Genomic DNA, 71111 nt, shown 5'->3' with positions numbered 1-71111 from the left:
AGCCCCTTGGGAAAATTGACCTCATTCCTTGTCTACACAGTCCCCATACAGGGTTCCTGGCCTGTGGTAAGTAAAGAATGTTTGTTTGTTTCTCTTTTCTCTCCCTTTCTTTCTTTCTTTCTTTCTTTCTTTCTTTCTTTCTTTCTTTCTTTCTTTCTCTCTTTCTTTCTTTCTTTCTTTCTTTCTTTCTTTCTTTCTTTCTTTCTTTCTTTCTCTTTCCTTTTCCTTTCTTTCCTCTCTTTCTCTTTTCTTTTTTTGAGATGGAGTCTCACTCTGTCACCCACGCTGGAGTGCAGTGGCATGATCTCAGCTCACTGCAACCTCCACCTCCCAGGTTCAAGTGATTCTCCTGCCTCAGCCTCCCGAGTAGCTGGGATTACAGGCACACACCACCATGCCTGGCTAATTTTTGTATTTTTTAATAAAGACAGGGTTTTGCCATGTTGGCCAGGCTGGTCTTGAACTCCTGACCTCAGGTGATCCACCTGCCTCAGATTCCCAAAGTGCTGGGATTACAGACATAAGCCACCTATGCCCAGTCAAGAATGTCACTTTCTAACAGGCGCAGGAACCCTGTGCTCTTGGGACCTCAAGAAGAAAGGATTTTACCCAACTCACAGGTATTTGAGGGTACAAACCCATGACTGGGCTCAGCTTCAAAAGTCCTATCTGATATTCCTTGTGGAACTGAGTTTCATCAAAACCAATCTAAGGCCTACAAAAAAATAATTATTGTTGGTGTACTTTATGCAAATAATCAGGCCAAGTATAAGACTAAAATCTATTTTGCAAATAATTCAGTCCTATCCTGATTTGTTTTTAACAAAAATGGGGACTGGAGCTGGAGAAATTATGTTTCAAAATTTAACATACATTTATCATTAAATTCCAGACTCATTCGTTGTTTTTAAGTTTTTGCCTACATTTTAGACTAACCCTGCTTATTCCTGTGAACTAACCAGCAATCTCCAACTGCAGCTCAGAAGGAACAAAAGGGATGGGTGATGTAAAAATCTGGATCAATATTCTAGTTCTGAGCAATTATCCTGCAAATCCTGCCCAGGTGATGTGAATAAATAGGGTGCTCATCACCCAGAGGTTTCCTTTTTGGGGAAAATAAGACCAAGGGAGCTAACCAAAGCCAAGCCCCATGCACCCAAATCTTAGCAAGCATAACTATAGCCACCAGTTATCTGGGCATGTAACAAGACATCCTTTTCTCTCCCTTGTTGAAGGAGGACTCAACTCCACAGCTTCACTTTAGCATTCGGCTTAAGGTAAGGAGTCCATACAACCCCCCGCCTGAGACACATTTTTGTCCCAAACTCAATTCCAAGCTTTGTGTCAAAGCCCTAGAAAAGAAAACTGGATCTGAAGGATCCAGAGGCAGATAATAACATAAGTTAAAAGACACAGCACAAGTGAGCATGCCTAATCCCTGCCAATTAAACCAACCTTCCTATTTCATGGATCAAAGTCATGCTAGTATCCATGGTACACATGAAGTCTAGGGAAGTCAAAGGCTCCTGACAGCAGGGGAAATAGTGCATATCTGGATAAGAGTGGATATTCCCGACCCCAACCCCCCACGTTAACGTGGGTGAAACCTGCTTTGACACCCACGAGCAGCAAGTACCCTGTTGCAGTTGCCGGGACTTGGGGATATGAGACCAGAAGAAAGACAGTGGTGCCTCACTTTCTCTCCCTCATGTGCCTCAGGTATTCACTAGGAAGAGAAGGGAACCTGGATGCCTCACTCCCTCTTTCTAGATGAGTAGACATTCATCTTCAGTCTGTAGCCCTTTCGAATGCATCCTGAACTCCTGGGACTGCTTTGAAAAAAAACACCTTCTTTTTTCCTTTCTCCTCCTCTGTCCTCTCTTCACTGATTGGTCTCTGTATTACGGGACACTCTCCTCGGATCCATTCTCCAAACTAGAAAAAGTTAATTTCCCAAAACTTAAATTGGCTTAGGATTGGGCTTGGGGGAAGAGAACCCAGAGGCCTGACATGTCAGCAAAAGGGTAAAAATTTTTTTTTTTTACCAGTCAGACTTTTGACTTCCCTCTCCCTGTGCAAATCAGTAAAAGACCTTGGGGATTTTTGAGCTGTCCTTACCACCCTGTTCATTTTGACACATGCTTTGTAATAACCCAGTTTGTCTCTTCTCGCGTTCAGGCCGTCAAACTCCATATGGTCATGCAACCAGAGCCTCAGACAATGGCCCCTTTTGTCAGCAAGCCTTAGCTAGGCCTCTGAGGGAGATCTGACTGCTGTTTTCCCAAATCAGCGCCCCCTGTCAGGAGGAAGCAGTTAAGATCAGTCTTTGTCCTTATCCTTATCCTTATAATAATGGCAGTTAGATGGACTTTGTTAGGGGGGGAATGTTAGATGCAGGAAGCAAATGAGGGAAGGTCGCTGGAAAATCTCCAACCTGCCTGACAAGTGTTTACATCAAATGCTTTTGTGCAGATGAGAGAACCTGCCCAGGGTCTTGTCTGCACATGCCTGCAATAGACTAGGGACCTGCCTGGGAGAATGGGGTGGAACCAGGGGAAATTCATGCCTTGTGCAGCGGGGAGCAGCCTGTCCTCTTCACCTTGTGTGTGATGGCCTGATATTCATTCAGTCTGTGAGATGGGAGCCTATTGGCGGGACCCCTTTTCACTTTGCTGAGGGTTTTTGTTTTCCTTTTCGCCCAATAAATTCTGCTGTCCTCACCCTTCAATGTGTCCATATGCTTAATTTTTCCTGGTCGTGACACAAGAACTCGGATTTAGCTGAAATAAGGAGCAAAAATCCTTCATTATTTATATATGAAAAGTCAAGTAACACAGGAACTAACAATGATAGAGTTACCTAATGTTGAGCTTGAAGGAAGCTAGATGGCCCATAATCCAGCACCCCAGGACCCACAAGGAAATGAGGTCCAGTGACACCAAGGAACTTGCCAGCCTCGCTCAGCACATTGCTGAGAAGCTGGGTGACTGTGTCTTACAATTGACAAAATAAAAAGCAAGCCCTAGTTCTGCCCTTAGAAGGCATTTAGAAATATTCAATGAAGTGAAATGAACTCCACAAGGCAATTCATCACTCACTGAAGATGAAACAATGCATGCTATGGTTTCAAGAGAGGACAAGATCACTTCAGGTGTGAGAGAACAAGATCACTTGAGGTGTGAGGGTTCTGGGAACAGCATATATTTTCCCATCTTTCCTGAAAGAAACTAACCACTGTCAACCATGTGGGTGGTAGAGAGGGAGCAAGGCAGCTGAGGCCATCCAGGTGGCTGTTGGACATCTCCCATCCCAGGGCTGCTTACTTCATAAGACTCAATAAACTTCCACCTGGGGCACTGCAGGAATTAACACCTGCCTTCTCACATGATCCAAAAAGAATTAGCCTTTTTCTCCTTTTTAAAAAATTTTTATTAGTTATATAGCCGGCTGAACTGGAAATTCCACTAGGATATTCTGGACTCAGACCCTGAGGCATCTAGCAACAGAGAAGGAGAATCTTCCCTAATAATCTTAATAACTAACATATACTGAGCATTTCCTGTAAGCTAGAGGTTGTTTTACGTTGGAGGTAATTAAGATACTAAGAAGGTGAAAGCCCCTCCAGGCTACCCAATAATTACCCTGATAAATAGGAGCTCTGAAAGAATGTCCAGGAGTCCCTTGAGATGTTAATCAATGGTCCTTAAGTGTTTTGAGGTCAGGGATTTTCCCTAAGAATCTGTTCATAGCTAGGTTAGACTCTTTCCCAGAAAAATGCACACAAAAGTTTGCGTATAATACATGGGGTTCATTGAATCATCCTTGTTAAGTCAGTGTGTATGTGTGTGTATGTGTGTATGTGTGTGTGTGTGTTTGTCTGTTAGAGATGGAGGTCGGGGTGGCTGAAACATTATTTCCTTGGCAGAAAATAAGGAAGTGTTCAATGAATGATGAAGACTTGTCAAAAGGAACCAGCTTGAAGGGACTCCCATGGTCAAAAGAGGAACAATTTGTACATCAAAAATAAATAGTGGCCGAGGGCTAGGTATGGTGACTCACGCCTGTAATCCTAGCACTTTTGGAGGCCAAGGCAGGAGGATAACTTGAGGGCAGGAGTTCAAGACCAGCCTGGCCAACATGGCAAAACCCTGTCTCTACAAAAAATTTAAAAATTAGCCAGGTGTGTTTGACACGTCTATGGTACCAGCTACTCAGGAGGCTGAAGTGCAGATCACTTGAGCCCAGGAGGTCAAGGCTGCAGTGAGCTGAGACTGTGCTGGGCTCCAGGCTGGGCAGCAGAGCAGGATCCTGTCTCAGTCAATCAATCAATCAATCAATCAACCAATGCCAAAGCAGGAGGATCACTTGAGGCCAGGAATTCAGGACCTGTGTGGGCAACATAGTGAGTATCCATCTATACAAAAACTTTAAAAATTAGCCAGAAACAGTGGCACATGCATATAGTCCCTTGACAGGCTGAGATAGAAGAATCACTTGAGCCCAGGAGTTCGAGGCTACAGCCATGAGCTAGGATAGGGCCACTGAACTCCAGCCTGGGCAACAGAGTAAGACCCTGTCTCAAAAAATAAATATTAATCAAGTACAACTCACTAAATGAGTTCATGCTGGTGTGAACAAATGAATCAATGAGAGGGTAGGAAAAGTTCTTCCTTACAAGAGAATGCCAATTAATAAATACGGAGGAACTCACAGAAATAGAGAATCAACATTGGACAACCACTATGGAGGTCACTGATTCATGTGGGAACTGTCGATGAATACTAAGCTAGTTGGTGGAAGTGTGACAAAGAACAGGATATTAGCATAATATTGGAATACCTCTCCCGACCACCAATACTAATCAATTACAAAGGTGAAATTAAGGTAGATAAACCCAACAGTCACCAACATGACTAGATGATTAAGGTCAACATCACCAATGGTAGAACAAGCCCGTTCCTGGTGTGAAGCACTGAGAGGAGCACAGTGCCATCTCTGTGATGTTCCTGCCATGAATAAGCGAACATCAGATGGACCTGAGTTGAGGGTTGTCCTATAGAATGTAAGGTCCACATGCTTAAAACCATCAAGGAAATGAAAGACAGGGAAAGGGTGACAACAAACTGTTTCAGATTGAAAAAGTTTGAAGAGACATGGCAGGCTGGGCCCAGTGGCTCACACACGTAATCCCAGCACTTTGGGAGGACGAGGCGGGAGGATCACTTGAGGCCAGGAGTTCAAGACCAGCCTGGGCAACATGGTGAAACCCCATCTCTATTAAAAATACAAAAATCAGCAAGCCATGGTGGTGCTCGCCTATAATCCCAGCTATCGGGAGGCTGAGACACAAAAATTGCTTGAACCTAGGAGATGGAGACTGCAGTGACCTGAGATCGCACCACTGGACTGCTCCCTGGACAACAGAGTGAGACTGTATCTCAAAAAATAAAAGTAAATAAATAAAAATTCAGAAACAGGCCAAGTGTGGTGGCTCACGCCTATAATCCCAGCACTTTGGTAGGCCAGGAGTTCGAGAGTAGTCTGGGCAAAATAGTGAGACTCCCTGTCTCTAATATTTAATTATAATTTTAAAAAAAGATAAAAATTCCCAAGCAACTTGTGATAACTAGTACTTATTTACAGAGAGAGGGCAAAGGAGAAAAGAAGTAAAATGAACAATTAGGGAATGTGGGTAAACGGGAGATAGTTCTCTGTACTGTTCTGGCAACTTTAGTGTAAGTTTGAAATTATTTAAAAATGTATCATTTTTGAAACGAAGAATGACACCTCATACACAAAGGACTTACAGTAGATCATTTGCCAATGGGGCCACAATTTCTTCCATTTTGGATGCTTCTTTGCAATGTTACTTTGTGGCCTTTCCTCTAAAGAGGAAGAGCCTATTGTCCTGCCTTTTGAATTTAGGTGGCTTTGTCACTTGCTTTGACCAAAAGAAGGCAGATATTATGTGACTCCTGAGCCTTGGTCTTTTTTTTTTTTTTTTTTTTTGAGACAGAGTTTCACACTGTCGCCCAGGCTGGGGTGCAGTGGCGTGATATTGGCTCACTGCAAGCTCCACCTCCAGGGTTCATGCCATTCTCCTGCCTCAGTCTCCCAAGTAGTTGAGACTACAGGCACCCGCCACCATGCCCAGCTAATTTTTTGTGTTTTAGTAGAGATGGAGTTTCACCATGTTAGCTAGGATGGTCTCAATCTCCTGACCTCACGACCCACCCACCTCGGCCTCCCAAAGTGCTGGGACTACAGGTGTGAGCCACCACGCCCGGCCAAGCCTTGGTCTTAAAAGGCCTCACAGCCTTCCTTCTTGCCCTCCTGCTACTCCGAGATCATTGTGGAAAGAAGTTCAGACCTCCTTGAGGATGAACGACCACATACAGAGAGAGGGCCAACCATGAGCCATGTAAGATAGACCATCTTGGACCATGCAGCCATTCCAGCTGCATTCTGTCACTGGAGACATGAGCCCAGGCGACACAAGCCAATGGACCACCAGTTAACACACAGACTTGGGAGGAATAATAAATCATTGTTGTAAATTTTGGGGTAGGTTGTTACACAACATTAAATAATCTTCTATGTTACTATAATTAAAGATTTAATCAACATGACTGACTATATTGCTTCAAATTTTTCTATATACCTGAGTACTGTAGTTGTATTTTTTCTGCAAAGCTATCTCAAACTTCCATTAGAGCATTTGTTTGCACATGGGTTCATAGTGATAACAGCTTTTTATAGAGCTCTTCTATTTATGTAACCTAATTTCACTTTTACCACAACCCTATGAGACAGAATGGGTGTTCTACTTAACTTGACAAATGAGGAAATAGGTTCAGAGAGGTCATGTCACTTGCCAAGGAAACATAGCCCTTAAGGGGGCAATATCAGGACTGGAACCCAGGTCCTTTCTACTTTGTCAAGGTCTATCTATAGTCATGAGCTGTCTGGAGAGAACACTTTGCCCTCCCTTCAGATGTCAAACCAGAAATATATCAGGAAATGTTCTGAATCAACCTCACTTGCTGTGAATATGAATGGGGGTGAACGAGAATTCCCCAATCAACCAGGACCCCAAAAGCGCTTTATTCCACCTGTCCCTCATTTTATTGTGTGGATACTGAGCTGTATAACAACTATAGGTCTCAAACAAGAAGAGCTCACAGGGAGACTTCATGTCAATCTTAAAATAAGCTTGATTATGACTGAAGGTTGTCTAGTCATTTGAATGTGGTCAGCACTGAGCCTCAGAGCAGAGACAGGAAACAGATGTTGGGGTGAAAAGTAAGAATTAAAAGTCATTGAACAACAAAAATTCTCTATTTTTCTTTTTAGCCATTATCCTTAAGCTTCCTATAAGCAATCAGTGACTATTTGCTGATAGATGAATGGACAGACACTTGGAGGAGGAAGCCCAAATGAATGACATAAAAGAGGCTTAGAGCACAGGTTTTGCAACAAGATGTGGTTTACTACCATTTACCTGTGTGATGCTTCTCAATCTCTCTAAGCCTCAGTTTCCTCAACTTTAAAATGGAAGTGAAATATAATACATGGCCTGTAGGATGGTTGTGAAGATCAGATGGGAATAGTATTTACAAGGACTAGGCTTGGTGCAGTGGCTCATGCCCATAATCCCAGTACTTTGAAAACCCGAGGTGGGAGATCACTTGAACTTGGGATCTCGAGACCAGCCTGGACAACACAGTGAGACCTTGTCTCTACAGAAAAAAAAAAAAAAAAAAAGAAATCTTACAAATTAGCCGGACATGGTGGTGCATGCCTGTGGTCCCAGCTACTCAGGAAGCTGAGGTGGAGGATCACTTAAGCCCAGGAGGTGGAGGCCGCAGTGAGCTGTGACCGTGCCACCTGCACTACAGCCTGAGTAACAGAGTGAGACTCTATTTCAAAAAAAAGGTGGGGGGAATGGGGCACAGTGGCTCACACCTGTAATCCCAACACTTTGGGAAGCTGTGATGGGAGGATCACTTGAGCCCGGGAGTCCAGGCCCAAGAGTTTGAGACCAGCCCGGGCAACATAACAAGACTCTACAAAAAAATTTTAAAAAATTCACCAGGCATGGTGGCATGCACCTGTAGTCCCAGCTACTTGGGAGGCTGAGGTGGGAGAAGTGCTTGAGCCAGGAAATTAAAGCTGCAGTGAGCATGATTGCAGCACTGCCCTCTAGCCTGAGCAACAGAAAAAGACCCTGTCTCAAAAATAAAAACAAAATAATAATTTAAAAAATAAAGGACTAGCCTGCCTTATAATAGGCCCTCAGGAAATGTTACCTGATGGGAGAATCTGTGTTTGGTGGTCTTTTAAGAAAGAACAGATATGCTTCCATCCTGCACAGTTTAACCCTTAGGTCTCTAAAATTCCCAGGATCAGATGAGGTCATTTCCCAAGGCCCTCTTTAGTCCTGTGACTCTGAGATAGGATTCCTCCTTCAGAGACTTTTTCTCATGGTCAGGGAAACAAGAAACAACTTCAGGACTGGCCCCCTCAAGGCCCGCTCTGTGGGCAGAAACCGGTCTGGCGAGTTTTCTCATCCGGACACACTTCCCTCTGCAGCATCTGAGGTTTCATTTCGGCCACGGTTCATGACAGTGAGTAACCCAACATGAAAAGGCCCCTGAGAGTTCTTCACCAAAGGATGCAGCTAAAAAGCTAGGAAAGGATTTAAAAAAAACAATCTCACCACCCAGAGAGCCTGTGAGTAAAACACACATACACAACTTAGCGACAATAATCAAAGAGCTAGAGACAGTGCTATGGTTTCATGGTCCAATAAAGAAAATATAAAGCCCCTTCAGGCCGTCTGCCCTCTCCCAGCAGCCTGTCTGTCTTGAGGTAGAGATGAAAGAGCTGGCAATGGTTGACAGAAGGGTCAAAAGGGCTTGCCTAGGGGAACAGTCTGCCTTTATAGTGATCACTGTGAGAAGGATTCTGCAGGTTAACATTGCTATCAAAAGTTTCTTTCCTAGGGTGAAAAATTGGATTGTTAACCATTTTTGGAGATGATGACGATAATTTTGAAAGCTTTGAAGAAAACCTTTGTCTAGACAGAAACAGCTCAGAAAGCTTCTGGCATGCACACCCATCTGAAACCTCTTGACTGACTATAGCTGGAGAATGCTGACACAGCCTAGAGATGTTTTCCCCAGCCTGATTCAACTTGGCCCTCAAGTTCAGTTTAAGGCTTTGTGACAGTCCCTTTGGACTGCCATAGCAAAGTACTATAGACTGGGCAGCTTAAACAACCATTTATTTCTCACAGCTCTGGAGGCTGGAAGTCCAAGATTAGGATGCCAAGATGATGGCTGGATTCTGGTGAGGGACCTCCTCTGGTTTGCAGACTGCTGATATTTTGTTGTATCCTTAGATGTCACAAAGAGGATGAGAGAACTCTCTGGGGGTCCCTTTTAAGGGCACTAATCCTACTTATGAGGGCTCCAGCCCCATGACCTCATGACCCAATCGCCTCCCAAAGGCCCCATCACATTGGGGGTCAGGATTTCAACATATGAATTTGCAGTGGAGGGGGACAAACATACAGTCCATTGCAGGCTTATGCACCTGGAGTCAGGAGGACAGGAATTAAGTCCCAAGGTCCAAGATTGAAGTTCTGTTGTCCACAGATCCAAAACTGGTCTGTGAAAGGCACAGACCCCATATGTTCAGATATAGATGACTGAAGGGCATCTCAATTCTACTCTCCTCCAAACCCTGTTCTTCTTTGAAAGGTTTTTATTCTTCTTCCCCTGTTCCCAGAAATTCCACAAAGGAAAGAAAGTAAGGTACTATTTATTTCTCTCTAGCCCTTACTCTATTGCATTACTCTGTATTGGCTTCTTTGTTGATGTTTTTGTACATAAGCAGTGTATATTTTTTACCCCAGAAGCCACAGACGAAAGGAAATGAATGAATTATTGAGCACCCATTATTTGCTGCCAGATTCTTGGGCAACGTATGTGGCATGAATTATCACTGTCTCATATAATAAACACTAGGCCAGGTGCAGTGGCTCATACCTGTAATCTCAGCAGTTTGGAAGGCCGAAGCAGGCAGATCACTAGAGATCAGGAGTTGGAGACCAGCCTGGCTAACACAGCGAAAACCCCATCTCTATCAAAATATAAAAAATTAGCTTGGTGTGGTGGCGGGTGCCTGTAGTCCCAGCTACTCAGGAGGCTGAAATGGGAGAATTGCTGGAATCCAGGAGGCAGAGGTTACAGTGAGCCGAGATCGCACCACTGCGCTCCAGCCTGGGTGACAGAGTGAGACTCCGTCTCGAAAATAAATAAATGAATAAATAAATAAACACTGCAGAACTTTCTGGAGATATTTATGGTTACAAAACTTTATACTACTAAATAAATATGAATATCATTTAAAGTGTGCCATTACAGAGAAGATCTATGTCATTTTTTTTAACCAAGTCATTAAAAACTGATAACTCAATGCTTTTGAAACTAGTTACCACCCAAGGAACAATATTAAACCCACGCAGGTATACTTTTCATACAACCCTCATCTCATTTTCATCTCCACTGTCTGCAAATGGCAGAACCATCTTCTTCAATGACTTAAAAACCTACCTTAGTTTTAGTGCATTACCTTCCAACCCTCTGCCCTCCCAGTTATTTAATCTCTCCAATTCCTAGGACCTTCACCTCCACCTGATTTCAGACTCCTTGAAGCCTTGTCACCTCTGAGCCTCTGAATTAGCTAGACCTGTTTACCTGTAAGACCTCAGGCTCAGAACTATCTTTGGTATCCCATCCTTTCCTCCACTTGGGTCACACCAGCCCAGCTCTCTTTCTCCCTTTACTGTGAAGTATCTAGAAAGGACAGTATTCAAGTTGACTTCTACTTCTCATTTCTTCATTCCACTGTGCTATTTCTGCTCTTACAGAGGTCTCTAGCAATAGAGAGTGCTGAAGTCAGGACAGCAATCTAGGCCCTGCCTCATGCAGCACATTGCAGAGAAACTGGGGCCAGAGTGAAGGGCTCAACCCAGTGAGTTCCCCTCATACTTAAACCACCTGACCCCTCTGATTCATAGGATGCTCTCACCCACTCCCTCTTTCTTATACAATTATATCCTCATTTAATTGCCACAATTTCATACCAGCTTGATTCTCTTTCCAACTTCTCTGGCTCCTATTTCTCAGCTCTCTTCAAAGACATTTCTTCTTCTGACACACCTTCAGTGCAGGCCTCTCCCTGCTTTCTTCTCTTTATTTATTTATTTATATATATTTTTTGAGACACAGTGCCACTCTGTTGCCCGGGCTGGAATGCAGTGGTGCGATCATGGCTATTGCAGCCTCGACCTCCTGGGCTCAGGTGATCCTCCCACCTCAGCCTCCCGAGTAGCTAGGACCACAGGCATGCACCACCATGCCTGGCTAATTTTTAATTTTTTTTGTAGACATGGGGGAGTCTCCCTGTGTTTCACAGTCTGGTCTTGAACTCCTGGCTCAAGCGATCCTCCTACCTCAGCCTCCTAAAGTGCTGGGATTCCCAGTGTGAGCCACCACGCCCAACTCTTCTCCTTTTCTCATCAACATTCCCCTGTGGAGATCACACCTACTTCTACTACTCCCCATAAGTGTGTGGCTCTTAAAGAAACAGCTATGCTTGACTTTTCTGTTGACCTCAACATCAGCATTTTCAGTTGCTTGTGGGCAGGAGTGGCCTACCAGTATTTTACATTCAGCATCTCCAAAACAAGACTCTTAAGATTTTAAATCCACTTCTCTTTCTGTGCTCTCAATTTCAACCACAGTTGGTACTTTAACTTCGCCCTCTTCCTCATCCCATCCCCCTCCTCCAAGTTGCCAAGACCTATCAGTTCCACTTGCCAATCCATCCCTCCCTTCCCATTCTCAATTGCCAGAGTTCAGGCCCCGACTTCATTTCCTCTCCCTTAATTATGGCAATACTCTATTGGTCTGCTGCTTTCTACCAATGGGGTACCATGATCCTCAACCACATACCTTCTCCAAAACTGTCCCTCAATTTTTTTTTCAATAGTTTCCCATTGGTTAAAAAAACAACTCCAAGCTGTTTTAGCTTGGCTTTCAATGTCCCTAGAGTCTTGCCTCAGCCACTGTGTGTAGTCACCTATTACTCAGCCTCTCTGGGCTCTCCAAACAGTTCCTGTCTTTTCAGCAACTTTGTTTCTCTTGTTCCCTCTGCCTGGAGTTCTCGTTCCATTCTTACCTACTAAACACTGCATCCACCAATGCCTTTCCTTCTTGTTCCCTACTCACTTGAGGCTGGACCAAATCCCTCTTTTCTTTGGCTCCTTGTAGCATATCTTCCATTTTGGATATCAGTTATACCATTTATACCTTTTTCCTCATATTGAGGTCAAATGGGTCTATTTCCCCACCAACTTGTAAAGAGTCTTCAAGTTCCATTCCATAAAAAAATTATAAAGCTTTCGGTGATTTTTTTGTGTTGTTTTGTTTTAACTGGGCATAGTTTAACAGCAACTAGGAGTCCAAAAAAAAAAAATGGCTGCAGCCTCAGGGCTGGATCTTTCTAGTGGGAAGAGGGAAATACAGGAACAGAAAGCGCCATGCTGTGTGGCAGGAAGTGGGCATGCCTTATTACATTCGCTTCCCCCAGCTGGGACTTTGCACAGTTTGGATGCATGATATTTCCAGGTGGAAGAGTCTAAAAGATAATGTGACCCACTCTTCATGTGTCCTAGCATAGGAAACTGAAAACACAACAGTTAGGGACTTGCTCAAAGTCACCAAGTCAATGAGTGGCAAGAGCTGGATCCAGTCCCAGGGCCAGGGCACACTCTGCCACATCCCAACACAGCCCCTCGCGCTTTGCACGCTCGGGGTAGGGCAGGGTGGGGGGTCCCAGTGCAATCAAGTGCAATCAAGAGATATGTCTGGGCTGAGTTGGAAAAATTAAAGAAAGGGAAGATGCTGAAGGACATGAAAATCGTTCTCCTTTTATGAATGCTTCATTGCCATAAAACTCCCCTCCACTCTTGCTTCCACAAAATTCACTGGAAATTTATTGAGTTCTTTTTGAAAGTCAAATTGTTCTAGGGTTAATGAAGTGATCATTCGCAGGAAAAGAGGTCAAACCTTTTTAAAGGCTTCATTCCCAGATTGGTGCTCCTCCTGTAAGTCACGAGGAAGGTCCCAGAAAAACTGCATGATTTTTTTCTTTTAAAAAGTTACATGATTGCAAAAGGTTTTTATTTAATTATAATTATTATTTTAAATAGGAGTCTTACTCTGTCGCCCAGGCTGGAGCACAGGCAGACGCACGGTCATGGCTTACTGCAGCCTGGAACACCTGAGTGCAAGCAAACCTCCAACCTCGGCCTCCTGAGTAGTTGGGACTATAGAGGCATGCCACCAACCCTAGATCATTTTTTTTAATTTTTGTAGTGACAAGGTTTCTGTATGTTGCCAAGGGCTGGTCTCACGCTCTGGGCCTCAAGTGATCTTCCTGCCTTGGCCTCCCAACGTGCTGGGACTACAGGCATGAGCCAGCACACCCAGCTAAGAGAGGGTTTTACTTTTATTTTTCCAAAAGGTTTCTCAAAATCATTGCCTTATTCTCAACAGGGCTTCAAATAAAACCACATTAAGGTTTCCAGTACCAGGGTTGGTCTCAAACTCCTGAGCTCAAGTGATCTGTCTCCATTTGCCTCCCAATGTGCTGGGATTACAGGGTGAACCACTGCTCCCAGCCAATGATATGTTTTAACATGGATTTAGCTTTCAAAGCATGTATCCCAGAACCTTGCCAAAGGAGGTAAGAGAGTGTGGTCACTCTGTCCCTCTTTTGAAACACTGAAGAAATCACACCAACTCCACCTGGAGATTTTATTCTTAATCAGGCTTTACTCTCCATAAACTGAGAAATAGTGTTTCTCCCCAAATAATAAAATTACTAATTTATCATTGGTTAGTGCCTTGCAGATTACCAAGGTCTTTCACATACCCTTCTGTAAACATTTCTGTACAGGTAAGAAAACTGAGTTGCAGCAACATTTGCTCTGCTAGCAAATGACAGAGCAAGAGACAGCACAGTAAGGGAGAAAGAAATCCTCGGCTTTGGGTTCAGACTCAGGACTTGATCTCAGCTCAAGGAATCCTAGCAACACTAAACTGGTCAAGGTATGTAACCTCTTTGAGCTTCATATTTTTTTTTAAATCACAAAATATTTGTCATACCCACCCCACAAATTTATGACAGCTAAATAGGACAAAATGTAAAAAGTCACAACAAAATTCCTAGCACATAAAAGATGTCCATTGAATATATAGCCTGCCTTAGTTGCTACACCTGTAAAAGGGGGTAATAAAATCTAAGTAAAATCCACCTGGAGGATGCACTGCCACTGTTAGTTCTCTTTGTCCATTTCCATCTCCCCTTCTTCTTCCCCCACAAACCAAAGCTGCCTCCATGGAAAGGATAATTCGGCATATTAGAAAACAACCTTAGGGATCTTTTCACACACAGCAAGCGTTTAACTTATCTGCCGAACTCAAAATTGTTTCTCAGAAAAAAAAAAAAATGACCCAAATTAAATATTTTAAAAAGGTTTTTAACATGGCCAAAGTCACTACATCATTTCCATATACTGTACCTGGAAGCTCCCATGGTGATAAAAAATATTTGAGAATGTACCAACTTCAATCCATCCCTTTTGTCCCACATCTTTCCCCCATCCGGCTCAACCCTCAAAAAGGACTTCCAAGTAGATCTTTTTTATTTTTAAAGTCACAGTGCCACTTTAGTTTATCCAAAACTTAGATGGAGAGCTATAGGTCGGCGGGCGGGGGGGCGGTGCGGAATGCAGAGAAAAGGAAAATGAAGAAAACAGTGAACAAAACAATTGAGAGGAAAAACAAGTTTTCATACAAACCTGGGCTCTCTTCCAAAGAGATCATTAATTCTAAGATATTTTACTATCTGCTCAATGCTACGAAGCTTCCACGTGGCCACTGGATTAAACAGTGTGTACCAAGCCATGGCTTCCCTGGCACCATCGTTCACACAGTCAACAGCACATGCTGGCAAATTCGTTCTCAAGTAGCAGCTTACAGTCTCCTTCACCCAAAGCAGGAGGTCAACAATTGTTTTCAATTACATTTCGAATACAATTTCCAAAGGAAAGAATGCAAGAAAATGTTCCTCTCATTTTTAAGGGCTGTTTTTGGCTGTTTGGGGTTGTTTCTGTTTTGGTGGCAGTAAAGTTCTTCTTTGGTTAAGGTTTAATATTTATGTATACAATTTACTCACACCACAGAAGGTGGGAAATTCCAGTTGTTCTCGCCCTTTGAGTTTTTAGAATAATCGTATTTACAATGAGGCGCTCAGAATCTGAAACAGTTTGCATTTTAGAAGTATAGGAAAAGGGTCTTCTTAATAAGCACCTATAAGTTGCAGGCACGTAACCAATAAGGGCAGGGGAGAAATTCCCAAAGGTAAAAACACCTCCCCCATCCCCCAAACCCCAGTACCCACTTCTTTTTCCTAAGATGTAGGCCTGGAGAAGATACCAGCTTAAGAACGCAAACCACTTTCGAAAAGGACCTTAGGCTGAGCGCCCGGCTGCGCGCTATGCGGCGGGCGCAGGGGTCCTGGCCGGCCCGGGCGCTCGCTAGCTGCCCCCCTCCTCGGGCTCGCTGCTGGGCGAAGGCGCCGAGGAGGCCTTGGACTCCCCGTCGCTGTTGCATTCCGCCCTGCGCTGGGGGACGGCGCCGGCCGCGCCCTCGGGACTCCGGGCCTGGCGCTCCAGCAGCTCCTGCAGGTGCTTGATGTAGCCGATGGCGGCGCGGAGCGTCTCCACTTTGCTGAGGCGCTTGTCAGCCAGCTCCCGGGGCAGGTGGTCTCGGAGGCGCGCATAGCCCTCGTTCACGCAGCGCACCCGCTGCCGCTCGCGCTCGTTGCGCTTGCGGAGGCAGGCGGGCTCGAACGCGCCGTCCAGTGGCAGGGTCAGGTACTGCCGTTTCCGTGCGCAGCCGCTGCGCGCCCACTCCCAGCACGCGGCGTCCAGACGCAGGGCGACCCTTAGGGGTTCCCTCCGCTGGAGTCCGGCCAGGGTCCCCGGCACGCCCAGTGGCGCGGCGCGCAGCGAGTATGGCAAGGCCAGCAGTCCCGCCGGTTTACGCGTCTCCATCATTTGCCGGAAAGCACACAAATCACCCAAGAGGTCAATCTCTCAATAGAAGAAGACGAAACAGAATCTTAGAAGCAGAGGTGCTGGTGCAGACTGCCTGGCTCAGCGGGTCTGTCTTTGGAGAAGTTTCTGGGTCCAGAAGTTAGGTTCCTGGACAGGCTTCAAGGAAGCGGTGCATGATTTCTGAAGTTCATTGCACTCCTCGATCTTTTTATGAAGATTTAGCAGAGGTGGTAGGCAAAGACGTAGGACCTCCTAATCCACACTTCAAACCCCGTCTTCCCCGCTGATCTTCTTTCAAAAGATAACAAAGGGGGTTCCTCTGCCTGGTCCCCCAGCCTGGTAAGGTGAGCTCACACCAGAGTCATCTTCCAAAGCCACCAAAAGCTTTTCAATGCCTGTCATCCACCACTCTAGGTCTTCAAGAGATGAGTCGTTTGCCAAGAGCCTAGCAATCTTCAGGATTTGAGAAGAGCTCCTCCCAGGAACCTGCAGACCTCCTGGCGGCAGAGGGAAAGTGGACCAGAGGCTTTCTCCTTGAAAATCACTTGACTGTCCTTTGTGGTTTCCCGCGACCAGGTCTAATGGAAGGAGCTTTTAGAGTGTTTGCAAACTTACACTTGCTCTTTCATTTCTGGGGTCTTAGCCTCATCAAAGGAAAACTGCTTTCTTGCGGTTATAAAATGTGTCAAGTCAAGGAAGACCCGGGGCGAGGCTTGAGGTTTTTCTTCTTCCAAGCGGAATCTTTTAAAAACTCAATGAGGCATGTTTGAAGGGTACAGGAAAAATACAGACTGTAGCAAAGAATATAAGGGTCTGCATATTATGTTCCAACTTATGTTTGACTCAGGGTGTTTTACGGATATATGCGACTTTTTAAGAGCACATCAAAAGACTGAACAATAACAAACGCGCTTAGCCGGTAATTTCTCACAGTGCTTACTGTAAACACATCTTAAATACTGCTTCCCAACCTCCTCTTCTAATCTCACCCAGGATATAAGGACATCATCTTTCCATAGTGCAAAGAGTATTTTTCCATTGGATTCTTCTTCTTTTAAAAAATGCCATTTATTTTCTCGCTTGGGGGCAGGAAAGCAACATTTGAAAGGTGGAGACCCCCAGTTCCAAGGAGAAAGGATGACATCTTTGAAGACTTGTCTTTTTAACACACAACCCCCCAAAAATGAATAATTAATCCATCCGTGTTGGTAAATCCTTTGAAGATGAAAGTGTCATTAAAAATCCGACTGTACTGGTTAATGTCAAAGAATATGTTATCACACTGAAAATCAGATTTCCTCTTCTGCAAACCAGTACATTAAAGGCGCCTTCTGCTTTAAAAGTCCGACTTAAAAACAAGAGAAGCAAAAACCCCCTACATTAATGATGAGACCTTCTGCCTATTCCCCAGCAGACAAGGTGCTGCCCTAACATGTTTTTCTTTTTAGTTCGGCAAGTCCTGTGCTTCCCTGTTTGTTCTAAATGATCTGCCCGGAGCAACTCGAAAAACAAGGCAAATAAAATAGAAATAATTATTCCTTTCAGGTATAAGTCAGTCACATTTTAAAAGGTGTAGCTTGGCTGGGTGCAGTGGCTCAAGGTTGTAATCCCAGCACTTTGGGAGGCCAAGGCGGGAGGATTGCTTGAGGCCAAGAGTTCAAGACCAACCTGGCCAACGTAGCAAGACCCCCATCTTTTAAAAAGAAGAAAGAAAAATTAAAAGTTGTAGCTCCCAATGAGGTTTGTACTGGCAAACAGCCTAATATATCATCACAATTTCTCAGTAGAATTGAGAAAGCCCTTTCTATTAGGAGAAAAGTCCACCACACAGGCAGGTAGGCTGTCATACCACAAGGTACTTTTTGGCCATGTCAAATATTTTAACTTTTAAGAGTGACAGGAAGATAATGAAATATTTTAAGCAGGGAGGTGACATTTGAAGATCTGTGTTTCAAAAAAGATAACTGTATCTGCAGATTGGGGACTAGATTGGAAGAGAGCAAAAGGAAGAACAGTTGAGGTGCCATTTCTCCTTCTCAGATTGGCAAAACTGTAAAAGATTGCTGACATTTAGGGCAGGCAAGGATTTGAGGAAAGGGTAGGAGCATAAATTGCTTCAAGAAACTATTAAAATTATTATTATTTTGAGACAGGTCTCACTCTGTCACCCAGGCTGGAGGGCAGTGATGCAATCTCTGCTCACTGCAACCTCCGCCTCCCAGGCTCAAGGGATCCTCCTCCCTCAACCTCCTGAGTACCTGGGTCTACAGGCTTGTGCCTCCACATCCCAGCTAAAGAAACTGTTAAAATTAATAGTGCACATCACATCCTTTGATTCAGATATCTGTCCTGTTTTGTCCTACCAAAATAAATGTAGCAATACCTATTTATGTGTACAACAATCTTTATTGCAACATTTGTAGTGATTTTAAAAAAAGAAGAGTCCAGGTGAGGTGGCTCATGCCTATAATCTCAGCACTTTGGGAGGCCAAAGTGGGTGGATCACTTGAGGTCAGGAGTTCAAGACCAGCCTGACCCCCAGGGTGAAACCCCATCTCTACTAAAAATCCTAAAAATTAGCCAGGCAAGGTGGCATGTGCCTGTAGTCCCAGCTACTCAGGAGGCCAAGGCAAGAGAATTGCTTGAACTCGGCAGGTGGAGGTTGAAGTGAGCTGAGATAGACTGGGCGACAAAGCAAGACTCTGTTTGAAGAAAAAGAAGAAGGAGGAGGAGGAGGAGGAGGAGGAGGAGGAGAAAAGGGGAACAGCCTGAACAGCCTGAATGTCCATCAATAGGAAAAGAGTTAAAAATCTTAGATTATGCTATTATTAAAAATAATGAGTAAAATCTATATGTAAGAACTTGCAGACATATCCACAATATGTTAAGTGAAAAATGCAAATTACACAGTAACATATGCAGCGGGAACATAAAAACAATTCTACATGATGTGTATGTCCTTTATATGTGTTTCTGTGAGCATAGAGAATGAAATTGAAAGACATAAATAGTTTTTTGCATTGGTTGCCTAAAAAGAAAGGGTGGCAATGGGGAGTAAGGGGAAATGTGCATTTTTCTTTATAAATCTTTCTACTGTTTAACTTGTTAATAACAGCACTATTACTTATTTTTATAACTCAGTGAAACTTAATAAGAGAAAATGTGTAGAAAGTTCAAACAACACCCCCTGATCTGGCCCAAACCAACAGATTTATCATTAGAAATTAGAACTCTTGGATCAGGGTTTCTGGCTCCTTATAAATTCTGTCTCTAAGGAAGAAGTAGCTACAAGACTTTCTCTCTCTCTCTCTCTCCTAATACCACAGTCAAAATTGGTCAAGGCCAGGCGTGGTGGCTCATGTCTTAATCCCAGCACTTTGGCAGGTAGATCACCTGAGGTCAGTAGTTCGAGACCAGCCTGACCAACATGGAGAAACCCCATTTCTACTAAAAATATAAACTTAGCTAGGTGTGGTGGTGCATGCCTGTAATCCCAGCTACTCAGGAGGCTGAGGCAGGAGAATCACTTGAATCCAGGAGGCGGAGGTTGTGGTGAGCTGAGATCACGCCATTGCATTGCACTCCAGCCTGAGCAACAAGAGTTAAACTCCATCTAAAAAAAAAAAATAAAACCAAAAAAAAAAAAAAGTCAAATCCTGATCCTACAGTGGTCTTTTTATAGGATCCAAGTAATATAATGACCTAACTGCATGGTCACAAAAAATGCTGACAGAGCATTCTTTCCTAAAGGACAAAAGCATTGAAAATAAGTCACTTTTCCAGTAGGAACAGGACTGTTTTACTCACATGATGTGCAGGGTATGGGGTGGGGGTTACCTGTTTTACGTAAGAGATCAGAAGAAGAAGTTTTGACTCCTGATTACTCTCCAGTCAGTTTTGACCCAGATAAACATTCTCTCCAACCTAAAGCTGTCCTAAGGCTGGCTAGATCAAGTAACACATATGCTAACCTGCCAAGAGCAACTGGGGCTGGGTTTGTGTAGTCCTATTTAGGTCTGCTCATGAAAGGGGGCAGATGGGCAAGTATATCTTAATCCTTTCCTTCTAGCTTTCGTCTGTTTAAGGCTACTTTCTCCTACCGCAAATTTTACAAGGCCTCCCCTTTTCTATATAACACCCTGGTGTGAATTATGAAGAGGCACCAAACTCAAGGCTTGGAGAATGAATGGCTGACTGTAAAATTCATCTGAAAGAACTTTTGGGCAAGGATTGCCCAAATTTGGAAAAGAAGACCAAAGAATGCAACGTGCACTTTTAGTATCGATGAGGAAAAAAACACCACTTGCGATTCTAATTGAGGCTGTGTTAAATAGAAAGATTAAATTGGGTCAGGTGCAGTGGCTCACACCTGTAATGCCAACACTTTGGGAAGCTTACACAGGCATATCACTTGAGCCCAGGAGTTTGAGGCCAGCCAGGGCAACATGGGGAGACCCTATCAATGCAAAAAAATACAGAAAGTAGTCAGGCATGGTGGCATGTGCCTGAGGTTGCAGCTACTCAGGAGGCTAAGGCGGGTGGATTGATTGAGCCCAGGAGATCAAGGCTGCAGTGAGCTGTGATTATGCCACAGCACTGCAGCCTGAGCAACAGAGCAAGACCCTGTCTCCATTAAAAAGATTAATCAGGAGAGAATTACCTTTTGTTTAAAAACGTTGCATTTCTCCATATATGCACATAATAGAACTCATTTCTTCAAGTCTTCTTTTTTGCTCATTAGAAAATTTTGGCCAGGTGCAGTGGCTCACGCCTGTAATCCTAGCACTTTGGGAGGCAAAGGCGGGCAGATCACGAGGTCAAGAGATCGAGACCATCCTGGCCAACATGGTGAAAGCCTGTCTCTACTAAAAATACAAAAATTAGCTGGGCGTAGTGGCACGTGCCTGTAGTCCCAGCTACTCGGGAGGCTGAGGCATGAGAATCGCTTCAACCCAGGAGGCAAACGTTGCAGTGAGTCAAGATTGCGCCGCTGCACTCCAGACTGGCCACAGAGCAAGACTCCATCTCAAAAAATAAAAATGAATTAATTAATTAATTTCAAAGGTTTTTCCATGTAGGTCTTGAACATATCTTATTTTGCTTATTTAGAGATGTTTTATAGGTTTTGTGAAGTTTTTTTTTTCTGTTGTTCAAACTATAACTATAGTGAATAAGTTTTTTTTCTGTTATTCAAAGTTACTGATTACTTCATATTAATCTTTAATCCAGTCATTTCACTAAACTCTCTTATTAGTTCTAATGGTTTTTAATCATGATAAGATCTACATACAATTAAATGCATGGATGTTAAATATACAACTTAATGAGTTTTGAATAAATTTATACACTTGTGAAATAACACCCACTCAAGATGGTTTTTTTTGTTTTCTTTTTTTTGAGAGATGGGGTCTCACTCTGTCACCCAGGCTGGATGCACTGGCACAATCTCGGCTCACTGCACCCTCTGCCTCCCAGGCTCAAGTCATCCTGCTATCTCAGCCTCCTGAATAGCTGGGACTACAGGCATGCACCACCACGCCCAGCTAATTTTTGTATTTTTAGTAGGGACAGGGTTTTAGCATGTTGGCCAGGAAGGTCTCAATCTCTTGACCTCATGATCCACCCACCTGGGCCTCCCAAGTGGGTGGCCCAAAGTGCTGGGATTACAGGTGTGAGCCATCACGCCCAGCCCATCCTGGTATTTCAATAAGAAAGCTTCTAATGTTTCACTATCTAGTAGATATTCTTTACCAAGTTAAGGAAATTTGTTTGTTATTATCAGGAATGGCTACTCAATTTTATCAAATGCTTTTTAACATCTATAATCATGTATTTTCTTTTTTTATTTGTTATTGTAGTGAATTGCTATGATAGATTTTCTAACATTGAACCATCTTATATTCTTAGAATAAAATCCTATGAAGTCATAATTCTTTTATACACTGCTGGATTCAATTTGTTAATATTTTATTTAGAAATTTTTTTCTTATAGTCCCAAGTTATATTGGCTCATAGTTTCACTTTCTTGTGCTCTCCTTTTTTGGTATCAGCATTATTTCAAACTCTTAAAAATAAGTTGAGCGGCTTTCCATCTGTTTCTAGGTGTTGGAACAATTTGTAAAATATGAAAATTATCTGTTCCTTGGAGAGTTGCTAAAACAAAAAACATATGGATTTTTTTTTTTTTTTTTCTTTAGACAGGGTCTTGCTCTGTCGCCCAGGCTGGGGTGCAGTGGCACGATCCTGGCTCACGGAAGCCCCAACCTCCTGGGCTCAATCGACCAGCCTCCCGAGTAGCTGGGACCACTGCAATGTGCCATCACACCCAACTAATTTTTATATTTTTGTGTGGAGATACGGTTTCAACATGTTGCTCAGGCTAGTCTCGAACTCCTGAGCTCAGGTGATCCACCTGCCACAGCCTCCCAAGTGTTGCGATGACAGGTGTGAGCCACTGTGCCCGGCTATGGACCTTCTTTGGAGGTAAATTTTCAGTTACTTTTTCATTTATTTTTTCATTGCTGTTGGAATTTTAGGAGGCCATTAACAAAGACAGCGATCTGGTCTTTCTCTCTTGAATTTCCAGCTTCCTTCAATGGCAACTACTGCTCCTTTGTTTATCATCTTAGACTTACGGACAGGCAGTTCAGTTTTCACCCCTTAAACTTCTAAAATGAATCAGAACAGTACATCAGTTAAATTAACCCCAAAATATGGTGGACCCCAGGTCAAAAACTCATTCCTGATTTTATTTGCTATTTCTAATGAAGGCCATTCCAGTATAGCTGGCCAGAGGTTATGCAGTCAAATAAATTATCCACAGAATAATCCTCCAAATTTAAGAAAAATCCTCATTATCAAATTGCTAGGCATAAATTAAAACCCAAAGCTTAAATAACCTTATACTTTTAGGCTAAAATTCAGAGATATCAACATTAAAATTTCTTTGGCTAAACTCCTAAAATAATTTCCCCTCTGTGATATTATGATATATTGGGTTTTGTCCACAGTTCCTGGCTTATAAACTCCCTAAGCTCTTGTTATAGTCTTTTGTTGTAATGTTAGGGCACTCAGAAGCAGGCCTCAGAAAACAGAATCTCTCTCTTTCTCTCTCTGAACTTGCCCTGCCCTTCTTTCACCAGCCCACAGCAGAACTCTTATCTTCCACCACCTTTATAATCACGGGTCATGAGACCCTCAATTCAGGAGTCCTGCCCCATCCCCTGGAGGAAGGAACGCTGTACGGAGGAGACTAGGAAGAATGTGAACAGACAGGCCTTGCTGGGTTTCCCCATTCAGTCTACTAGTATTGGATCACACCCTTTTTGTCCAGTTACTTTTCTGCATGGTAGTCAGTCATGTCTATCCAATAATGTCTCCGTTAAAGGCTCAAGAGGACAGGGTTTGGAGAGCTTCTGGATAGCTGAACCCCTGGGGATTCCTGGAGGGTGGCACGCCCAGGGAGGGCATGGAAGCTCTGCACCCCCTCCCTGTGCCATGCTCTGTGCATCTCTTCATCTGTATCCTTTGTAACATCCTTTGTAATAAACCAGTAAACCTAAGTTAAGTGTCTTCTCGAGTTATGTAAGCCACTCTATCAAATTAATGGGACCCAAAGAGGGAGTCATGGAAACCCCAATTTGAAGCCGGTTGGTCAGAAGTTCCAGAGGCCCGGACTTGTGACTGGTGTCTGATGAGGAAGGGTCAGGGGGAAGTCTGATGGGACTGAGCCCTCAACCTGTGGGATCTGACGCTATCTCCAGGTAGATAATGTTGGAATTAAATTGGAGGGCACCCAGTTGGTGTGTGTTGCAGAAGTGATTGCTTGCGTGGGGTGTGGGGAAAACCACCCCACATTTGGTCACGAAGTCCTCTGTGTCGTGGTGTTGATGATGTGTTTTTGTTTTGTTTTGTTTTGTTTTGGCTCACTCTTTGATTTCTTATTCTGCTCAATCTAGTTAGAGGGGTGTTGTTTGAAAGACTGAGTAGAGTCTGGATTCATTCATTGTGCATGACTCTCACAGAAATTAGTACAGTTCCTTCAGATCTGAGAAACTGAATTAGTTTGAAACCAGATGTGTTCAGCCTTTAAAGTCCTAAGACTTGGCCGGGTATGGTTGTTCATGCCTGTAATACCAGCACTTTGGGAGGCCAAGGCAGAAGGATCACTCAAGACCAGCCTGGGTAACATGGTAAAACCCTGTCTCTACAAAACATACAAAAATTAGCTGGGTATGGTAGTGCATGCCTGTAATCCCTGCTACTTGGGAGGCTGAGGTGGGAAGATTGCTTGAGCCCAGGAGACAGAGGTTGCAGTGAGCCGAGATCATGCGATCTGCACTCCAGCCTGGGTGATAGAGCAAGACTCTGTCTCAAAAAAAGAAAAAGAAAAAGAAAAAAAAATTCCTAAGGGTTAACAGAACACACAAGATTACCCCAGTTCTACTGCCACATATACTGTGTTTAGAAAACAAGTAATTCTACAGCTTTTAGAGGATTTGAACAAGTACTTCCTAGGACATTAATCTAAGAGAAATATTGTTCTAAGTACTAGTGCTTAATCCTCTACACCCATGTGTCAGTTTCCTAAGATCAGAGCAGAGACTCGGTGGTAGCCAAGATAAGGGGGGCAGCCTCCTCAGAATGCTGTCAATAAAACACTAAGCACATATTTAGCTCTTGAGCCCGAGGATCAGTGATTTGGCCTGACCTCAGCTCAGTTCAAGCATATGTCCCACATGGCAAACTCAGAATCAAGGGGCAGAAAAATAGACTCCATTTTTTCCCGAGAGAAAAAAGGTTGGTTACCAAGAGGAGTAAAGAATTGGGGCTATTGACAAAAATCTCTCTATTTTACTCCCCACTCTAAAATAATTGCACAATGTAAACTAGGCGCATGTCAGGGGCTCCATAGCCACAGGTGGGTAGCAGCTATCACGCTAGGCAGTACAGTTCTAGAGTCACTGGTGTCCTTGCAATTTCTCAAATCCACCAGGTAGTCTCCTGCCTCAGAACGTTTGCTCTTGACCTTCTTTCTGACTGAGACATTCTCCCTCTAGATGTCTGCATGGATCACTCTCTCCTCCCCTTTGGTTTAAATGTCACCTTTTGAGTGATGACTTCTCTGTCTACCCTATTAAAATCGCAGGCCCATCCCCAGGCATTTTCTGTCCATTTTCTCAGCCATTCTTTTTTTTTATGTTATTTATTGCTATCTGGAATATTGTGTATTTTAATTACTCATTTCTTTATTACCTATCTTCTTCCATTATAATGTAAGCTCCAGAGGAACTTGTATTTTTTGCCTGTTTTGTTTACTATATACCCCCAGTTCCTAGAGCAATGCCTGGCACATAGTAGACACTCAACAAACATTTGTAGAATAAACTCTATGCCTCTCTGCAAATATTAAATAAAGAAGGAGGTCAGTCCTTACACTATACATTATAATTATATCAAACTTATGGCAGGAATCCCAAGAATGCCAAAGAACAGGTTTACCCACATAAAAGGTCTTTATTTCTAGATCCTCCTTACCATAAGGAATAGGAAGCAAGATTTTAAACCTTAAGTAGGGTCTGTTAAAAGTAAGATATCCTGATCAGCTAAATCTGCGGCCAAGTTTACCCACTACTGTCCTTGTCTTTAGTGCTAGGAGCTAATGTTTAAAGGTAATTTGCCCTCTGTGTCTATCTCTGATGTCCTGGAAAAATCTTAGTGGTTGTTATCTGGTTGTCTTCATTGATATTATCTCTAAGGTCTACCCTTGATTTTACTCTCCATCATTATTTCACAATCATGCTAATGCAGTCCTGTGCCACACAATGATGTTTTGGTCAACGACAGACTGGATATACAAGAGTGGTCCCATAAGATTATAATGAAACTGTCCCATACAGGCATACCATTTTTTTCATCTTTTATCCATATTTTTACTGTACTTTTTCTATGCTTAGATATGTTTAGATACACAAACACCATGATGTTACAATTGTCTGGAGTATTCCGTACAGTAACATGCTATGCAGGTCTGTAACCTAGGAGCCATAGGCCATACCATCTAGCCTAGGGGTGTAGTAGGTTAGACCATCTAGGTATGTGTAAGTGCACTCTGACGTTTGCACAACCACAAAATTGCCTAAGGATGCATTCCTCAGAACGTATCCTCCTTGTTCTGCCACGCCAAAACTCTTCATTTCTACTTGTGTGATTGGCCAGTTTCTCCCATTTTTGTTGTTGTTGTTGTTTGAGGCAGTGTCTTGCCCTGTTGCCCAGGCCAGAGTGCAGTGGCTGTGGCCTGATCACAGCTTACTGCACTGTCAACCTCCCAGGCTCAAAGGATCCTCCTACCTCAGCCTCCCAAGTAGCTGGGACCACAGGCATGTACCATCACACCGGGCTAATTTTTGTAATTTTTGTAAAGACAGGGTTTCACCATGTTGCTCAGCTGATCCTGAACTCCTGGACTCAAGCACTCCACCAGACTTGGCTGCCCCAAGTGCTAGGATTACAGGTATGAGCCATTGTGTCTGGCCTTTCCATTGTTTTTATTGTCTTAACAGCACCGTGGAGTCTCCTTAAAGGGGTAAGTCACCCCAAATCAGCAGTTAAGGCAATCTTTGAGCAACCGTTTGCTGTACATCTCCAAGTAAATAGATATGTGAGTCAATATGTGTGGCTTCAAATTATGCCAGTTCGACTTTCCCTCATGCATCAGAAATTTATTGAATATCTAATATATGCCAGGTATAGTGCTATGTTGTATAGCATTAAATAAGATAGACATGAATCTTCTCCCCAAAATTTAAAATCTATTTGGCAAAATAGAAAATTAAACAATTAATTACAATAAACATCGATAGTATGAGAGAGCATACAGTGGGCCTAGTCTGGGGAGTAGAGTCAGAACACTTCAATTTTTGACATAATTTTTAAATTGACTTTTTGAGGTATTTTTACATACAATAAAATTCACCAATGTCAAGCTTACTATTCGATTAATTTGGACAGATGTATACAGTTGTATAACCTCTACCACAATCAAGACCATTTTCGTCACTTCTAAAAGTTCTTTTATGCCCCCACTGTAGGCAATCTCATCCCCCAACCCATTCCCAACTTCTGACAACCACTTCTCTGCTTTCTATTACTACAATTTTGCCTTTTCTAGAATTTCATATACCTGGACTCATAATATGTAGTCTATTGTGTCTGGTTTCTTTCACTTAGCATAATATGGCTTTGAGATCTATCCATGTATCAACAGCTTGTTCCTTTTTATTTCTGAGTAGAATTCCACTGTATAGATACTGTACACTATCATTATTCATTTACCAGTTGATGGACATTTGGGCCATTTCCTGTTCTGGCCTATTATAGATAAAGCAGCTATGGACATTGGTGTACAAGTCTTTGTACATATGTTTTTATTTTTCTTTGGCAAATACCTAAGGAGTATGGAGAATTGTATGGTATAAAAAGTATAAAAAATTGCCGGCCAGGCATGGTGGCTCATGCCTGTAATCCCAGCACTTTGGGAGGCTAAGGCAGGTAGATCACTTGAGGTCAGGAGTTCGCAACCGGCTTGGCCAACATGGTGAAACCCCATCTCTACTAAAAATACAAAAATTCACCACGCATGCTGGTGAGCACCTGTAATTCCAGCTACTGGGGAAGTTGAGGCATGAGAATCACTTGAACCCAGGAGGCAGAGACTGCAGTGAGCCGAGACCACAGCACAGCACTCCAGCCTGGGTGACAGTGAGACTCTGTCTAAAAAAAAAAAAAAAAAAAAAAAAAAGGAGACAGAGAAAGAGAAAAGAAATCATTCTAAAATGGCTGTGACTTTTTTTTGCATTCCCACCAACAAAACATGAGGGTGCCAGTTGCTCCATATCTGCGCCAACACTTGTTATAGTTAGTCTTCTAACAAAACATGAGGGTGCCAGTTGCTCCATATCTGCGCCAACACTTGTTATAGTTAGTCTTTTTAATTTTAGCCATTCTAGTAAGTGTGTAATATGACTTCATTGTGCTTTGATTTGCATTTCTTTGATACCTAATGATGCTGCACATCTTTTTGTGTGCTCAATTGCCATCTATATATCTTCTTTGGTGAAATGGCTGTTGAGATTTTTGCCTAAGTTTTAAAATTTAATTGTCTTATTATTATTGTATTTAAAGGGTTCTTTATATATTCAAGATACAAATCATTTGTTAGATACTTGTTTTAAAAATATTTTCTCCCAGTCTCTCGCTTGACTCATTTTGTTGACAGTATCTTTTCAAGATCAACCATTTTAATTTTGATGGAGTTCAATTTGTCTTTTTTTTTTTTTTTTTTTTTGAGATAGGGTCTCTCTCTGTCACCTGAGCTGGAGTGCAGTGACACAACCTTAGCTCATTGCAACCTCACACTCCTGGGCACAGTAGCTGGAGCTACACGTGCATACCACCATGTCCAGCTAATTTTTTTATTTTTTGTAGAGACAGGGTCTCACTTTGTTGCCCAGGATTGTCTCAAACACCTGGGCTCAATCGATCCTCCTACCTCAGCTTCCCAAAGTGCTGAGGTGAGAGCCACTGTACCTCGTCCAATTTTTTAATAGTTCGTGATTTTTGTGTCCTATCAAGGTCACAAAGATTTTTGTCTTTATTTTCTTAAGTATTATGGTTTTAGCTTACATTTATGTGACCTGATTTTTATGTTCACCTCTCAACTTAATAAAATTGTTCCAAAAGAATAGACATCCAAACCCAAACCTAGTGAAAGTATTCGGCTGGTAATAAGATACATCATCATTCTCTAGGCTCCAGATTTGAAGTCGCATTTCAAGGAATACTGTCTCTCAGTTGGGATGATGACTTTCTTGATTTAGACTTCTACTTGTTGTCAACAGAGAGCAAAACCAATGTGACCTGCCTGCCAATGTTCAGTGAAGTTTCCTCATCTGGAATGTGCTTTCTCCCCATGAGAAGTAAAGGAAGGGAAACATTTTGGGGGTTGACATCCCACCCAACTCTCGTCCAAAACGTTGCGTGTGCCTCTACCCTTTCATATTAGATTGAATTTTCAAAATTCATCAGTCCCCACTAGACTGCAGGCAGGTGAAGGTCAGGGCTTGTGCCTTGCTGTGTATCCCTAGGTTTGAGATCTAATTTAACAAACGCTTTGTGAATGAGAGGAAGAATCCCTGGATCTGCTGTTCTGCTGGTGTAAGGGAGCCACCAGGCAGTGTGGTGTAGTTTCAACGTCTACTGCTCAGGAGCTTGGGACCATTTTCCTTTAAAGCCATCTCGGTACTCGAGCGTTAGGCACAGTGCCTGGCGCGCAGTAGAGAACTAAGGGCAGAGAAAAGGGGAAGGAAATTTGTTTGAAAATCCCAAACCCCAGCATTTACGACGGGAAGCAGGCAAACTGGACAGCCTTCAGGCGTAGCAGACGGCGAAAAATATTCAGGACAGAATCTCAATTCCTCCTGGGCAGCAGAGGCAACTCTTGGGGCCAAATCCCGTACTTTGAATTTTGGGGGCTTTGCGTGGACCCATGCTTCTCTAGTAGGGGAATGTCATGAAGACTGAAATCTTGAGTCTGCGGGATTTAGGGGATTCAAAACTCACTCCCTGCAGGTACAGCAACCCTGGTCGCCTAGCAACTATGGGTCGATCGCTCGGCGCTCGATTCTAGCCAGCCGGATGGAGACGCAGAGCTCGCGGCCGAGCCTCTCGCGGCCAGCGCATCTGCCGTGCGCAGGCGCGGAGAGGCCTGGGCTGGGAGAGGGGCGAGGCGGTGCGCGGGCGCCGCTAGCGGGCCGCGGCGGGGAGGGCGCACGCACGGGGGGCGGAGCGGCGGCTGCCGAGAGTGGCTGAGGAGCCGGAAACGCGCCACGGAGGGTGCGGCCCTGAGGAAGCAGCGGGCCGGGAAGGGCCGGGCCGGGCGGGAAACGTTAGGGCAACGGCCTCCGGGGTGAGGGGGCCGAGGGGACGGGCAGGGCCCCGAGGCGAACTCTGCCCGGATGAGGAACAAAGCAGTGGGGCAGGCGCGCGCGCCCCCAGCGCAGCTGTCAGGTGGGCTGCGCGCGGGCCCGGCCGGAGCGGGGCGGGGAGAGGCGGCCCGGCCTACGGGCCCCCGGCCGGCGGGGTAATCCGCAGCCCTTGGGAGGCGGTGTCGGCAGCGCCTGGGGCTCTCAGGTGGCTAGAAGATGGGGGCTGCGACCTCATTGTGGTTTTGGTGACCGCTCTTGTCCCACTCCCCCAGGTTGGGCAGCCCCCCTCTCGAAGCTTCTGGACGGAAGGCCCCGGGTGTTCCCCGACATGCCCCAACCCGTGACGGGGTGCACGGCCACCGGCCGTCGGGAGAAGTTGGGCGGCCCCGGGCGACCCCGGGGACGAGTGGCCGCGTCGGTGCAGCGGTTGTGAGCAAGATGCGGTAGCACGTGACCCTGGAACGCAAGCCCTGATGCCTATTCCCCACCACTCGAGCGCTCGTTTCTCTGACATTTGGCCCCAAGCCGATGCATCACAGGTAAGTGGGAGGTGGGCTTCAGCACTGGTGACATCTTTGGAAACTATCTGGCAAGTGAGTGTCCAGGGTCAGTGCCGTTTTTGGTGCCATTAAGAAGGTTACAGGTGTGATTTGCAAAGGGAACAAGAAATCCAGAAACAAGTGTTGGATGGAATGTCATCTCGTGCATCCTAATTTACTCCACATGTGAAAAGTTGTTCCCAATAGCCACACGCTTATTGGCTTGTTGACACCTTTTTCCTGTGTCTTTCAGTTATTTGAGCGTTTTATTTTTCTGGATTCCAATGTGTATTGTTATCTCATTATGCTTCACCTTGAGATTTGCTGGTATGGCAGGGACGATAGAGTGAGGGAATTAAGTTCTTAATTCTGCAAGCTTCGTGCTGATGTTTAAAGTACTTTTAAGTACAGAAGCAGGCCAAAGAAATTGTTGTATTTGGCTGTTTTTTCAAGACCCTTTCAAAGGCCGTATGTTTAGAATGAGGAAGATAAGGCACAAATTCATTGAAATTATTGAAGCCACACTGCATTTTGCAAAGTGGCTGCATTTCAGTTAGTTTCTTATATTTTATGCGAAGAGGTGTAAAATCAGCACCTGGCAGATGGTTGCATAGGTCAATTAGAAACACACACATAAACTGCAGAACTGTGTAGGAAATTATTTTACCGTAAATGAGTAGGTAAGATAGAGCTTAGTATCTTGATTCTTGCCATCTTCCGGGATTGCTTCTTAGAATCTCATAGGAGAAAGAAAATGAGAATAGAATTGCATTTTAGAATGAGAAAGTCTTATGAGGATCATATTGTACATTCCCTTCATCTGCCTTCTCTCTGCGGGATACTCATTACCTTTGGTTTATGGCTGCTGAGGTCATCACGTTTTAGTGACTCACAGCAAAGCAGAAATCTGCTGAGCCTCTCGCATTAAACTCTGGTTTGAGAAGGCCTAGGACTCAACCTAGAAACACCATGCTGATTTTTATCTTGAGATTAAATAAATATTCAGGAATTTTCAGAATGAGAGTTGAAGGTGCAGACCTGTAGTTGTACTTTTAAAAAATATTGTAACCAATTTGTTAAGTAGGTTGTTAAGGCTGTAGTGATTGTAGTGTTTTAATTATGGTTGTAGCTATAAAGAGTTACGGGAAAAGTCTGTTTTAAATCAGCTGAAGCCCAGTAGCTTTCAAAATTAAGGAGATGTGTTTTCTTCAGGCTACGGGGATTGTTTGCTTTTTGTTTTTTTGTTTTTAAGACACGGTCTCTCACTCTGTCACCCCTGCTGGAGTGTACAGGTGCAAGCAGAGCTCACTGCAGCCCCGACCTCCCCACTTCAGTCTCCCCTGTAGCTGGAACCACAAGCACGAACCACCATGCCTGGCTAAGTTAAAAAAAAAAAATGTTTAGTAGAGACAGGGGTCTCACTGTGTTGCCTAGGGAGGTCTCCAACTCCTGGGCTCAAGTGATCCTTCTGCCTTGGCCTCCCAAAGTGCTGGGATTACAGGTGTAAATCACCACACCTGGCCTGCTTTATAGTATAATAAAAACTATTATTAGCATGCTGTTCTTCATAAGGTGTACCTCATTTGCCAGGTGCTTCTAGCTGTCTTTCTCATAAGGATGATGAGTTAGCATTGCTCCATCCAATTAGAAAAAAAAAATTCAGAATGTCTGTTCCATACAAGGTACTAGGTTGGCCTTTTACATTTTATTGATGTCTTAGAGCTTAGTTTTATGGGATACATGGCCAGGGATAAGGGTGAAACTTATGGGTGTATCATAATGCAGGAAACAGGTCTATGTGGAACTTTAAATACACACCACAATATAAGTAGATAGGCCCTAATGTATTGCAACTGTGTAAAAGGCAATATAGTTCCTTTATTGTAATGTCTTTTTCTTACTATAGTTAAGAGTTTTGGTTTCTTAAATTAGATCTGAATTTAAATACCAACTCTCCTTACTGGTTATGTGATTCTCGGTTAAGTTTCTTAGCATCACTGAATTTTAAGTTTCTTCATCTTTAAAGTGGGATTAAGAATAATACCGACCTCCAGCCTGGGCAACATAGGGAGACCCCATCTCTTCAAAATTAGCCAGGCATGGTGGCACATGCCTGTGGTTCCAGCTACTTGGGGGGCTGAAGTGGGAGGATCTCATGAGCCTAGAAGGTAGAGACTGCAGTCAGCTGTGATCATGCCACTGCATTCCAGCTTGCAGCGACTGAGCAAGACCCTGTCTCAAAAACAAAAACAAAAGGATTAAGAGAGATAGTTACATGTAAATCACTAGCCCAATACATAGCACATGGTAAGGGAGCCATAAATTTTAGCTATTATTATTTTCAGGTTGATTGATAAAATGGTGTTGCCATTTTTCAGAATTAAAAACCTATTTAGATTTGATTTCACTGCTGAGGAATATGTAACCTCATTTGATTCCTCTTCTCTGCTTCTCTGCTTCAGCCTTCCCATACGCAGAGAATAATTCATTATTATGATGCCCAGTGTAAGGACTGGAGGTCATTAGAGAGCCCCTTTTGGATAACCTGTTGGCTAGCCTAGTGGTTCTATAATGTTTGTAATATGGCAGTCTCTGAATTCTGATAAAAGAACTAATACTTTTTGATAACAGCCTTCAGTGCTGTTTTATTCAAATCAGTATTACTCTTATTCGAAAGACATTTGTAATGGCAGTGCAAGATGGATTGCATAGAAAAGGTGATTCCTAGATTCTTCACCTTGCCAAAAATAGTCTGTAGTTAAAAAAAGTTTGGTGCAATGAAAAACTTTTTGGTAGTGTTTTGCAGTTTGATCTGTGTTCTTTCACTTAATAGCTATGTGATTTGGGGCATATGACATGGCCTCTTTGAGCCGTAATTCCCTCATCTATCTTACGGTGCAGAATTGGTGTGAGGATTTGAAGTCATTTTAAATGAAGTGGTAGCAAAGCTTGCATAGTGACTCTCAATATATGGAGGACATTAATATTAGGACATTAAAAACTGATACAGAATCTTAGTAAACTGTTGCTGAATGGGGAAAATATGGCGCTTTTCACATCATTGATAATTTGGATCTTTAACTCCTATTAGAAATGATTAGTAAAATTTATTTGAGTAAGTTAAAATGCACTGCCTAAAAAACTACTGGTTTGAAATAATAAGCCATTTGGAGAAAAATAAATACTGTAAAAGATGAAGCTTGAGTGATGTAAAAAAAACAAACTGTCATTGCCATTGTGCTCTGAGGACTGCAAACCTTGCTTTAGATGGTGTGCCTAGAGTTTCGAGCAAGGCAGAATTCAAATCCTATTTCTGCTATGTGACATTGAATTGAGTTTTTTAATGTCTCAATCTCAGTTTTCTTATCAGTAGAAAGAATATGGCACTAGCTGTCTAAGAGAATTGTTGAGTGTAAAAGTGAATCGTTGGCCAAGTCCCATTTCCCCATCCCCACTGTTTCAGTTTCTTCAGTATCTTAATACAGAGTCATCGGAGTAAATTTTTGCATAACTAGTTGTGTGTGTTCTTTTCTAGAATGAATGAAATGAACCTGAGCCCAGTGGGGATGGAGCAGCTGACTTCATCCTCTGTGAGCAATGCCTTGCCAGTCTCAGGAAGTCACCTGGGATTGGCTGCCTCACCCACTCACAGTGCCATCCCTGCCCCAGGTGAGTGGTAAGGGACACCTACTGCTTTCAACACTTAACTGTGTTATCAGTTCTAAATGGAGTCTAGAAGAGATCAGAGCCCCTTTAAGGGTAGAAGGGAGAAGGTAAGCAGGCCTGAAGGGTGGTTCAACATATGATAGGTAATGGAAAAGAAGGTTTTTGTAGAGGTAGAATATTAGAATTCTAGTGGATAGTAGTAGCAGTTTTTTTCTGATAGTCCTCTTCTAAGTTGGTAGCTTTTTGTCCAGAGCTGTAATTAACTTGGCGTTTTATTTAGGGTTGCCCATTCATCTGGTTCACACTTTAGTACTCTGTCTCTGGGTTAATAGAAGAGAATCAGTTAAAGTTACTCTAATAACTCTTCCCAGAGAGCATGGGGAATTGGGCTTTATATTCCACCGGGTTTGAAATTAAATGGCAATAACTGCAGGTGCACCAGGTCTAAAATTAGTGGAAAGAATTGTGGTACTTTTACATGGGGCTTTTACATGGAACACCTCATGAGCCTCCATACGCAGCAAAATAGTATAGGAAAAATTCATTCTTCCTATCACTGTACTTTTTTTTTTCTTTTTAAAATGGAATGTCGCTCTGTCATCCAGGCTGGAGTGCAGGGGCACGATTTCAGCTGACGGCAACCTTTGCCTCCCAGGTTCAAATGATTCTCCTGCGTCGGCCTCCGGAGTAGCTGGGATTATAGGCACGTGCCACTACACCTGGCTAATTTTCTTTCTTTCTTTTTTTTTTGTTTTTGAGATGGAGGTTCACTCTTATTGCCCAAGCTGGAGTGCAATGGTGCGATCTCGCCTCACTGCAACCTCCGCCTCCCAGGTTGAAGCAATTCTCCTGCCTCAGCATCCCGAGTAGCTGGGACTATAGGCACGCGCCACCATGCTTGACTAATTTTTTGTATTTTTAGTAGAAACAGGGTTTCACCATATTAGCCAGGCTGGTCTTAAACTCTTGACCTCAGGCGATCTGCCCTCCTTGGCCTCCCAGAGTGCTGGGATTACAGGCTTGAGCCACCGTGCCAGCCATCACTGTACTTTTAAAACCTTTTTTCTGCCTAGCTTCATTTTCTTATTCCATTGAAATGGAATATAAATGGAATAAATATTCTATTGATTATTACAATGATAAGCTGTCAGTTCTTTAGGATCAATGACATTGTAATGTATTGGACTTTCTTTGTCAAAGTAGGAGTTAGTGTAAATAAATATATATATTGTTTAAATAGTTCTCTAAAGAGAATTATTTGCTTAATTAATAAAATGCAGCAGTTAAATAAGATTCATCGAAACTAGGGTCTCTTCACATTTAAGTGTCCACAAAAGAAATTTTAAAAAATTATTAGTGGTTAGCCCATTTGATTGTTTTGTAGGCATTCCTTTTAGTGGGCACTCTTGTTAAGGAGGAAAACTTATTAAAAAATATTGCCGACCAGGCACAGTGGCTCATGCCTGTAATCCCAGCACTTCAAGAAGCCAAGACAGGAGGATCACTTGAGCCCAGGAGTTCAAGATCAGCCTGGGTAACATAAGGAGACCCCATCCCTGCAAAGAAAAAAATAAAAATTAGCCAGGCATGGTAGCACATGCCTGTAGTCCCAGCTATGTAGGAGCTCTGTAGGAGGCTGAGATGGGAGAGCCACTTGAGCCCGGAAAGCTGAGGCTGCGTGAGCCATGATCATGCTGCTGTGCTGCAGCCTGGGTAACATAGCAAAACCTTGTCTCAAAAAAAAAAAAAATATTGCCCCTGGCAAAAATATGCCAATCAGCACTGACCTAGTCGATGGGTGTTTATTATGATACTTAGGCATAGTAAAAGTCACTTCACTTTGGAAGTACATATAACTCAAAGTAGGTACAATCTCACATTTAAAGTTTTTTTAATCACTAAGTATAGCATATATACAAAAGGTTGTATGAAAATGTACATGTACAGTTTTACATCTAACTAAATTATGTTATTTGCCAAGTAGAAATGAAGTATTCTCACCATATAAAATAGTAGATATAATAAAGTTTAAAAAATACCAAAAAAATTTCATACTATCACTACCTAGGGACCACTCCTGTGAATATTCTATGTTTCCATTTTTTTCTCTATATAATTTGTTTTCTTGTGTTTAAACTGGGTTTTTAATTCTCAATTAAATATTTTTGCTGGGCATGGTGGCAGTCCCAGCACTCTCGGAGGCTGAGGAGGGCGGATCACTCGAGGCCAGGAGTTTGAGACCAGCCTGGCTAACATGGTGAAACCCTGTCTCTAGCAAAAATACAAAAATTAGCCGGGTGTGGTGGTGTGTGCCTGTAATCCCAGCTACTCAGGAGGTTGAGGTAGGAGAATCGCTTGAACCCTACCTCAAGGCGGAGATTGCAGTGAGCCGAGATCACACCACTGCACTCCAGCCTGGGCAACAAAGCAAGACTCCATCTCAAATCAATCGATAATTAATTAATTAAATATTTTGGTATTTAAGCACGATACAGATAATTGGAGTATTAACTTGTCAGTTTAGAACTAACTTAAAAACTATCTTTGGGACTACGACTACTTTGTTTAGGACTATTTGTGGATACTTGCACATCATCTATCTAAGGATGAAAAGGGGTACTAGGTGAGATTTTTGCCCATATGTAAAAACCTTTCTAAGAATTTAGCCAGTGGTTGTCGTGAGAATTTTTAATTACCTATTTTCTTTTAACTGAGAAAAAAAATTTTGTTTTGTAGGCCTCCCAGTGGCAATTCCAAACCTGGGTCCCTCCCTGAGCTCTCTGCCTTCTGCTCTGTCTCTAATGCTCCCAATGGGTATTGGAGATCGAGGGGTGATGTGTGGGTTACCTGAAAGAAACTACACCCTACCTCCACCACCTTACCCTCACCTGGAGAGCAGTTATTTCAGAACCATTCTACCTGGTAAGTGTTATAGTTATTTGGGATGTTAGAAAAAAAGAATGGCGCCAGCTTTTAAGCTTAGTTCCTGAAGATCTGAATAACACTTTTTTCTGTTTGTCACTATTAGATATTAATCTCTAGGCAGGAAAAATATGTTTGTTTATATTTATGTACTTTTCCTCTTAAAATGTGCGTATAACACATTATTAATACAGTTTGACTAAGCTGAATTTCTTAATTGCACATAATTTTTTTTCTTTTTCTTCCAGTATCTCTTTCATTCAGTCTTTATAATTCTGCAGCTATAATTCCAGTCAAGCAGTACAGAGAGAGTCTCTCTCTCTCTCTTTTTCTCTCTTTCTCTCTCTCTCTTTTTCTCTCTCTCTCTCTCTTTCTTTCTTTCAGAGACGGGGTCTCACTATGTTGCCCAGGCTGGACTGGAACTCCTGGGCTCAAGTGATCCTCTCACCTCAGACTCTTGAGTAGCTGGGACGACAGGCACATGCCTGCCTTGAGATCATACCATACTCTCTTTTTTATAAATAACTTTTTTTAAAAAAAGAGATGGGGTTTTGGCATGTTGGCCAGGCTGGTCTCGAACTCCTGCACTGAAGCCATACGCCCACTCCAGCATCCCAAAGTGCTGGGATTACAGGCATGAGCCACTGTGCCTGGCCCAAGACCATACTTTCTATACAATTGTTTATCTTTACTTTTTTCACTTTATTTTTTTCTCTGCTGTTACATGGGTATTTTCCTTTGCTGCTACGTGGTTTTCATAATTATCCTTTTTAATGATACATTACTTTCTACTCAATGGGTATTTGATGGTTTATTATCTTTATTGTTGGACTGTTTGGTTTTTCCAGCTTTTATTACCATTGTAACGCTCTTATGAATGTCTTTATATATAATATTTACAAAATGGATTTAGAGAAGATTACCATAAGTGGAATTTCTTGTACAAGAGGGTATTAACATTTTTGAGGTTCTTAATATATATACCTCACAAAGAAGTTTTAGCAGTTTACATTCCCACTGGCAGTTTAGTAAGTGTCATTTCACCACATCCTCCCAAGCACAAGTGTTAATTTGTTTTGTTTTAATAAAACAGGTACAATTGTGACTTGTATTAAATAGTTTGTGTTATGATAGTTTAATTATATTATATTTAATTTTATTTTTCACGTAGAAGATCTGTTCTTAAATCATTTTACCTTTTAATAATTAGTAGAGCAAATTTTACACCTTAGGACTCAGGAATTGCAACCATATGTATATTAAAGGCAGTGTTTTTGTTAGTGATTCCCAGTTAGCTTCAAAGGAACATAGTTAACTTTTTAAGGATTTTTGAGTTTTACAGGAAAAACTCAATTATAGTATATGTATGTTGCTATTTATAAAATAATGTGTATCGATTAAAGAAGCAGGAGATTATTTGAACTTAGTAATATTTGTAAGGAAGTAGCTTCTAGTGCTTGGAATTCTTCAATAATGTACTAAAAGTCTCTGATATCTTATCTTTTCCTTTTCTCAGGCATTTTATCTTATTTAGCTGACAGACCACCTCCTCAGTACATCCACCCCAACTCTATAAATGTTGATGGTAATGCAGCATTATCTATCACCAATAACCCTTCAGCACTAGATCCGTATCAGTCCAATGGAAATGTTGGATTAGAACCAGGCATTGTTTCAATAGATTCTCGCTCTGTGAACACACATGGTGCCCAAAGTCTTCATCCCAGTGATGGCCATGAGGTGGCCTTGGACACAGCAATCACTATGGAGAATGTTTCTAGGGTTACCAGCCCAATTTCGACAGATGGAATGGCAGAGGAGCTTACAATGGACGGTGTTGCAGGCGACCATTCCCAAATCCCAAATGGCTCCAGAAGTCATGAACCTCTGTCTGTGGATTCTGTGAGCAACAACCTTGCAGCAGACGCTGTAGGACATGGTGGTGTGATACCCATGCATGGGAATGGCCTGGAGCTCCCTGTGGTCATGGAGACAGACCACATTGCAAGTCGGGTCAATGGCATGTCTGACAGTGCCCTCAGTGACTCCATCCACACTGTGGCCATGAGCACCAACTCTGTAAGCGTGGCACTCTCTACCTCACACAACCTTGCCTCCCTAGAATCTGTTTCCCTCCATGAAGTTGGCCTCAGCCTAGAACCTGTGGCTGTCTCCTCCATCACCCAGGAGGTTGCTATGGGGACAGGTCATGTAGATGTATCTTCAGACAGTCTTTCTTTTGTAACACCTTCACTGCAAATGGAAGACTCCAATTCAAACAAGGAAAACATGGCAACCTTGTTTACAATTTGTGAGTGTGCTTAGCCTTTCTTTTTTGGAAATATTCGTTAAAAGGGCCACCATCCCTAACAGGTTAAGTCACGAAAGTTTGGCATTAAGGGAGTATAGAAAGTAACTAGACCTTGCAACTTTTCTTTGCCTTGGTATTGTCCTTTATATTAATGTGGTGCCTTTTCTTCAAGTAAGCCAAATGATATACATACATTTAGTTGGTTCTTACAGCATCCTCCTGAAGAAATGAAACGTGAAGTAGTCATTTTTGTATTTTGCAGATAAGCTTAGCACGTGCGGTAGTGTGTGCCTGTAGTCCCAGCTATTCTGGAGGCAGGGGCAGGAGGGTTGCTTGAGCCCAGGAGTTTCAGGCTATAGTGTGCTCCGATCACACCTGTGAATAGTCCTAGCTATTCTGGAGGCTGAGGCAGAAGGGTTGCTTGAGCCCAGGAGTTTCAGGCTATAGTGGGCTATGATCACACCTGTGAATAGTACTGCACTCCATCCTGGGCAACAAAGTGAGACCCTGTCTCTGAAAAACAATCATAATGATAATACAATATTTTTTTAAAAAGGTCAGTTTAGCCCAGTAATAGTTAAGGTATTTTCCCAAGATTTCACAAATAGAGAGTTATAGGGGTAAATTCTAGTAAAGTTGTTTGTGACATGCCTTGTGAAAATTATTAGGTCACTTTTATAACCCTATGGAAAAATGTAGGTGAATGTAAATGCATTTTTTTCTTTGCTCAGGGTGCATATAAATTATTCTTGGGCATGTAAAAGTTTTTCTTACTGGGCAACAACAACAAAAAGCAATATAAAAACAGTTGATTTACTGGTGTCACTACGTTTCATTCATGCAGGAAACATGTTGAGTGCTTATTTTATTTTATTGATAGGGTTTCTCTGTCGCCCAGGCTAGGGTGCAGTGGTGTGATCACGTCTCACTGCAGCCTCAACCTCCTGGGCTCAAGGCATCCTCCCACTTTAGCCTCCCGAGTAACTGGGACCGCAAGTGTGTACCACCACACCTGGCTACTTTTTAAATTTTTTGTAGAGATGGGGGTCTCACTGTGTTGCCTTGGCTGGTCTTGAACTTCACTCAAGCATTCCTCCTGCCTCAGCTTCCCAGAGTGCTAGGATTACAGGTGTGAGCCATCTTGCCGGGATCTTTGGTGCTTACTATGTGGCAGCCTCTGCTAGATGCTAGGGATAGAACGATCTACCAAGAGACGGTGTGTGTACATACCTTTAAGGAGCTTACAGTCTGGTAGGAAGCATAGGAGACTGTTACAATACAGTATAATAATAAGTGTGAAGATGGAATTAAGTGCAAGGTACTAAAGTAGCCTAAAGGGGAGCAACTAGCCAGGCCATGGAAGGGTCAGGGAAGACTTAACCAAGGGAAGTAACATACATGTTAGCACAGACCTTAAGGACAAGAAAGGTGTGGGCAGTTGAGAGTCAGGAAGACGGGAGTTGGCACCTGTAAGTGCCTAGAACCAAAAGAATCATGAGTGTTTCAGAATTGCTGAAGCATACAATGAGGGTGAGGAGAGGGGTCATGTGGTGAGAGAGAAGTAGGAGCCAGAACACAAAGGCTCTTTTAAGACCAGGTCAAGAGTTTTAGGGAGTAAGGGTTGGGGTAAGGCTTTTGCTGCAATGTGAGAATAAATTTGTTGAGAGGCAAGGAGGTGTGGAAGATACTGTAATTTATGGGAAGGGTGATGATTCTCCAATCTAGAGTAGAAGTAATTAGGATGCAGAAGAGTAGAGGACATTTTCAGAGAGCCCATTTGAGGTTATTGATTGGATAAAGTTGGAGGAGGGAAGGATTAAGGAGAAAACCCTGGTTTTTGGCTTCGGAAGCTGGCACAGTGGGAGCATAGCACAGTCAGAGCGTAGGCACTGGGGTCAGAGCCAGCTGTACCACTGTGGCCATATTTTGGCTCTGCATAACAGCATTTCAACTCAGTTTCCTCTTACAGTTCAGAATTGGAATCTTTTGGACTTTACGGCATCATACCTAAATGTATTATCTACTTAGTGTAAGGGATAATGTACTTGATTGTTGAAGTAATGTGGTGCTATTTTTTCTTTTATTATTACTTTTAACTTTTTTTTAAACAGATGGGATTTCACTGTGTTACCCCAAACTGGTCTTGAACTCTTGGGCTCAAGTGATCCTCCTGCCTCAGCCTCCCAAACTCCTGGGTTTACTGGCGTGAACCACCATACCCAGCCAATTTTTTGATCAATGTTTCTCTTATGCACTGAATAGGAAACTTGTCCTGTTGGATCAAAAGAAAAAAATCAGATCTTATTGAAGTCTGAAGAGTGATGCAAGAGTGGATATATATATTAGTGTAAGGAAGTGAGTCTTTGATCAGCATATCTCTGTTAGAACCATGCTTCTTACTGGATACATTTTAGTAATTAGCATTTACATTAAAACCTGGGGCTGGGCACGGTGGCTTAAACCTGTAATCCCAGGATTTTGGGAGGCTGAGGCAGGTGGATCATCTGAGGTCAGGAGTTCCAGACGAGTCTGGGCAACATGAGGAAACCCCGTCTCTATTAAAAATAGAAAAATTAGCCAGGTGTGGTAGCACACGCCTGTAGTCCCAGCTACATGGGAGGCTCAGACAGGAGAATCGCCTGAACCTGGGAGGCAGAGGTTGCAGTGAGCCAAGATCGGGCCATTGCACTCCAGCCTGGGTGACAGAGCAAGACTCCGTCTCAAAAAACAAAAACCAAAAAAAGCCTGGTGGTAATTTAGCCTCCTTGAACTAAACCCATTTGTATTGCTCGAATTTGCCATCTACAGGGTGCACTCTCTGTGACCGCGCCTATCCCTCAGACTGTCCCGAACATGGACCAGTGACTTTTGTTCCTGACACTCCAATAGAGAGCAGAGCAAGGCTTTCTCTCCCAAAGCAGCTTGTTCTCCGTCAGTCAATTGTGGGAGCAGAAGTTGGTAAGAACCTTGGAACTGTAAATCACTATTACATCTCTTCATCCTTTGTAGGGTACAGTTGTAAAAGTGGATGTGTATAATTTAGTAATTATTTGGACCAGAAGTCAATTTATGGCTTAAGGTTTATGCTTTTATGGAATATTAGTCTTGTCCACTGATGACAGCAATAAGTCAAGTCAAAAACTTTAGTGGGAAACCTCTCCTTTGTTAGAATCAGTATTGAGTAAAGCAAAAAGTCCTAGACTGAGTCTTTGAAGATTTTTATTCTCAGCTGTCCCATCCACTAATAATTATTCTAACAACCCATTTCTTAAAACTTAGTTTCTTTTATAGAAACATGGAAAATTCACTACTGATAACCTTGACACAAATTTAGATCAAATGTTTGTAAACTGTATAATGCTCCTTAGAAAAAAGGAATAAAGAATGTAGATTGCCAGACTTTACCAATATTTGAATTTAGCATGGCTTCTGAGTTACTGTGACATTTCTTTGGAAATATAAAATTAGGTTCATTATTCTTTTAGCTGCAGTTTGGGTGTGAGTCATTTGAAAGCATCAGACAGTTTAGGTGAAATACAGCAGTGCTTTAAGCACAAAAGATTTTAGTAGTTTGATTTGTTTCTATAGTAATTGCTTTATGTTTTTACAATAGAATAATGTTTTCTGTTATTTTGAATTAATTAATTTATTTTTAAGAGACTGGGTCTCACTCTGTTGCCCAGGCTGGAGTGCGTTGGCCCGACATCTGGAGTGCAGTAACTTGAGTGCAGCCTGGACCTCCTGGGCTCAAGCAATCTTCCTGCCTCAGCCTTCCAAGTAGCTGGGACTGCAGGCATGTGCAGCCATGCCCAGCTAATTAAAAAAAAAATTTTTTTTTTGTAGAGACAGCATCTCACTATGTTGCCGAGGCTGGTTTCGAACTCCTGGCCTCAAGCAGTCCTGCCTTGGCCTCCCAGAGTGTTGGCTCATTATACGTGTGAGCTACCATGCCCAAACTTTTTTATATTTAACTCCAAAATAATGTATTTGGAGAGACATGATAAGATTCCCTGTGGATAAAACTAGGTTCAGGAATTTCTGATACTGCTTCTTACTCAGCATTTATTGTGAGCCTTGTGTTATCTGTTCATTACATTTTATATATTTACAGGCTGGGACCCACAAGGCTTAGCCACTTCTGAGGAGTGCTAGCATATTGGTTTTTTTTTATTTTGAGATGGAGTCTCGCTTTGTTGCCCAGGCTAGAGTGCATTGGCCCCATCTCCACTCACTGCAACCTCTGCCTCCCGGGTTCAAGCAATTCTCCAGCCTCAGCCTCCCAAGTAGCTGGGACTACAGGCGTGCACCACCACGCCTAGCTAATTTTTGTATTTTTAGTAGAGACGGAGTTTCACCCTGTTGGCGAAGCTGATCTCGAACTCCTGACCTCAGGTGATCCACCCACCTCGGCCTCCCAAAGTGCTAGGATTACAGGCGTGAACCACCATGCCCAGCCTACATATTGGTTCCTAAGTTCACTGAAAATAAGATTCGTTGCATGGGTGAAGCACCTCTGTTTTCTATATCCTGCTATTTAAATCATTGATTGTGTAGTTGGTGTCCTTCCACTGATAGGTGTATGGACTGGAGAAACCATTCCTGTGCGGACTTGCTTTGGGCCTCTAATTGGCCAGCAGAGTCACTCCATGGAAGTAGCAGAATGGACAGACAAGGCAGTTAACCATATCTGGAAGGTCAGTCCTGATGAAACTTTTCTGTGGCTTCTGGCTGTTTTTCTTAGTAAGAGGTAGTTACAAAGTTATGATAAAGTCAAAATCAGCCAGAACTGATACAGTGCCATTCACTGGTCATCATTTATTTAATGTACTTTTTTTTTTTTTTTTTTTTGAGACAGAGTCTTGCTCGTCGCCCAGGCTGGAGTACAATGGTGCAATCTGGGCTCACTGCAAGCTCTGCATCCTGGGCTCGCGCCATTCTCCTGCCACAGCCTCCTGAGTAGCTGGGACTACAGGCACCTGCCACCACGCCCAGCTAATTTTTTGTATTTTTAGTAGAGATAGGGTTTCACCGTGTTAGCCAGGTTGGTCTCGATCTCCTGACCTTGTGATCTGCCCACCTCGGCCTCCCAAAGTGCATTCATCATTCTTGGTAGCCAAGTTATAATATACAGCAAAACACCCGCTACTGGAAAGAGGACAAACTGTTTTTGTCTCCATTTTGTGAGTTAATCCAATTATTTTAACCGTTTAATGCATTTGAATTACTTGTGGCAGCTGGGACCATGGACTTTGTTTATATGATAAAAGTCTCATTTTATAAGTAACTAAAACATTCCTCAAATATTTACCTTGGGAAATAATTCTGGAATAAGAAGCTAAGATTATTTTTCTAGTTTTCTTTTTTTTTTTTTCTTGAGACAGAGTCTTGCTCTGTTGCCCAGGCTGGAATGCAATGGTGCCGTCTTAGCTCACTGCCACCTCTGCCTCCTGGGCTTAAGCGACTCTCCCGCCTCAGCCTCCCAAGTAGCTGAGTTTACAGGCACCTGCCATCATGCCCAGCTAAATTTTGTATTTTTGTAGAGATGGGGTTTCCCCATGTTGGCCAGACTGGTCTTGAACTCCTTACCTCAAGTGATCCGCCCTCCTCAACCTCCCAAAGTGCTGGGATTACAGGCGTGAGCCAGTGCACCTGGCCTATTTTTCTAGTTTTCTAGTGAAAGGGGTTAAAAATGCAAGATTTTCACATGGATATCTATTGGGAATGATGCTTGCAAATTTGAAGTAAGGGGAAAATGGGTCTTGTGATCATTGGAAAGGTAAGGTACCACTGTCATTGGGAACTTTAAATTTGGCATACTAGGCCCATGTGGGAAAATCATGAGAAGGGATGATCCTCTGCCCTTAATGGACATTCTGTCATTCAGTGCCTACTGTGTGATAGGTGATGAAGACAGGTGGACAGGTAGACTGGTTTTTTTTGTCTTTTCCAGGCAAAGTTTGAATAATCAAAAACAAAGTCAGTCTCTTCACTGAGCACCAACTGTAGGTCTCTGATGGTCTTTATTGTATTGCTGGAAATAGGGAGAATGTTGAAATGATAGAATGTTGGAGAAGGTAGGAATATATTTTGACACCAGGAAAGCTGGGACCTACTGCAAATGAGTAAATGAGATGATTGCTGGTACTTTATTGCATGTCAGTGCGTTTGACATGTGTGCTTGCTTTCTGTTGGCAGATATACCACAATGGTGTCCTAGAATTCTGCATCATTACAACTGATGAAAATGAATGTAATTGGATGATGTTTGTGCGCAAAGCCAGGTATGAGTAGTCTTGGATGAGAAAAATAGTTACAATTTAGATGTTTTTCAGTAGGAAACTTTGCATAACAGAGAAAAGAGTTAAGAATCCAAATTACACCAACACCTGGACATACTTAAAGCCCAAGGCAGCCTGGCATGGTGGCTCACACCTTTAATCCCAGCACTTGGGTTGGCTGAGGCGGGAGAATTGCTTTGGGCCAGGAGTTCGAGACCAGTCTGGGCAACATAGCAAGACCCTCATCTCTAAAACAATTTTTTTCAAATTAGCTGGGTGTTGTGGTATACACGTGTAGTCCCAGCTATTGGGAGGATCACTTGAGCTGAAGAGTTTGAGCTGTGATCATACTATGGTGGTGCTGTTGCATTCCAGTCTGGGTGACAAAGTGAGATCCTGTCTCAAAAAAAAAAAAAAACTTACTAAGGAACAATATAGTTACCACTGAATTTGCAAGTGGGTGCCTTTTCTTTATATTGGCTGTTAGTCCACCCCTGAGTTACCAGAGTTAATCCTTGTTTAACTAGCTATCTCCATGTCTTTGTCATAATGTTTTTTAAAGATTTCATTTTATTTACTTTGTTTGCTTCCAATAAGAGACTCTAGTATTTTTGACTACAAAAGGTCATCAGCTAATATGCTGAAGTAAGAATTCCGTTTCTCTACAACTGCCTCCTCATAGATAGGATGGGAAATTACAGAAACATTCCAGAGGAAATAGTTCTGCCTGAGCTTTCATATAGGATTTTGCAATGGGGGGAATGTTGTGCTTAGTATGCATTTCACAATTAATGTGCTTCATCTATTAAATGTGATAACTTAGGAACCGGGAAGAGCAGAATTTGGTGGCTTATCCTCATGATGGAAAAATCTTTTTCTGCACCTCACAAGATATCCCTCCTGAAAATGAACTTCTTTTTTATTATAGCCGAGATTATGCTCAGCAGATTGGTAAGTTAATATATGTTTATCATGAATCTAGCATAGTAAAAATACCAAAGACCAGGATTAAAGTTTTGGTAATGATATACATGTTAGCTGAAGCAAATCATATACCTTTGTTTGTATAAAAGCAAACTATTACTTCTGTATTTGAGGTGTTAAAATCTGTGAGGTTCTTCACAAGCCGAATGTTATTGACCAAGCAGTAATTCATATGACATGGTCTTTCATGGTAGAACTTTGGTTTGGGGCATTGAAGTTCCTAAGGCTACTTTTTGAGCTAGCACCATTGAGATGTAAACTCACGAAGGACAGCAAAGCCCCTCGGTTTGATTTAACCTGCATAGGCTTTCTCTTTGCTGTGCTGTTTCATGATGACAAGTGGTGTTTAAGAGTTTGTGTATGCTACAAAATCTAAATATTTTGCTTATAAAAGAGACCTTATAATCCAGTATTTACCAAGTGCTTTCTTGGTGCCTGGTACACTATTTTGTGTATGTGTATGTGTATTTAGAGATAAAGTCTCACTCTGCCAGGCTGGAGTGTAGTGGTGCAATCATAGCGAACTATAACCTTGAACTCCTGGGCTCAAGCAATCTTCCTGCTTCAGCCTCCTGATTAACTAGGACTATGGGTGTGCACCACCATGCCCAGCCAATGATTTTTAAGTTTTTTTTTATGGAGATGGGGTCTTGCTGTGTTGCCCAGGCTGGTCTTAAACTCCTGGCCTCAAGTGATCCTCCCACTTTTGGCTCTCAAAGCACTAAGATTATAGGCATGAGCCACTGTGCCTGGCCCTAAGTACATTATTTTAGATGCTGGGGATAGAGCACTGAATAAGACATTTGAGTTTTATAGGAAGTGGACAAATTGGAAATTTGGGGAGAAAGGAGAACTGCAAGCGATCATTGTTAATATCAAGAACAAGTTTTAAGATTCAAGTATCAGGAGATAATGAGTAATTTTTTATTTTAAAAGGTGTTCCTGAACACCCAGATGTGCACCTCTGTAACTGTGGCAAGGAGTGCAATTCTTACACAGAGTTCAAAGCCCATCTGACCAGCCACATCCACAACCATCTTCCTACCCAGGGCCATAGTGGCAGCCATGGGCCAAGTCACAGCAAAGAAAGGAAGTGGAAGTGCTCAATGTGCCCCCAAGCTTTTATCTCTCCTTCCAAACTTCATGTCCACTTTATGGGTCACATGGGTATGAAGCCCCACAAGTGTGATTTCTGTAGCAAGGCTTTTAGTGATCCCAGCAATCTGCGGACCCACCTCAAGATACATACAGGTAAGTTGTGTTGGCCCATCAGAATGGAATTTTTGCAACAATTAGAAAATGTGATAGTAAAGGCTTTGTAGAGGGACAGTAGGCGGAGTTGAGATTTGATGTCAGAGAAAGAATTCAGTGTGGAAACCTTTGTGGTTTAACTGAGATTCCTTGGAGGCTGTCACTTCCAGTTATTAGGATGTTCTGCTTTCCAGGTCTCCCCACCATAGTTGGAAGGTGCCTGGGAAAATGCACTTAATAATCAGGAAGTCGATCAATGTGTTTGGACTTAAATAGAAGCTTCTGAGTCTGAGCCTCTCATTAGAGCTCCCCTCAGTCACCAGCCAGGGCTAGTTTCTCTCCTTTAATATTATTGCTCAATAAATATTGCCACAATTTATGTTTTGAGCTTCCATTTTCTAAATTCCATTCAAACCAACACCTTTCTTTTAGTACTTTTTAAGAAAAAAGTTTTTTTTTGAGATAGGGCCTCACTCTGTTGCCCAGGCTGGAGTACAGTGACACCCTCTTGGTTCACTATAACTTCTGTCTCCAGGGCTCAGGTGATCCTCCCACTTCAGCCTCCTGAGTAGCATGGACTGCAGATGTGCGCCAGCACACCTGACTAATTTTTGTATTTTTAATATAGATGGGGTTTTGCCATGTTGCCACGGCTGGTCTTGAACTCCTGGGCTCAAGCAATCTGCCTACCTCAGCCTCCCAAAATGCTGGGATTATAGGTCTGAGCCACTGTGCCTGGCCACTAACTTTTTTTAATACATACTACAAAATAACTGATGGTTTTAGCTTTCTTGTTTGGGTCATCTTTTCTCCAAATCTTCAAATTTTCTTCCTCATCCTTTTGCAACAGAGATCTTATGGCCCACAAAGCCTAAAATTCTATCTAGCCTTTAAGAGAAGTTTTGCTGACCCCTGACTTAGAGGAATCTTATTTTTGCACTCTTGAAAGGATTTTGTTTCATCCCTGGTTTATAAGGCAATATTACATGTTTTAAAAAGATAGAAAACTATGAAGTCTAGCTTGTAAAAATATGTTTCCCTATAGATAAGTCCTAGAATTCTTGAGGTGGTTTTTTTCTTTTTTTTTTTTTTTTCTTTTTTGTTTAATGTTTGTGTTAGGCAGGGCATTAGGATTATAACTCATTTTTTTCAAGTTTTATGTATCACCTGTACTTTTTTAACAATACATATTTAGATCAGAGGTCCTAAAGGAGATCAGATTAATTTACTAGCTTTAGTTGCAGAATATAAACTCAGGGACTCTGAGTGGTCCCGCATAGACAACCCTAGACAGTCAAGTGCTGCTTACCAGTCAGCTGTGTTTCGTTGCTGCGTCTGCTGCATGCCCATATGTGTGCCTGTTTGTCTTGGGGATGCCAGCAGTTGTTTTCTTCACGGTGTGATATTTTGGGCTGATTTGCAGGTCAGAAGAACTACAGGTGTACTTTGTGTGACAAGTCTTTCACCCAGAAGGCTCACCTGGAGTCCCACATGGTTATCCACACTGGGGAGAAGAATCTTAAGTGTGATTACTGTGACAAGTTGTTTATGCGGAGGCAGGACCTCAAGCAGCATGTGCTCATCCACACTCAGTAAGTTATCCTGCAGCCAAGACGTTGTTCCTCAGATGGGGAGCCTTTGTGTGGCTGCAGCCTGCCTGCTGATTGAAGGGCTGGGGAGTCCTGGCTCATCATCTGTTTCCTGCCTTGGTACCATGGTAGAAGCCTTCTGTGTTCCATGTAGCCAAGCCAAGGTTGGAACATTGTTTTTGGTGTTATCCTGGAAGATTTCAGTTGTTAGCTTCTTTTTCTTATTTTTCACATGTACTCTTTTTTCACACCTACAAAAACATAGAGGTAAAAAGGACTATTGACTACAAGTGGTTGCTTATAGTTGGACGATAGTGTGCATGTAAGAGAGTGATGGAGTGAAAAGAGTAAGAGCCAGCAGCCACACCATGAAGAGCCTTTGGTCCTATTAAGAAAATTCTATTTCATTTTAGAAAATGGCGACACTGAAGGATCTGCCAGTCCCTGCCATTTCGGAACTATTCTGTGTGTGTGTGTGTGTGTGTGTGTGTGTGTGTGTGTGTGTGTCTGTCTGAATTGCAGTAAAAAAAAAAAATTATTTTAATGCCCAGTTCAATAGTGTTAGTTATATTCACATTGTTGTGCAAACACTATAGGATTTTAAGGAAAGGAGTGTCATGGTGACATACCCATTCTGTTAATACAAAGATTACTCAGGCAGCTGAACAGAGGATGATTGAGGATGGAGAAGCCTAAATATTGGAAGACCAATTAGGAATTTATTGCATGAATCCAAGTGTAATTAAATGTCTAGACTGCATTAGTCACAGTGGTCATAGAAAGAAGGGATGGATTTTGTTGTCCTTAGCTTTTAACAAGTGTTAGAAGAGGAAGAAAACATTCTCAGCTTATATTATGGAGATTCTCTTTAGAAATCTATCTTCACTGAAAACGTTATATTCTTAATGTAGAATTTGGATAGACACTTGGCTTTGATATCAGTTGTTCTGTCTGCTTTCTCATCACAATGCAGCCTGAGATGCTAAACAGCCAAGGAGCCTGGATCTACATTCATAACTCTCAGAAGGACATTCTAAAACAAAGACTTCTTTAGTTTCGTTGCTGGTGTGAAATTTTATAAAATGAGACAGAAATTATCAAATATTACATCAAATTGTGCAATATTGGAGCCAAAAGAGATCCCTGGATCATCTAGTCTAACAGCCCATCTAGGCACTCAGGTTGTGGTAATAAAATACCACAGATTTTGTGGCTCAAACAATGGGGGAGAGACACAGTGAGAGAAGGCAGTCATGAGCAGTCCTGGAAGAGGGCCTGTTGACTGGCACCCTCATCTCTGACTTCCAGCCTCCAGGACTGTGAGAAAATACATTTCTGTTGAGAGAATGAAAGAGAAAGAATATGAGAGCTCTGATCTCTTCTCGTAAGGACACTAATGCCACATCATGGAGGCCCCACCCTCATGACCTCATCTAACCCTAATTGCCTTCCAAAGGGTCCACTTCACACTGGGTGTTAGGGCCTCAACATGCGAATTTGGGGTGAGGGGGACAAATATTTGTCCAGAAGACTGCCCATTATAATTTCCTTGGAAAATGTGAAAAACAACATTTGGTGCTAGGACCCCACCCAGGAATTCTAATTTAATTGTTTAGAGTTAGAGCCCTGGCCTTGGTATTTTAAAAAGCCCCCCAAGTGATTCTCATGCCCAGCCAGGGTTAAGGACTACTGACTTCATCCATGTACAAGACTGATTTCCACAGTGTCTCTGGCAAGTGGATATATTGTTTCTTAAATATCATACAGTTATAATTTGAGGAAAAGTTTTGCTTGAATCAAGCTGATATCAGCCTCTATCCTTTCATTTTACATTTGCTTAACAAATGTAGATCTGGACTCTTTATCAGGATGAGAAAATATGGTAAGCCTCTTTTCCAAACTTCATGGGATAGAAAGGTTTTGGACAGTCAAAACTTAAAACTGGTATAAGTCATTCATATAAGAAGCACCGTTCCCTCAAACTGTTTTTGAATAAGGCTTTAGGCTTCCTATGGAGATCATTGGTAAAATTTTCAGATGCTTGTATTTTTACTTTGGTACATTTCAAAGTGGGTATAGTAGTAGCGGCGTCTTTTTATTTATTTACTTAAGAAGAAAACAGCTACAACCCTAATGCCAAATGCAGAAGAGGAGTTCTGCCCCAGTGTTCCCCTGAGAGTGGAAGGGTTGTGACAGAACCTGGCTTTGCTCATCCTGTGAGAAAGAGGAAGTGAGAGGAAGAGCAGTAATGTTTACTCCCCAGGTCATCTTGTCTCATGGCTTTAGATACCATCTTATGATTTATGTCTCCACCCTTGTACACCTCACCGTAACTCAGCAGCTCTGATGCTGGATGTTCACTAGGCAACTTAAATCTAATGTGTCCCAAACTCAACCCAACGTTACCCCACGAACTTGATTTCCTCCAGTACTGAGCAGCTCATTGAATGGCACCACCATTATTCACCTCACTGGTCAAGCCAAACACCTTGAAGTAATTCTCAACTCAGTTTTTCCTTCCTTCAATTATCACCTTGTCCAGACCACCAGCTTCTGTTCTATGGATGGCTTCAATAGCCTCCCAGTTGATCTCCCTGCTACTACTTATGTTTCTCCTCATCTACTCCACAACACAGATAAACACACATACACACAGTTTTCTGTCCACAGTGCCAGAGCAATCCATTTCAAATATAAGTCAGATTGTGCCTGTCTCCTCTCATAAGTCTCTGGTGGCTTTCCATCGTATTTGTGTTAAATTTTTACCATAGTCAGAAGGCCCTTTATGTTATGGTAATAGTACTTGGCTACCTCTCCCGTTCACCTTTATTACTTTTCATATTCTGCTTTGGCCACTCTGACCCTCCCCTTGTTACTCCTTGAGCATACTAAGCACATCCATTCTCAGGGCCTCTGCCTTAGAAACTTCTCCCTCCAGATACCTGCGTGTCTTCGTCCCTCCATTTGGGTTTCTGCTCAAATGTTATCTCCTCAGGAGGGCCTTCCTTGACTATCTTATCTAAAATAGGACCCCTTCACTTTTACCTGGCTTCATATGTTTTCATAGTCTTTATTGTTATCTGATATGTTACACATTTGTTTATGGTATAATCTGTCCACTAGAACGTAAGCTTCAGGAAGGCAGGGACTTAGCTTACCTACATCCTATAGCCCTAGCATCTAGAGCAGTGCCTGGCATATATTAGACACAGTAAATACGTGTTGAATAAACCTCTAAAAACCATAAGAGTAGAAGATTAAAAGTCAGACTTTTGATTGGGATTTTGTTGTGGCCTTGGGCAAATTCCTTAGTAGTTTTTATGCACATAATGTTCCCCATCTGCAGAATTGAGAGGCTAGATTAGATTGGTGGTTGTAAAACTGCTCTGGGGAATTCCAAGGATTCTTCAGTGCCATCTGTTGCTAGAACAGGATGGGAGAAATGCTAAGAAAGCCAGGCTTCAGAACGCCCGACTGCACCCTCTCAGTCCTTCCAGGATTTCATTAATCACTTGTTTTAACTGTTTCATGTTGGGCTTTCATAAAGACATGGGGTTCAGCTACTCAAAAAAAAAAAGTTAAAAAATTCCTGGTCTGTGTGATCTCTGAGGTTCTTTTCAGCCCTAAAGTCTTTAGGCCAGGGTTGCTCAAACCTTGACATTATTGACATTTTGACCCAGTTAATTTTTTGTTGTGCGGCTGCCCTGTGCATTGTAGAATGGTTAGCAGCATCCTTGGCCTTTTCCGACTAGGTGCTAATTGTACCGCCCCTCCCCAGTATAACAATCAGAAAGGCCTCCACACATTGCCAAATGCCACTATAGAGGCAGCTGCCCCTACTTGACAACCACTAGTCTAAGAAAAGGACAGAAAAATGGCAATTCCATAAAAGTGGCATTCAGGGAATACAAATAACAGCGTAATGAGAGACCATTATGTACTGGCTAATTGGCAGACATTTTCAAATTTGTGTCTTCAGTTGTTGAGAATATGGGACAACCAGAACCGTCAATGATGGAAGTGTATATTGAAACACTGCGTTGGAAAACCGTTTGTCATTATCTTGTAAAGTTGAAGATGTGCATAACCTTTGATTTAGCTATGTAGCTCTTGGGTATATACCCTAGAGAAACACATGTATTGCAGAGCACCGTACAAGTATAAAAATGTTCAAATGCCAGGTGCAGTGGCATGCACGTATAGAGCCAGATACTTGGGAAGCTGAAGTGGACAGATCACTTGAGCCCAGGAGTTCAAGGCTGTAGTGCACGATGATCACACCAGTGAATGGCCATTGCACTCCAGCCTGGGCAACATAGCGGGACCCTGTCTCTAAAAAATAATAATAATAATTTTTAAAAATTTAAAAACATTCATAGCACTCTTGCTTGTGATGATAAAAAACTGGAAACCACCAAAATATTCATTAGCTAGAGACAAATCCAGTACCATAGATAAGTTGTGGTATATTTGTAAATAGTATACAGCAGTGGAAGGGAACAAACAACTGATACAGCAACTTGAATGAATTTTATCAGCGTCATATTGAGAGAATGCAGCAAGACAAAAGAAATACATATAGAATTTACATAGAATTCGAGAATTTACATAGTATTCTAAAACAGGCAAAATCAGCCTACACTGTTTTTAAACTATACTTGTTTTATGAGACTTCCATATATCACCTATGCAAAAGCCTGATTTGGAAGGATAGAGCTGCTCTGACAAAAGGCCTGCGGTTATGAAGAATAAGTGTTGCCTCAGTTGTTATTTGTAACCCCAAATCAAATGTTTTTTCTTGTGTTCCTCTTAGAGAACGCCAGATCAAGTGTCCCAAGTGTGATAAGCTGTTCTTGAGAACAAATCACTTAAAGAAGCATCTCAATTCTCATGAAGGAAAACGGGATTATGTCTGTGAAAAATGTACAAAGGCTTATCTAACCAAATACCATCTCACCCGCCACCTGAAAACCTGCAAAGGGCCCACCTCCAGTTCATCAGCACCAGAAGAGGAAGAAGAGGATGACTCGGAGGAGGAAGATCTAGCAGACTCTGTGGGGACAGAAGACTGTAGGATTAACAGTTCTGTATATTCAGCGGATGAGTCTCTCTCTGCACATAAATAAAAGGAAAAGAAACAAGCTATTTTGGATGAAAATGCAAATGGAAAAACACACATAACCAGTTATCTACTATAATGGTTTTTATATAAAATGGTTCCTGATTTATTTTCAGCCAATAATCACAACAGACTGGGAATGAATAAAGCACTTACAGAAGAATATCCTAATGAAAATACTTTAAAACAGATGGGAAAATTGAGCATGTGTCCTATTTTAAGTGATGGAGTGGGAGGGAAGTGTCGACTTCTGAGGTCTGTTCTTTATTTACGTGATGATCTGGGAGATGCATTTATGCCTGAATCAAAGCTGCCTTTTGCTCAAACAAATCACATTTATTTCACATTCTTCCATTATTCCATTTTCCTGCTGGTCCTGTGACTTGGTAACATTCTAAACTTGGTCCTTGCCCCATAGCCATCCTGATTGCTGATTGTGTTTTATGCAAACTCCTGTGACTTACACTCACCACAGAATGGATTGGGATACAGCGGCATAAGTGTGCTAATTGGCAGCTAGTAAGTTTAAAGCAGCACCTGCCATAACTGCTCCTGGCTACTTGGGAGTTTAGGGTAGATCTTGCTTTCCAAAGTTTCAGCAGGTGCCTGGAGGGCAAATAAAAAAAGCAGCAGTCAGTCAGTCAGTCAGTAGTCAACGATGGAGAGAACAAGAGGAGAGATGCCTGGCCTCTGCCAAAGAAACTAGCTTTGATGGAAGCCTGCGTGAGTCACCTGGTTATTGTGACATGGAGATCTTTGTAGGTTTAGACATGGCTCTCTGTTTCCAGTAAGCTTCCAGCCATTCAGACAAAGGGGGCCTAAAGATATAGAGGGCCCAAATAATGCCTGCTGGATTGTCTCCCGACAAGTACATGTGGACTCAACTGAGGAAGGGAAAGAAGGGAATAATCTTTTATGTTTCATTTACCTTATGAAAAGTGTTAAAACTTTGACAACTCAAAATAACAAATTATTTAATGCATGTGCAAAGTTAGGTCTTCCCAGTTGTCTTGGTGCTGAGGAACCTCATCAGAGAAGCATGGAAGATGCCAAAGGATTTTTGGAAGGTAAAGAAGGCTGAATGGTCACCACGTGGGCCTGTTTTCAGGGTCCCAGCTTAGTTAAGTCACATGTGCCCCTGGTCATTGTGTCTCCCATGCATATCCAGTGTTTTTCAGAAGCAGACCCACCCTTAAGTTGACAGGGTTGATGGAACATGCTCTCCTGCTCAAGGCACAACCTCTGGGTTGGAGTAGAGGACTCTGGTGGGAAGGATTTGCTGCTAATGTATTTATGGAATGAATGTATTTCATTCAGATCTGTATTCCTCTAGGAAGGATTAAAATTAAACTTTTTTAAAATACAAGATTCCTCTAGTAGTCTCGTTTTATGGAGGAAGGAGATGAATGAGTCTTCTAGGGAAAGTGAAATACAATTTGAATCTTTCTGACGTTAGAAGGAGAGTGCATTTTTAGAGTATTATAGCTTTCGAGTTCATATTCTTATTGTTTCTGCTATTAGTACTTAGATAAACTGCTTCCTGGGCTTCCAGCCCTCTTCTGCCCTTTTCCTGCCTAAGGTATGCCTTTACTCTGTTACCTCCTTGTAGTAATGTGACAGGTCTGCAGTGGAGAGTTGGGGGATGTGTTGTGGATGGTTAGGGGTGGCTGCTGACACTGGGTCGTGACGCCTCCCTCAGGGCAGCTTTATACTCAGCCTTTTGCCGAAGGCATCCAGCTGGCAGGTTCCCCCATTCTCAGGAAACCACTGGTACTGGAACTGTAAGCTCTCTTTCTTCCTTTATCTCCATAGCACACACTGGATTAATTTCTTTCATTCCCAAGACTGAAATGATGCCCAAGATCGTTATGCCTAGTGTCACAGAAACAAACGGCTGAGGAAGCTTGGAAACCTTTTTAGTGAAAATGTAGCTGTTAGTGCTTAGTGTTTACAACTGTCTCTCCATTTTTTTACCTCTTAGTTTTAAATTCTAAGTCATTGTCACAAGATGAATAAATGAGTAAGCACCCTTTGACATGAATGCATTCAGCTTTTTCTGCCCATTTTGGGTGGCCTTATTGCTACTGTTTAGTAAATGGTCACGGTGAGAGGCAGGATGTGTATGGAGGCTCTAGAGCCCTGCAGAATGTTCTCTAGTGTGGGCTTTGCTGTGTGATGAAGGTTTGTAACCTTAGCCAAATTATGTAAGCTCTCTATGCCTCTTCCCCCAACTGTAAATGGAGAGTTTTAAGAGCGCCTCTTCATTAATACTGTTTAGATGTTCATACATGTCAGTGGCTCCCGCAGTGTTCAATGTAAACAGTAGCTGAAATAGTTTCCCATTAGTCTACATTTTTCATTTTAACATAGGTTTCTGCACTAAAAAAATTGAGGTGTAGAATACCCAAGAAGCCCTAGATTGTAGTAATATAAACAAGACTGGAATAATTTGAGTTTTCAAGGCCAAAGCCTATAAACTAGTTGAGAGTGTTCTTGTAGCTCACTGTATGCTTGGCATTTCCTTCTCAGAAAGGTGAGTTCTCATAATCCTGGCATTTTTGTTGTGCTGAGATTCTCAGAGGGCAAAGAGGTAACAGGAACTAGAGTCTTTGTCAGCCTTTTCACGCTTGACCTGTGTCCCTGCTTTCTAGTAAACACTCCTTTACCTGTGTCCCGAGAAGGATAAACATGCCAGAAGCGGTCAGCCCCTCATCAAGTACGTAAACTTGATCTAATCACCAAACTGCATCTTGGAGGCACACTCTAAGGAACGACATATCTCCATATACATAAGTGATTATGGTCTGTTATGGGCTGAACACACCGCCCCCTGCCAACACCCCCAGATTCATATGGTGAAGTCCTAACCTCCAGTAATCTCAAAATGTGACTGTAGTTGGAGATACGGTCTTTAAGGAAGGCATTAAGTTAAAATGAAGTCGTTAAGTTAGGACCTAACCCAGTATGACTGGTGTTCTTAGAAAAAGAAAATTTGGACAAAGCCTTTTGCAGAGGGAAGATGATGTGAAAACAGAGGGAGAAGACATCTACAAGCCCAAGGAAAGAGGCCTGGAACAGGGCCTTCCCTCACAGCCCTCCGAACAACCCTGTCCTTGCTCAGATTTCAGACTTCCAGCCTCTAGAACTGTGAGACAATAAATTTCTGTTTAGTCGACCCAGTCCATGGCAATTTGTTGTGGTAGCCCTGGCACACTAAACAGTCTAATCAAATATATGCTCTTGATAATGATTGCTTAAAGAGGAACAGCTTCCAGTATAGTGACTTCAGTTTAACCCCAGCTTTACAGATGAGCATGAGCAATATAAAGGCAGTCACTATTTCTAGCGGTGTATATTGCCACCAGCAGATTTCCCTACTACTGAAAAGGATGAAATCACTCCTTAACAGCTTTTTTGCTCCTTAGTTTTTCTTGCATATGCACTGTTGAGGATCATTAGGCACTCAGGCCTGTGTAGTCCTCAGACAAGGAGAGCGTTCTTTTCAAAAACCATTTATTAAGTGCTGACACACTTTAAGGCATTGTAGGGGGAACAGAAAAATGACTAGGGCTCTGCCCCTGCCTTTGGATACTCAAAACTTTTGTTTTGCAGTAGCTCTAAGACCTGTCCTCACATCAGGATTATCTAAGGAAATAAGAGACGTTTAAGTGTCCCAGCCCTACTGATGTGCTTCCAAGGCTCCCTAGGTGATTGTGAAGCAGTCCACAGGAGTCTTATGCTGGGAACCATGCAAGGTATAGATGGCAGATATCTATACCTAATGCAAGCCAGACTGTGGTCAGCCTTATAATAAAGGGACAGAATTTCTTAAGATCTAGGGGCAGGAGCGAAAAGTCACTCCTAAGAAGAGAAGTCTAAGAAAACTGGTAAAGTTTTAATTAGATGCACTCATGTGAGACTTAGATTCAGAACTGAATTAGGCAGGGAGAGAAGCAGGGCCTGAGGTATCTACTGTGCAGGCTTGGATATTACCAGTGAGGTGTGGTTTTAGAGCTGGTGGTGGTGGTGGATGGAGGCTTTCTGATGTGGTAGGTGGCTTCTTGACCATAGAAGCAGCAGATGCACCTTGTGAGTTCATGTCTGTGGTATGGGATTAGGAGTCATTCTTAGAACTCAGCTTAGACTCCATTTTGTCAGCCTTTGCAGTGAGTGATTCCAAGAGTGATCTATATTGCTCAGTAAATTCTTTTTGCTTAAACTAGAGGAGTTGTCTGAAAATATTGCAGATAACAGATCCTTAAGGAAATGACATCTTGAACTACTTATCTGACCTGGCTGGTTTCAAGGCCGTAAGGATCCAGTTACTTAGAGGAGGGGAGACAGAATTGTACCTGGCATGCATGGGTGGGACATGGGTTAGATTATCACCCATGATCACCTGCAATTAAATGTATCCATATCAATAAACACAGTTTAAACTGTGTTTCTCCTTCCCTGGTCTAGAATCTTCAGAATCTTGCTGACACATATTCCTTAAGATTTTGCCAATACATTAGGAAATTCTTGCAATTCTGTTAATATGTAAACTTTATTTTCCAAGGTTTGACTTTGGAATTATAGAGAATTTGAGGGCTTCACCTTGTCATAGGTCAGAAACAATAAGAGGTGGTAGGAGTGGTAAATGAAGAGAATGGGGACTATTTTAGAAGATAACTACCTGAGGTGTGGTCTTGTATCTTGTATCTTGAATACAAGATATTCAAGCAAATCAGAACCATTCTCATTAGATAGGGGAGGAGCTACTTCTGTTGGCACATCTTTGGGGTTTTGGGTACTTGGTCATTGTAATGTTCTCAGATATCACCATTCTACTTTTTGGGTTTGCATTCTTTCTTCCAAAATAATCTAATTGTTATTTAAGAAACCTGCTGAAGCAGTGAATTCAACTTACCTTGTATATCAGTAACCTGCAGGATCAGACTCTTTTCTGGTTTTTCACTGTATAACTCTATGGCTACAGAGAGAAGAAATTATTTCAGGGCAGTCACTGCTTCTTTGACCTAGCTAAACATGTCTATTGTATATGAATAAGAAGCATGCTTCAATATTCAATTTTTCTATTTCTTCTAGTACCGGTTTTCATAAGTTATGTTTTTCTAGGAATTTGTCTATTTAATATACAGCTTCAAATTTAATCACAAAAATTGTTCATATCTTCTTACCGTTTAGTGTCTGTAGTGTTTGTAGTCTTCCTTTTCAAGTCTGATGTTAATAATTTGTGTTATGTTCACTATTGCTATAGGTTTATCAACTTTCTTAGTATTGTAAATAATCATTTTTTCTTTGATAATTTTCTGTATTGTATTTGTTGTGTATCACCTGTTATTTCCTTCTATCCACATTTTTGGGTTTAAATTGCCGGTGTTTTTCTAACTTTTCTTTTTGCGGGGGAGCGGGGACAGGTCTCACTTTGTCACCCAGGCTGGAGTGCAATGGCATGATCTTGGCTCACTGCAACCTCTGCCTCCTGGGTTAAAGCAGCTCTCCTGCCTCAGCCTCCTGAGTAGCTGGGATTACAGGCACATGCTACCATGCCCAGCTCATATTTGTGTTTTTGGTAGAAATGGCGTTTCACTATGTTGGCCAGGCTGGTCTTGAACTCCTGACCTCAGCTCATTGACCCACCTCAGCCTCCCAAAGTGTTGGGATTACAAGCATGAGCCATTTGTGCCCGGCCTCCTTGCTGCTTTTGAATTAATCAAGTATTGTTCGCTTTCTCCCCTTTTGGCTTTTTTCAGTACTCTTGTAGTTCACCTAGAGATTACAACATGCATCTTTGATTTATTAGAGTGTAATAGTGATACTTTTATCCCTTCCAAAACAATGCTGAGATCTTAGAATACCTTAACTTTGTCTCCTTCTAGCCTTTTGTCAGGCATTTTAATCTTCCAGGTATTTTAAGCCCTATACAACATTATTATTACTGTTTTCTGTGGTAATATTCACTTAAATTTACCCATGTTGATCATTATTCTTTCTTGCATTTCTGTATTCCCATCTGGGATCGTTTGCGTTCTGCCTAAGTTTAGCGTAACTTTACTATTATTGTTGTTTGAGACAGGGTCTCACTCTTGCCCGGGCTGGAGTGCAATGGTGTGATCTTGGCTCACTGCAACCTCCACTTCCCATGCTCAAGCAGTCCTCCCACCTCAGCTTCTGAAGTAACTGGGACTACAGGTGAGCGCCACCGCACCCAGGTAATTTTTGGATTTTTTATAGAGATGGGGTTTTGCCTAGGCTGGTCTGGAACTCCCAGGCTCAAACAATCTGCTTACTTTGGCCTCCCAAAATGCTGGAATTACAGGTGTGAGCCATCATGCTCAGCCAAAGTGTCTTCATTTTTTTTTTTTTTTTTTTTGAGACGGAGTCTCGCTCTTGTCACCCAGGCTGGAGTGCTGTGGCCGGATCTCAGCTCACTGCAAGCTCTGCCTCCCGGGTTTATGCCATTCTCCTGCCTCAGCCTCCTGAGTAGCTGAGACTACAGGCGCCCGCCACCTCGCCCGGCTAGTTTTTTGTATTTTTTAGTAGAGACGGGGTTTCACCATGTTAGCCAGGATGGTCTCGATCTCCTGACCTCGCGCCCGGCCAAGTGTCTTCATCTTTTAAAAGTATTTTACTTGCCATAAAATTCACCCATTTAAAGTGTACAATCCATTGGTTTTTAGGATATTCAAAATAGTGCAACTAGTGCGGCCATCACCACAATCCTATTTTAAACCACTTCCACCACCCAAAAAGATCCTTTTTGTTCATTTGCAGTCACACCCTATTCTCACTACCAATCCCAGGAAATGACAAGGTACTGTCTGTATGGATTTGCCTTTTCCTCTGAAAATTTCATATAAATGGAATTATATAATATATGGCCTCATGTCCAACTTCTCTCATTTAGCATGTCTTAAAGGTTCATCTATGTTGCAATATGTATTAGTGCATTCCTTTTTATCACAGAACAGAAATCCATTTTATGGCTATCCCACATTTTGTTTATTCATTCACCCACTGATGAACATTTGGATTGTTTCCACTTTGGGGCTGTTAAGAATGACACTGCTGTTGAACGTCTGCATATAAGTCTCTGTAAGGACATGTTTTGTTTCTCCTGGATATATACCAAGGAGTAGTTTCAGGTTCATAAGCTTGTGTTTAACTTTTGCCATAATCTTTTTGGATATTGCTCTCCCTCATCCTATTCTGATTCCAGTTACATGTATGTTAGACATTTTTACCATGCCTGATATGCATCTTATACTTTTTTATACTTTTTACTCTTTGTATTTTAGTGTGGGTATTTCCCATTGACGTACCCTCACACTCACTAATCCTTCTACAACTCTAATGTTGTTAGTCTCATATATAAAATTCTCTTAAGTTCTAGAGTTCTCATTTAATTCTTTATATATTCCAATTCCTTGATGATATATTCAATCTTGTTTTTTCTTACATTTACCAATCCTGCCTATTTCAAAGTTCATGTCCAATGTAAGTCCAATGTGTGAATTTATTATAGGTCTATTTTTCTCATGGTGCTATTTCTTAGTATGCTTAGAAATTTTTGCTGGAATGCCAGAGATTGTGTATGAAAAACTCTAGAAGCTGTGGATGAAATTATCCTCTTCCAGGGAAGATTCACCCTGTCCTCTGTCAAACTAGAGCAGGGACACCTCAATCCAGTCAAAAGCTGAGCTTACTCAAGGCTGGGCTTCAGATTCCTCAAGTTAGCTCTACTGATTTATCTCAACTTTTGGGGTATAGCCTTTGAGGGGTTACAATGAGAGAGCTTGGAGTGTTTTTAGAGAACTTCCTTTTTGAAAGCAAGTTCAATTTTTGTCTTTGCTCTGCTCCTTTTTTCAGTTTTCTTACCTTGTACAACATAAAAATTGGTAAATGCTTAAGAAAGTCAGCATAGGCACATGGGGTTCTCTGTACATCCCTTCTCCCAAGATCTTTGCCCTCAAGTCCTGGCTGCCTTAGAAGCACTTCAGTGCCTTCAAATAGATGTTGCATGCCTCTTGTTCAGCTTTTGTTTCGTGTAAGCTATACTGTCACATCTAGAAATGGAAGTATGAAAGAAGTTGTTTTTGAAACAAAATCTGGCTATTTGTTCTGATAGAATGTTTTAAAAGTACTCATTTTGAAAAGACCTCCCTTGGCCGGGCATGGTGGCTCATGCCTGTAATCCCAGCACTCTGGGAGGCAAGGCAGGCAGATCACCTGAGGTCAGGAGTTTGAGACCGGTCTGGCTAACATGGTGAAACCCCATCTCCACTAAAAAATACAAAAATTAGCTGGGCATGGTGGCAAATGCCTGTAATCCCAGCTACTCAGGAGGCTGAGGCAGGAGAATTGTTCAAACCCGGGAGGCAGAGGTTGCAGTGAGCCAAGACCATGTCACTGCACTCCAGCCTGGGTAACCAAGCAACACTCCATCTTAAAACAAACCAAAAAATCTCCCTCCACCTAAAAGAGTATATGAGTATAGTATACATTTCATACACCACCTTTACTGAAAAGAGCTTTATAAGATGTAGTTTGGGTTGTCCTGAAAAATTGAGGCCTTTAAGTTCTACCTGTATAATGCTCATACAATATAGTATCATAGAAGTTGATATTTCTACTTTATAAAACAATTGGTTTTGCAGAATTTCAACTCCCAGATATAATTAGCTGGCACCTGCCTACATCTGGGTAATTTTCTTTTTTTTGAGACGGAGTTTTGCTCCTGTTGCCCAGGCTGGAGTACAATGACGTGGTCTCAGCTCACTGCAATCTCCGCCTCCCAGGTTCAAGTGATCCTCCTGCCTCAGCCTCCCAAGTAGCTGGGATTAATAGGCACCCACCACCATGCCCAGCTAATTTTTGTATTTTTAGTAGGGACGGGGTTTCACCATGTTGGCCAGGATAGTCTTGGACTCCTGACCTTGGGTGATCTGCCCACCACGGCCTCCCAAAGTGCTGGGATTACAGGCATGAGCCACCTGGGATTACAGGCATGCCCAGCCATCTGGGTAAAATTGTTTAATAGTATTGGGTTTTTACTTTGACAAATACGATTGGCTCCATGGCATTTCCACGTGCTATGTAATGAAAACACCAGTCACCAACAAACTACCAGTGGTGAAAATGTTACATGTTGTTCCCCACTTTCTATGACAGACAGGCATTCTAAGGCACACATCTTTGGGCTCAGATCTACCCACACTTAGGTGCAAAACGTACCCATGGTAGGAAGTGATGTGGTTACTCTTTCTTCAGTCAGTATAACACAATGGAGCCTCCTTTTACATTTATAATCTCGGTTTGGATTTTAATCCCCATGTTACCCAGTTCCCACAGCTTGACTACCCCTATTGCTTGTCTACTCAGATGTCTTACCCACTGCCTGCACTGGCTTTTAGCAGTAACTGCAGGTCCCGGCCAGCACTCTTCTGGTCCCTGGTGCTCAGATCTGCTCCAACCAGCTGCTTCAGAGGCACATTCTTTTGGCTCAGAAAACACCCCATGCATAGCATTCATCACACTAGCACTTTCAAGTTGGAAACAGGTGTCAACCTCATTTACCATTTGGAAATTTGGTATTTATTAAATACAAATTCTTATTTTAGGCAGCTCTATAGGACTACATAAAGCAGTGGAAGTTATTTTTTATACATAACCGGGTCTTTTCCTGAGAACTGAAATAACTGGGAAGATGCCTATTTTAGAGTTATTATTTATAGAAGAAAACATCAAATTTGAGAGAGAATTAATTGAGTTTGAATCTATTAGAGGACTCCTTCTGTTATTAATTTTTAGTGATCTGGGCCTTATTTTGATACCTAAAAGCCAAATCAAAAGAAAGAAACAGAATACTCTATCCTTTAATCTCTTTAATTCACACATCTGTCCTTTGTATAAAGAGGTGTTTTGGTGAACCCAAGTTGTCACACCAATGACATTCCACAGTATCAACACTAGAATGATTGAAGACACATTCATGAATTATACAGGAATTATCAAAGGTTCAGGAACTGATTATTCTTCTAGCAAATTAGGGTTGAGTCTCATATTATCAAACTAATTTTTAATGCCTACTAAAATTCATGCTTAAGACAATCTACAATTAAAATTGTCCCTTGTTAGGTGGAGAGCAAAGACTTATTCACACTGAATCTCCCATGCCTTGTATAGCACTAGGCACAGAATGGCATTCAGTGTTTTGAGAATGAATGAATGGTCTGCCTCTTGTCTTTGATAACAGCGAATATCATGATAGGAAAACAGGGGCATGTAACTTTTACTTACCAAACTCTATGAGTTGCATTGAGCATATTTCTCAATCACGAGCATTAATTTGAGAACAGTTAGGAAGGAAAGTGGAGTCTGTCGGGCACTTGCCTCTGTTGGTGGCCTCCTGTGCAATCTTAGCCAAATGACAACCTTTCCAGGCCTAGGTTTACCTTAATATTACAGGATTTTACACTTTAAAAATTCTATAAATTACTACTTATTTACAAACCTAGATTAACTGTGACAGATTACGGTATATTTAAGGAATTACTTTTTAAAAATCCTTTTTATTACTCTCTTTTTTTAAGAAATGCAACAAGAGCCTTACAAACCATCCATTGTGAAGCGCAAGCACAAAGACCGGCTCTGTTTGTGGTGCCACCACAGTTGCAGAAAGGAATGTCAGGCAGTCAGAAATGAATTGTGTTTCAGTCATTCTGTATGGTTGCTGCCACACATGGAACATTTTTAGACCAACTTTTCACAATTTCCAGTTAAGGTAAACAGGAAATTAGATGATCTTCATTAAGACTCCATGGGTGTGTCTGAGCTCCTGCTGCCAAAAGGGCCACTAATAGATGAATTTCTTGCACTCCCGAGAACAAGCCTCTCTCGTCTTCCAAATGCTTCATTTACTAAAATACAAACAAACAGTTAAACTAACAGATCAGGAAATTAAGTCAGAATATACAAAGACACTAAAATGCAGACTTGAGCAATGAGGTTCTCTATTCTGGGGCAGAAATTTTATGAAAATATACTTAGTACTTTATAAATGGTAAAGTGAGTAACCAACTCAGAAGTCCAAGTTAATGTTCTGAATGAAGTGAATTATTTTTTTAAACGGTCCAATTTATTTTTGTACTTTACTTTCTTTGCCATGTCCTGGATTTGTCTGATCCACCTTGGTAACAGATGTCCCATTCCTTGTAAGTGACTCTCTCCTAGCCTTATTCTACTTCTGATTGCTTCCTACTTTTTCTTTCACTTTTCTCTGATCATAACCAGGACAGAACTTTTTGAACTTAGGACTTACATCAGAGTAACCCAGAGAAGAATCTCAGGACCCTTGTTTTGCATGGGAGGGAGGATGCAGGAATCACATAGTGGGGATATATATATATTATCTCTGTGTTTATAGAATGCACCAGACTACCTCAAAGTAATAAATAAGCAGCCAGGATCCCCTAAAGGGAGAAGAGTGGCCTCTTCCAGAAAGTTGGATTTTGTAGAATTTTATAGTTGAGCAAAGGATGAATTTATTGACATTGGTAACTGTGGGGAAGAGGGCTATTTGTTGAGACCATGCTATATTTCTTTCCAGCTTTCCCCAAATATCTTTCAATTTTAAGACATGTATTTGTTAAATGACGTACACTTAAAGTGTGAAGACAAACTTATTTGTGAATATGAGCATGACCAATTACATCTGATCTTGTCTCTTTCCTAAGAAGACTACACTAGTTTTGCTATCTTCCTGATGTAGTCAGGTCACACATTCTGCACTTGGTCTTAGCCAAAATGCTGAGAAACAATTCGAGTCACACATTCTGTGTCGGTCCTTATAGAACTCATTCAGAAAAAGGAGAGGCCAGCATGATGGCTCACACCTGTAATCCCAGCTACACAGAAGGCGGAGGACCAAGGATCGCTTGAGGTCAGGAGTTTGAGACCAGCCTGCGCAACATAGTGAGACCCTGTCTTTTTTTTTTTTTTTTTTAAAGGGGCGGGGGGAGGTGTGCAGAGAACTAAAAATCCTTACCTGAAGAGACTGTGCTTATATCCCAGACCCGAAGCCCTTCTTTTTGACCTCCAAAGGCATAAATAAATGGCAAATCAGGGCAACATGAAGAACAGAAGAGAACTCCCTAGAGAGAGAACAGGAAGATGGTGATTTCAATCTCTTCAGAGAGCCCTAATATCTAGATCTTCACTCTTGTTTCTAAGAACCTATGGTTACTCAAAACCAACTTACGAGTATCACTTTCAAGCCTACTGCACAGGTAGCTCAGAGTCAAGTCAGAAGGGCTATTACAACAATATGAAGCCAGACAAGCAGAGCACGCTGGTTCTTCCACGATGGTATATGCATGTTCTGACCACCCAGGCTGCTCATCTTCATTATCACTCTGTCTCCTAATAAACCTAACGTGTCATGTATTTCCAGAAACTTTAGCTCTCCTTTTAAACAATGACAATGATGCCAGTTTAAATCATTTTTAAACTTTAATATTTTTTTACATTTTTATTAATAGGTAATACATATTTGTTACAGAAAATATGAACAAGAAAAATATATGAAAATCTCTCAGGGAGATAACCAGTTTATGTTCTGGGATATAATCTACTAGAGTTAAATGGAAGCATTTAGGCAATTATGCATTTAAAAATAAGCATGAGATGGTACTACAAAAACTGCTTCTGTAACCTGTTTTTCCATTATATTTACATATATTTATTTATTCATACACAATTTTGAACAGCTGTGCAGTGTTATTATGTCTGCAGTCTAACTTATATAACTCTGGTTGGCATACAGTAGATGCTCAGTGTTTCTTGAGTGAATCTGGTTATTTCTAAATTTTTCCTACTATACAGTAATTCATTTCAGTGTAGTCAAAACTAGTTATGCAAAGAGATAAAGATACATAAACTGACCCTAATAGCTACAGTGCCCTGAGGTTCAAGATTTCTTGGGATGGTCTTGATTTCAGGGTGAAAAAAAAAAGCGGCCATTTCACTTGTGTCCTAGAAAAGCCTCTCCCCAGCGTCCTTGGTCTTCCCAAGCAACTGTTAATCAGGTGAGTTGGAAAAGAACCAGTCACTGAATTCCCCACTAAGTGTTCTAAGTCATAAAATCCCACCAAATTTGACTAAACTCAAAATTCACTTCCCCAACACATCCATATTAGTTAATGCAATGGTTCCAACAGAAAAACATGCAACACAAGTTCCGAAGAAAGACAAGGTCAGAAACAGAATAAATAAAAAACAGATACCCAGGGAGATTCTTACCATTTTCATGTCCCTAGAATGAACTAGACTTGGCCTATCTCCTAAGATGTCCCAGATCTTCACGTATTTGTCAGCTGAAGCAGTCACGAGACAGCCCTTGATTTGACTGCTAAGATCAAGACCTAAGGGAAGATTAGTTCAGACACACTCACTCTGAAATACAGATTTACTTCATCATAAGTTAATAAAAATGAAAGAAGCATTACTCTTGCTCACCAGAGATTTCATCATTGTGTGCATTAAGTGTAAAAATTGGCTTATCTGAACGTGCATCCAAATTATACACAAAGCCGTCATCTGTACTGGCCTAGAAAGAGTAAAAGATGGGCAAGGTCATGCTACGTCACAAAATCTAACAATGGGTAAAAAGTCTAAGTCATAGTGAAAATCAGCTATATGACTTACTGGTGGAGCTTATGAAAAATTAACATGGACAGAAGTCATTTACTTTTGGACGACCTCAGTTTGCACTCACATGGGCTAATTCAGTTGACATGTCTACTGGATATGAGTATGAAGCTGTGGTGAGTGGTCTGGAATGGGGCTAGAGAGCCAGAAGCAAAGAGGCCATAGTTACGTCCACGTGAACAGAGGCCTGGTGAGCATGGCTACTCAAGTTGTAGGCTGAGGAGGCATCCACAGAAGTGGGTCAGAGAGGGAAGAAGGGACAAGGAAGAGTGTCAAGGAACCGAGGCATGACCAACAGTCTAACTGACCAGTGTGGCAGCAGAGAAATTCAATCAGATAAGGAACTTAGGACTGAAAGGCAGATTAGAGTGGGTTGTTACACTGTCAAGAAAGGAAGAAGAAATGAAGGAATGAAGAGACAGACACAGAGTTGTAAATGGGAGACAGAAACCTGAGCCTGTATACAGGTCAAGGGCAACAGCCAGTACAAGAAAAAAGGATAAAGAAAGGACGGCTGAGGCAGTCTGAAGGCTGGGCCAGGGAAGAGAAGGCTTGGCTCTTATTTGAGATGAGAGGGAAGCAGGTGAACCATTTTATCTACTTTAACCTCCCACTTCCCTAAATATTTGGGATTTTAGTATCTATGACCATTTGTTAGCAAATAATCTCTAAGTTTCTGTGCCTGAAGAGTGAGAGCCGAAGTACAACACAACATTCAAGTACAACTGGAACTTCATTCCTGATCATTGTAAAATGAGTCTGGCTTCAGGCTGCCTGGCTAGGAACAGCATGCACCTCTACTAAATGGTGCAGAATTGAGATTAAGTATCTCAGAATCATTACTTCAGGAACCTTATTAAAACTGTCCACATCTTTTGAGAAAGCTGTTTTTAAAAAACTCTTTCCCACCTTTGCAACACACTACATATTTACTTTAGGAAAACTGGGCAACAGATTTAACTAATCTTCCCTCTGGATGAAAGCTGGGCTCTTCTTTTTACATATACTGCAATGTCAGTGGAATCTTTGGATGCTATGTGGAAAATCATCGTCCTCCTTAGATAATAAGGGTATTTAGAGAGAGGTCTTATACTTTTTTTCCTATTTGGGAGATAGTGCTATAAATTAAACAGGTTAGCATTCTCATCACTACAGCTCCATTTAAGCATGAGGATTTAAATAAAAGAATATCTTTTTGGACTGATTTAGCCATTAAAAAAACAAAAAATACTAACTATGCTTAGTATTTCAAACAACACTACAATAAAATGATCAAAATCATTAAATAAAACATGGCACACTTTGGAATGGCCGGCAACCAGCAAAATCATTTACATGTTCACTACTTTTAAAATAAGAGCCATTCTCTTATTAAAAAAACAAAACAACAACCTTATGCTTTCAACCCTAAACCCAAATACTTCATTCTGTTAAAACAGAAAAGGCTTTTCAGATAATTCTCTCTACTATGGAATTTAAAAAGTCATTAGTAACCTAGAAAAGCAAAACAATAACATGCATACTCTTACCAAAAAATGACAAGGTGAAAAGTGATTCCAAGTCACTCTCTCTATCTGCCCACTGAATCGCCACATTCGATGGCTTTCATCTGGACTTCGGCAGTCATACAAAGCCACTGACCTAGACACATTCAGGCAAAGTTAGGGTTTTAAGAGTTCAATTCACCTATATGTTTCATTTATAATGAAATAGTAATAAAATAGCACTGTGAAATCAAGATTCATTTAAAGCCTGTTTTAAGGTTCTAAATAAAGTAGAAAGAAAATGAGCTGAGTTTCAGTAATTGATGGATTCTGATCTTAACACCTGAAGGCACTGATGACTCTAATGTTACAGTGATTTTGACCTTCTCCAGGTCAAATCTTCCACTCGCAAGAATCCTCTCTATGTCCAAAAGCCCAGGACGATTTCTAATTTCCCCTTCTCTGGTTGAGCTCAGAGCCGGGTTACTCATGTCTTAGGCACACTTACTCTCCACAAGCAGGTTACTGTGTTGGGGGAAGCTAAGGATGCACTTTTGTAATTCTGCATGAATCACAAGAAATGTAAACATACCACGCTTCAAGAGGGTAAGAAATGAAAATAAAGACTGCAAAGCTGGTTTTGGCTTCTACTATCTGTTTCTCCCACCCATAGACCCAATCTGTAAAAAGGAGCACTGATATGAGGTAGAAACCCCATAGTTGACCAGTGGCCCCAATTCTTCACATCTCTCTATATCCATGGCCTCTGTCATGTGACATGGGAATTCTTCCCATAAAGGCAAAGTACAGCCTCTAAAAGCCAAAGAAGTTCCTAGTTCCTACAGTTATATTATTATGACAGAACCATGTTCCCTTGTAGCCTGAAAGGACCAGAGTTAAAAGGAAAGATAAGTAGTGCAAATAATTTAAACACAAAGGTGGCCTCAGGGATACATTCTGCCTGGGTATCAAGTGATACTTTTAAAATGACTTCTAGAGGATAAAAACAGAGCAGCAATCATTCCTGCTGTGCTTTCTTACTTATCATACGAGCCAGAAATCAGAGTCTGTGCTT

General features: G+C 42.0%; 3 protein-coding genes and 1 long non-coding RNA gene across 8 annotated transcripts in view; 2 read left to right on the top strand and 2 right to left on the bottom strand.

The window, feature by feature from the left end:
* Positions 1–14669: 14669 nt before the first annotated feature.
* ASCL4 (achaete-scute family bHLH transcription factor 4) lies at positions 14670–16228 on the bottom strand. Its single transcript, XM_023196531.1, has 2 exons — positions 15573–16228; positions 14670–15393 (listed from the first exon to the last, which is right to left on the bottom strand). The coding sequence occupies exon 1, from the start codon at positions 16193–16195 to the stop codon at positions 15674–15676; it is 522 nt and encodes a 173-aa protein (XP_023052299.1). The 5' UTR covers positions 16196–16228; the 3' UTR covers positions 14670–15393; positions 15573–15673.
* Positions 16229–29948: 13720 nt separating this feature from the next.
* On the top strand, positions 29949–56205 carry PRDM4 (PR/SET domain 4). 3 transcript variants are annotated; one of them, XM_023196318.2, is made up of 12 exons: positions 29949–30088; positions 30453–30719; positions 34255–34388; positions 37122–37307; positions 38824–39618; positions 42427–42576; positions 44173–44312; positions 45814–45899; positions 46720–46847; positions 47817–48131; positions 49555–49723; positions 54534–54846. In XM_023196318.2, the coding sequence occupies exons 2-12, from the start codon at positions 30709–30711 to the stop codon at positions 54844–54846; spliced, it is 2427 nt and encodes an 808-aa protein (XP_023052086.1). In that variant the 5' UTR covers positions 29949–30088; positions 30453–30708. The 3 variants fall into 3 exon arrangements, with proteins under 3 accessions (XP_023052086.1, XP_023052201.1, XP_023052132.1); XM_023196433.1 differs by having other exon boundaries at positions 30085–30262; positions 44194–44312; positions 54534–56204; XM_023196364.1 differs by lacking the exon at positions 29949–30088 and adding an exon at positions 30205–30262 and having other exon boundaries at positions 54534–56205.
* An 8509-nt stretch (positions 56206–64714) lies between these two features.
* The window catches only part of PWP1 (PWP1 homolog, endonuclein), a 24892-nt gene continuing 18495 nt past the window's right edge, over positions 64715–71111 (bottom strand). For all 3 annotated transcript variants that reach the window (XM_023195936.2, XM_023195971.2, XM_023196060.2), the window contains 6 exons: positions 71078–71111; positions 70082–70193; positions 68361–68451; positions 68145–68266; positions 66892–66997; positions 64715–65764 (listed from right to left, as the gene is read on the bottom strand). The exon at positions 71078–71111 is cut by the window's right edge and continues 28 nt beyond it. In XM_023195936.2, the coding sequence (XP_023051704.1) occupies positions 65655–65764; positions 66892–66997; positions 68145–68266; positions 68361–68451; positions 70082–70193; positions 71078–71111 (575 nt within the window). In that variant the 3' untranslated portion in view covers positions 64715–65654. The remainder of the gene's footprint in view (positions 65765–66891; positions 66998–68144; positions 68267–68360; positions 68452–70081; positions 70194–71077) is intronic.
* Positions 65645–71111, top strand: part of LOC116418963 — a 19904-nt gene continuing 14437 nt past the window's right edge. The window contains exons 1-2 of the long non-coding RNA XR_004229183.1: positions 65645–66818; positions 67844–67930. This is a non-coding gene — a long non-coding RNA (uncharacterized LOC116418963). The remainder of the gene's footprint in view (positions 66819–67843; positions 67931–71111) is intronic.

Source organism: Piliocolobus tephrosceles, chromosome 10 (assembly GCF_002776525.5).
Source record: "Piliocolobus tephrosceles isolate RC106 chromosome 10, ASM277652v3, whole genome shotgun sequence".
In the NCBI taxonomy this organism is placed as follows: Eukaryota; Metazoa; Chordata; class Mammalia; order Primates; family Cercopithecidae; genus Piliocolobus; species Piliocolobus tephrosceles.
This window is presented reverse-complemented; position numbering and strand designations above follow the sequence as displayed.

Excerpts from the sequence above, each read along its gene's own strand:
- ASCL4 (XM_023196531.1), bottom strand. The coding sequence starts at position 16,195 with ATGATGGAGACGCGTAAACCGGCGGGACTGCTGGCCTTGCCATACTCG.
- PRDM4 (XM_023196364.1), top strand. Across the intron at positions 37,308-38,823 it reads TTTCAGAACCATTCTACCTG|GCATTTTATCTTATTTAGCT; the intron begins GTAAGTGTTATA and ends TCCTTTTCTCAG. Across the intron at positions 46,848-47,816 it reads AGATTATGCTCAGCAGATTG|GTGTTCCTGAACACCCAGAT; the intron begins GTAAGTTAATAT and ends TTATTTTAAAAG.